The sequence below is a fragment of the Vigna radiata genome, chromosome 5, assembly GCF_000741045.1.
Source record: "Vigna radiata var. radiata cultivar VC1973A chromosome 5, Vradiata_ver6, whole genome shotgun sequence".
Taxonomy (NCBI): Eukaryota; Viridiplantae; Streptophyta; class Magnoliopsida; order Fabales; family Fabaceae; genus Vigna; species Vigna radiata.
This window is the reverse complement of record NC_028355.1, coordinates 6,956,640-7,028,728: the sequence shown is the minus strand read 5'-3', so window position 1 is coordinate 7,028,728 and position 72,089 is coordinate 6,956,640. Positions and strand designations below refer to the sequence as shown.

At 32.9% G+C, this 72,089-nt stretch overlaps 5 protein-coding genes and 1 long non-coding RNA gene across 9 annotated transcripts; 2 read left to right on the top strand and 4 right to left on the bottom strand.

Annotated features, from left to right (window-relative positions):
• Positions 1-8,518: 8,518 nt before the first annotated feature.
• LOC106761959 (tryptophan aminotransferase-related protein 2) lies at positions 8,519-14,575 on the bottom strand. Of its 2 annotated transcripts, none has more exons than XM_014645595.2 (5): positions 14,159-14,575; positions 11,103-11,406; positions 9,664-9,944; positions 8,926-9,227; positions 8,519-8,816 (listed from the first exon to the last, which is right to left on the bottom strand). In XM_014645595.2, the coding sequence occupies exons 1-5, from the start codon at positions 14,458-14,460 to the stop codon at positions 8,632-8,634; spliced, it is 1,374 nt and encodes a 457-aa protein (XP_014501081.1). In that variant the 5' UTR covers positions 14,461-14,575; the 3' UTR covers positions 8,519-8,631. The 2 variants fall into 2 exon arrangements, with proteins under 2 accessions (XP_014501081.1, XP_022636284.1); XM_022780563.1 differs by lacking the exon at positions 14,159-14,575 and adding an exon at positions 12,081-12,327.
• Positions 14,576-24,490: 9,915 nt separating this feature from the next.
• Positions 24,491-25,742, bottom strand: LOC106760254. The gene is made up of 4 exons (XM_014643717.1): positions 25,640-25,742; positions 25,288-25,510; positions 24,944-25,201; positions 24,491-24,836 (listed from the first exon to the last, which is right to left on the bottom strand). Exons 1-4 carry the CDS (start codon positions 25,740-25,742, stop codon positions 24,491-24,493), a joined length of 930 nt encoding a protein of 309 aa, XP_014499203.1.
• A 7,118-nt stretch (positions 25,743-32,860) lies between these two features.
• On the bottom strand, positions 32,861-37,137 carry LOC106761957 (galactinol--sucrose galactosyltransferase). The gene is made up of 5 exons (XM_014645591.2): positions 36,414-37,137; positions 35,730-36,322; positions 34,169-34,346; positions 33,674-34,041; positions 32,861-33,533 (listed from the first exon to the last, which is right to left on the bottom strand). The coding sequence occupies exons 1-5, from the start codon at positions 37,042-37,044 to the stop codon at positions 32,970-32,972; spliced, it is 2,334 nt and encodes a 777-aa protein (XP_014501077.1). The 5' UTR covers positions 37,045-37,137; the 3' UTR covers positions 32,861-32,969.
• A 10,138-nt stretch (positions 37,138-47,275) lies between these two features.
• Positions 47,276-47,848, top strand: LOC111241573 (uncharacterized mitochondrial protein AtMg00810-like). The gene has a single exon (XM_022780215.1). It carries the CDS (start codon positions 47,276-47,278, stop codon positions 47,846-47,848), a length of 573 nt encoding a protein of 190 aa, XP_022635936.1.
• A 5,401-nt stretch (positions 47,849-53,249) lies between these two features.
• LOC111241654 lies at positions 53,250-54,264 on the bottom strand. Its single transcript, XR_002667731.1, has 2 exons — positions 54,154-54,264; positions 53,250-53,362 (listed from the first exon to the last, which is right to left on the bottom strand). It is a non-coding gene; the product is annotated as an uncharacterized LOC111241654 (long non-coding RNA).
• Positions 54,265-58,976: 4,712 nt separating this feature from the next.
• Positions 58,977-63,873, top strand: LOC106759793. 3 transcript variants are annotated; one of them, XM_014643134.2, is made up of 10 exons: positions 58,978-59,177; positions 59,892-59,997; positions 60,108-60,264; positions 60,549-60,609; positions 60,695-60,816; positions 60,897-61,088; positions 61,162-61,434; positions 62,420-62,640; positions 63,005-63,179; positions 63,613-63,873. In XM_014643134.2, the coding sequence occupies exons 1-10, from the start codon at positions 59,095-59,097 to the stop codon at positions 63,747-63,749; spliced, it is 1,527 nt and encodes a 508-aa protein (XP_014498620.1). In that variant the 5' UTR covers positions 58,978-59,094; the 3' UTR covers positions 63,750-63,873. The 3 variants fall into 3 exon arrangements, with proteins under 3 accessions (XP_022636279.1, XP_014498620.1, XP_014498619.1); XM_014643133.2 differs by having other exon boundaries at positions 58,979-59,177; positions 63,005-63,223; XM_022780558.1 differs by lacking the exon at positions 62,420-62,640 and having other exon boundaries at positions 58,977-59,177; positions 61,162-61,418; positions 63,005-63,223.
• The last annotated feature ends 8,216 nt before the right edge of the window (positions 63,874-72,089 follow it).

Below are 72,089 nucleotides of genomic sequence, written 5' to 3'. Positions count from 1 at the left end.
GTTGTTGCATTACATGTTCTTATTCTGAATTGATTGACATATCTGCTGAACATGTTTTGATGTACTGTAATGTATGTTCCTATGTTGATTGTGTGATATATTTGTGGAACACGCATGTATGATAATGTGCAGTAAAATAGCTTTAATAACAGTACACATTTTAAAGCACATTTGTGAAAAATCACAAGCACGTTTATGAACTTATAATTGTGTGACAAAGTTCTAGTTCAGTCGAATACACCTGTAATGGATTCGACTATTCTAAAAGCTTTGTACAGATTTTGAGAATCAGTGCTCTGTGATGTTTTGAATTGAAAAGAATTTCAAAATGTTTTTACATGTGTCAGTCGACTTTGTCCAGTGTACATTCGACTGTATTATTGATCTGTTTTGGAATTCAGTTATGCTTACACCCTCCAACGACTATATTTTTAAAAGTTAGTTAAGCATTAATGACTTGGTCAACTGTATTGAATGTGTGTTGATTTTTGTTGACTGAGAGCCTCTATGTTGACTGTCTGTTATAACTGTATTAATACAGTCGACTGGATTAGTAGGCTATTCGACTGAGAAACAATCTGTCTAACAGAAAACTATAAATTGGTTGAACACGAGTTGTTCAGAGACATTTGTGAATCTGACATTTTATTTCTTGTTTCAGATTGAATTCTCTGTCTTAACAGCTCCAAGAATTCTCCAAAGAAGACGGTGGTGATCTATCTTGAGAGAGATTCAAAGGGAGAATGCTTATGCGCTAACTGTGTGATCAGAACTGCACAAAGAAAGTGCCTCTTGATTGATCATTGAAGGCTTGGCATCCTGTGAAGATTGTTGTGTTGATTGAAGGCTTGGCAACCTGTGAAGTCTGTTGTGTTAAGGCTTGGCATCCTGTGAAGACTGTTGGTTACACGTTGAGGATTGTTCGACGTGGGTTCAGATTGCAGAATAGGGGATTCTTGCTGCAAGTCTGGTTTTGGTTTCTGCAGTTATATTTTGGTTTTGGGTTAGAGAGGACATTTATATTTTTGACGTGAGGTCTTCTATAAATTCCTTGTTGTAAAAACTGCAACTTATATAGTGCATTTGCTTCCTAGATTGGAAGGACATTGGATGTAGGCATTGTTGGCTGAACCAGTATAAAAACCAGTGTTTGATTTTCTCTATCCCTGCACTCTTTATTTCCAGTCGACTTTATCAGTTTAGCAGTCAACTACGTTTTTCTGCTGCATAGAAATTTTCATTACTTGCATTTCAAGAAAGATCAAAAAGCTTTATACTTTTGTATAAAGATTGCGAAAAGATTTTTTTTTTGAAACAACACCAATTCACTCCCCCCCCCCCCCCTCTTGGTGTAAAGAAGTCTACCTGTTTTCTCAACAAAGTGCACCACAAAGGTCCACCACCAGCTCCACAAGCTTCACAACACCTCCAGCAGCTTCACCTAGCTCCAACAGCTTCACATAGCTCCACCACCTTCTCGTAGCTCCACCAACTTCACAACTCCTCCACCACCTTAACGTAACACTTGCAACACAAAGAACATAAAGGGTTAGGGGTGAGGATAATCCAACCATCTCCATGGACTCCCACTATTACTGCATGGACTCAGGCTGCTTCAAGGATTCTCGTATGGATCTCTCTACATCCTCCAACTTCGTTATGCACTACTTCAAGGACACACTCATGCACCTATTTGCATCCTCCACCTTCACCATGGGTCATGCGCGTGTCCAACATCCTCCACCTTCGTCACCGGTCATGGCATGCTACTCCCAAGCTTGGAACCAATTTGGAAGCCCGCATAAGGATGCATGAGAACCGAATACGCATATGCACTTGCGAATACACCAAGCAGGAACCAAATATGGTGGAAGTGGGAGAACCAAATACAAGTGGGGGGAACCGAATACAACCTCATTCACTTTTGTTTGTTAAGGTGGAACCGAATACATTTGTTGATAACTACCTAGTTTTGCAATCTTTTATATTTTAGAAGTCTAGGTTAGTCTATTTTAGTCTTTAATTGTCTAGAATTAGGATAGTTTTAGGTTTTTCCTTTAATTATTTAGTTTTATAAAATTGTAGTTAAAATTAGGTTTTTAAGAGCACTTTTTTTTAGTGTTTGTTAATAAATAGGAAATTAGTATTTTTGGAAAATATTTTAATAAAAATAATTATTTAATTTTTCTTAAATAGTTTTTAATTTTTGTAATTGCTTAAATACCTTGTTTTTGTTACTGATTAACCCTTAGTCTTAATTGATAATTTTAATTGCACAAAGAACCCTGATTTTTAATTGCACAAAGAACCCTGAACAATTGGGTCGTTGGATTGGGCCAAAGAACACTGAAACGTTGTGTTTTAGAGGCTTGGCAGTTGATGCCTCAATGTATGCACCTAGCCAACAACTACAACGGGCCATTCGTTTTGAAATTTGGGCTAACAGATTTTTGCACTGAATATTGGGTCGCTGCCTATGATGGGCTGAATCTCTTTTAGTGGAACAACAATATTTAGTGGTGGAAGGCTACCTCTGGGTAATGCTCGAGTATAAGGGCTCATTTTCAAAGGATAATGATACTTTGAAAACATTTTAACATCATCTACGTGTCATTCTGTGATTAGTCCAAAATTACTCCACAATCAATAATAATAATTATAAATACCAACATGGACCAATCATAGAATGACACATAGATAGTGTTAAAATGTTGTAAAAAAATGTTGTCAAAGTATCATTATCCATTTTCAAAAGCTCAACACCCTCGTGCTCGAGTTTAGTGAGAATGACGGAGAAAAGGGAGCTAGGGCTTGTGCGATTTTAGAATCAAAGGTTGGGTGACTTAAGGCACGTGATTGGAGGCTGAATCGACAAAGAAAATGAAGACGAATTTAAGGAATGAGATACGCGGTTCGTGAGTGAGAAGAAGGAGTCGTTGGATAGAGAAAGGAAGCAACACGACGAATGTTCCCTTTTTCCCATTTTTTTTTCTTTGCTCTCGTTTTTACCCTATAAAAAGGGTTTGTAAATACTTCTCTAAAGAGTCTTTTTGGTGTTTAGTGGATTGTTGGAGAGTGTGAGCGACTTTATACAGGTGTGTGTTCGAGAGGTTTGGGTTTTCTTAGGGTTTTTACACATTTATCGTAGAGTAGTATTTCAGATTCCTTAGATTGTTGAGCGAGATATCACAGTGGTGACAACATGTGATCATTTCGGCAGTGTTCTTGCGGTAGTATTTCCTTGTAATCTTAATTTTCTTCTTAATATATTTCAATTGTCTTGCAATTACTCTGTCTTGGTTACGGTTTCTAGATTTACTTTTGATTTTATGCAACTTTAATGTTTCATTAGTTCAATTATGATTTCAGTTTGCTTTATTGCATTTGATAGTTGAGTATAGGTTGTAAGTTTCGATTCTACACTGTGATTTTAGATTCTGTTGTTGAGATTTGGTTAGAGTTTTGGTGCTTTCATTTTGAAATTGAAATTTAAAGTTCATTTTAGATATTGATGCATGTGGTTACTTTGATTTATGCACTTTAAGGTTCTTTGAATGTTCGTAAACCTATTCAACGTTTATATTCTTGTAGTCCAATACATTTTTTTTTGCATACATTCTTTTTTTAGGTCTAACCACTTATTTTTGTTAAAGTAGGCATTGTTGTGCATATTTTGGTTTCATTATGAGTTATAGAGATGAATTAGAGTTTAAGAGTAGGTCTTAAATGCATTTAGAATAGGTTTTAGCTTGTTATATTTATTAAAAACATGAATTTGAAGTGAACTTGTTCTGGTTTGGTGCATTGAGTGGATGTTACTCATTTAAAGTTTTGAAAATGGACTTGAAAACCCCAAAGAGGGCATATTTGAACACAATGTCTTCCTGAATTGTAATTGAATACTTTTTACACCAAACTTTACAATTTCATTTCTGATTTCTGATTTTTATCCAATGATTATGTGTTTACTCTTTAGCTTTAGGAAATTCTGTTGAATTGATTTCAGTTTTAGATGGTAATTCTTCTATGTTTCAGTTTTAGGTTCTGTTGTGAGATATTCTCTCTATTGGACTTTTCCTTTTGCCTATTATTCTTTGTTTTAGTGTTTCTACTATAATAATATTAGAGTAGTTTCTTTGAATTCAATTTTTCTTCATATTAGATTCTCTGTTTCTTTCTAAATGATTTTTTTCATTGAGATTTCTCTTTCTTGCATTGAATTTCTTGCATTGAAGTGTAAATTTCCAGATCATGTATATATATGTTGTTCATTCATTCATCATTGATTTTCATGCATTCAGCCTTTAGTCTCTTAGATTTTCAGGTTCAGGTTTAATATTTTGTTTCTTTTGCACATTTAACTAATAACATGCATTTAGTGTTGATTAGGATATGTTTGAATAATAAAGTCATCAATCTAGGCTTTTTTAATACATCATTTTAGGTAGTCCATTCTTTAATAAAACATATGCATATTTTTACCTTTTCTTTCCTTTTTAGTTTCATTTCTTTCATTAAATGTCCCCACCTTGTTTAGATAACAAATAGTAAATAAACAACAAGACTTTAACTTTACACTTTAAACTTAATTTTTGCTGGGTCTGCGGATTGATTCCTGGTCAGCCCTTTACTTCATTAGTGAGGACCAGGATTTGTTGACCTTTTACACGACCGAAAAGCCTATCAACAGTTTTCCTATAATCGAATTCTGCATCTTCATTCTTTGTCTTGAAGCACTATTTTCTTCATCTTCATCCATCAACCTCTTTAACATCAACCATAGACCAGCCTCTTCTTGGTCTTCTTATCCAACCTGCAAGAACAAGAAAAAACTCATAAAAATCCATTAACTGAGATAACCTTTATTGCACTCAACACACAAAACTTCAATTCAGCATAAACACAACACTCGCATAGTTGTTTCTGCCTCAAAGTAAATACACACACCAACTTTTGTTGCCTCAAAGTAAATACACATAAGCTTAAGTTAACACACAGACCAACCAAATGTACCAAGCAGTGTGTTATTAATGGATCTTCATGGTCAAAAGCTTGTTTTCAAATTCAAAGGCTCGAGCATTTTATTGCCAAGAATTTTTCCAGTTTCCAGTGTGTGGTTGTGTCAAGCAAAGAATCAAATCTTTGCATAAACCAGCTAGGGTTGCGAAAGTAACAAAGTTACTTACGCGTGATTCGTGGCCAGCGGGAGTAGAAAAGTTACTCGTGACATGGGCAGTGAGAGTAACAAAGTTACTCATGACAATGTACCAGGACATAAAGCTACCTCATATATGAATGAAATAAAACTGTGTGTGGTTTATTTATCATTAACCATGAGTTGGAATCGATTATCCAACCTTTGGAATCGAATTGCTTGCATTTTTACATGTTATTTCTCCCTTGCATCTTTATGTGGTATTTTAGAAAGAATTGAGGGCAAATATGAGATTTTACTCTTTTTTACTTAGAATTCACTAAAAACATGAGGATATGAACATGTGTGGTACATTAATGCATTTTTTTGTGAATTTATGCATAATTAGAAGAAACAAAGAAGAACTTCTTGAGCCCCAAAATCACAACTCGAGTAGTGAAAGGCGGTTTCAAGAAGATTCAAATTTTGTTTCCATAACTCAAGTAGAAAAGATGGTGCCTGAACCATATGAAGAAAACTTCACTATGAAGTAACCTTAAGCACCAAGTTATGGAGCTCAACCATAGAGGAAACCCACCATGAAGAAAGCTTTGTGATTAAATAGTAAGAACAGAGCTTAAGCTTAAGTAAACCCTTAATGGACACAAAGCTCACAAGTTTTGCCACCATGATTAAAGTTGTAAGCAGCTTTCGAATTTCTATAAATTAAGGGGCAAACCCCTTATTTGATTCTAGTTTCTCTCTCTAGAGTCTATCTATCTCATTTCACTTGTAATATCTCTTAGACTAAAGGAGACATAAGGAATGGACAACAACTTCTACGATCAATTGTTAGAATCATCACGAATTGTTGAACTTTCAAAATGTTGGGATTTGATGTAGCACTCTAAACTTTTGTACTTTTATTGTTTTATTATTTTATATAAATAGTTGTTCATATGTCAGTGATTCATTTACATCTCATGTGTGATGAACTGATAATTCATATGTTACATATATAACTCGAGTTAGGCAGATCCAATTAAGTAATCTAATGTTGTTAGGTGATGGACATGCACCTATACGCTTTAGTTGATGATAAAGTCTTGTTCAAATTAATGTAAAGAATTCATTCATCAAGAATAGAGAAATCACACCGAGGTTGAATGTTTTTAGGTCCTAGGCTGCAAACATGGGTTTATGATTATATTAATTAGTGTACTTTGATAAACAATTAACAACGCATGTTAATTCAATGAAACAATAACCACACTTAAGAATAGAGTTGGAAAATCTAATTCCAACACAATTTATCATGTTAAGTTACCCATTTTTAACTTTAAAGTTCTTGATGAACATTATATTTCACAATCAAAATGTTTTATTTACAAATTCAAAATAGCATCACGAGTTTTGATAAATGTTGATTAAATCCCTATAAATACAACACTTGATACTACAATTAAACCAATGCATTTGCTAGTGTGATTGTTCTCGTACCGAAAGATCATGATTGATCAAATAGGAACATTTAAGAAAAAATCATAGGAGTGAAGATTTATACAGAGAAAGCACGTCTTGGAATAAGAACAACAACTATCACAAAACCTAATGCAAGAGCCTATTTACTACAATATGGAAGGTTGGTGCACCAACAAAGATCGTTACCTTTGTATGGAGGGTACTCTTACACAACATCCTGCTAAAACGAATCTTTACAGCATAAATATAAATCTAGAAGAAGCTGAGAGTTTGTGCTTTTTTGTATTAGGTAGCAAAGACAACTAAACATGTACTCTTGTGTCTAATCACATATGTTGTAAAGAAAAATTTGAAGTTCTTTTCCAGAAGGCTCATTTCAAAATACATTGCATGCGTTCTTGTTTTGAAGAGCGTGTTCCATAATTTTCAGAAAATTTGTTCTGAAAGTTTTAGTAAATAGAAATTATGGAGGTACAAGAAGAAAAGCCCCATTTTTTATTACATTTGGGCCTTATCCTAGACCAATAAAAATGGCGGGCTAAGAAACCAGGCTTGAACATATCAAAATCCTGTTAAAATGAAGACAAACAGATAAAAAAGACAAAAAGAAATAAATAAATAGTATTATTCATAAACGTACATAAGTTTTATGCAAATATGTAATGTTAATATTTATACATAGGGGTTTCTGATTCAAACAGAGTATCACTTTCTTGTTTCATATTCGGCAAAACAATTAACAAAATATAAATATTTCATAATATTAAAAAAAATAAAATGTACTAAGGAAAATACATTTTGAAATATTAAAAGAAGAGTAATTAGAAAATTAGTTCATAGAACACAAATTTCTATTTTTATATTTTGGAATGTATTTCTTGGAAACAAAATTAACATTTCATAATAAATTTATTTTTCTTAACATTATGAAAATGCTTTTGGAAACACGAAAATGAAAAAAAAAAGTTTCAAAAAGTGCTTTCCAAAATATTAAAAGAGAAACAAAATGTGTACCAAAAATATACTTTAGACTATAAAGAGAGTATTTTAAAAAGTATTTCATAAACACTTTTCCTTTTTACATTTTGGATCATATTTTTCAAAAACGCATTTTTATTTTCCTAAATATTTTTTGTATTACTTTCCAGAACATTAATATTTCTGTAGTTCTTAAAGTACTCTTCAGATTGTAAGAGCCACACAAAATAGTGGTTCTCAAAGTATTTTGAGTAATAATATTTATGTAGGCATGAGATGTCTGAATATGTAGGCATGATGTGTGAATATATGTGACAATTCTAATTTCTATATCATGAATGAGTTTTATGGGAAACTCAAGCGGTAACTCTAATATTTATATGTAAATATTACTCTAATTTTTCATATCTATCTTTATTTGATTAAGGATGTTTACTTACATAATACTAACAAAAGATACATCTTTAAATAAAACATCAATCACTTAAATATAATAAGGATAAAAAAATAACTTTTTTGATAATAAATCTGGGCGAATATGAATAGTATGATATTTAAACCCATTAATAAGAGAGTGTAATACCCACTTTCAATATATATTTAGATTATGATATTTTAACCATATTTTTACAACCTGTTGTCCTATTAAAAGAAAGGATAATGATATTTAGATAACATTCTTTTGACAACATTTGAACATTGATTATGTGTCAATCTGTGATTGATCAAAAATTACTCCACAATAATGCTTATGATTATTATTATTGATTCTGGAGTAATTTTTGATCAATCAAAGATTGACACATAATCAATGTTCAAATGTTGTCAAAAAAATATTGTCTAAATATCATTATCCTAAAAGAAATGAACTATGTAGGTACTATTATTATTAAACAGAGAAATAGCCATGAGATGAATGAAATATGCAGCAAAAAGAGAAGGAGCAAAATTGCATTTCTGTGTTTCACTTTCCATCATACAGAAAACTAACACTTGTAAATATCATACAAACATTACCCAGAAGCAAATTTCAGCAATCAGGATTTTATGGCAGAAAGTCTCTCCAGAAAGTGGCTAAAATTTTCATCAGTATCCAACATGCTAATTCTTACGTATTTTGGACTGACACCAAAGTGTTTTCCACTTCTAGTTAAGATGTTGTGTGCTCGAAGGAAGCTTTCGCAGTCTTCCACGTTTCCCTCACACTTTAACCACACAAAAGCTGTGAAATCATGAAATATGCATAAAACAAAAACAATGTAAGAGTTTATATGTAAATTGAAGTTGATTATTGAGAAAGTTAAGCAGAAAGAAAATGACTAAACAAGTACCTGGTTGAGGCTCCAAGACCTGTTTGAAAAAAGTGCAGAATGCTGGTGAAAATTTAGGCAAACTGAACAACTCACTATGCTCCACCACTAGTCTCAGTTGTTTCCACCTGTTTGCCATGAGTTTGTGGCTGAACTTGAAAAATGACTCCCCCTCTTGGGAGTTTCCTTGTTCCCAGCTGTCAGAAACTGCCCTTAAAACCTTAGCAGCCCTTAGTTGAGAATCCTTAGACACTCCAATTGTGTTCAGCTCTATGAATTTTGTCATTTTCTTTGCCACCTCTTTGTCTTTCACAAGAGCCCACCTACCCAAAATGCAAAAATTAATGTCGATTCTTCTACGAATTTCATTCATCTTTCTTTACTTTATCTTTTGATACATCAAACACCTTTCAGGAAACCAAAAAACTTAAACAAGTATTAAAAAGATATGAACTTAAATGAGTTACACATATGTTCATTGTGACTTTGTATTGTTTTCTAATGATAATTAAGACTTTAATTTTGATAATCTGATTACCGAAGATTTAAATCAGAGTTATAAGGTTGGTTTAAAAAGAAGAGTGGAAAAGGCTGTGGGTTAAAAAGACTGAAGCATTATGCAGGTTAAGAAAGTAAAATTCCAATTATGGTAGAACAGTAATTTAAGAAACATCCAATGAACATTGTAGAAATGTTGTGAAAGAGAAAATAATTGAGGACTGTAGAAAAAGGTAGTCTTTATGAAATGGGTGAACTTACCCTATGCGCATTCCAGCATGGCCAGTGCTTTTTGAAACAGTGAAAAGGGTAAGATCATGATCTGCAGGTGCTGATATTGGAGTGTACTGTGGCCAGTAATAAGCAAGGTCATGAACCAAAAATCCCTGGCTTCTGTTGACCTTAGATATTCTTGCATGTCCATCAGGATTATTGGGAGAAGTAACCAGCTCAATGTAGGGACCCTCTTTCTCAAAACTTGCTGCATCACCACCCCATTGGTACAGTCCTGATTTCAGGTGATTCGTCATTGATGGGTACGACTGCAAGTAGTTAGTCAGTCAGTTAGTTCAATGGTCAATTCCATGCCAAACCATCAATTACTCAAACTAAATAGCCTTTCATTGCAAAATTTTCCATGCAAACATCACCATAATGAAGCCCCTGCATGACCTGATTAGTAAGTCAGAACCATGTGATGTAACTAAAATGTCTTTATATAAGTTGTTTATTTGCAGTATCTAGTGTGTCATTAATGGGGGTCAACAATGCCATAATTAGTAATGAAGCCATATATCACACCTTTTTTTGTTCATGAATTGAATGAATGTTAAGATTTTCAAATCTAAGCTACTTTACTGACAGTTCAGCACATGCCACAGTTGGACAAAAGTCTCAACTGTCATGTGATCAGTTGCAGGTGTGGAAAATTACTAGTGTAGGAAAAAGAGAAGATACTTATAAACATGGAAGGATTAACAAGGGAAAAAAAAGTCATATGTTGTCGACTGTGATTAGAACAGTTATTAAAGAATTGAACAGAAGTTTTTTATTTTTCTGCTTAAATATATAAAATATTATATGATATGATCTTAAGATAGTACCAGTAAGGAAGAAAATTAATTGCAGAGTACAGATACCTAAGAAATGGTTGGAACACATTGAATGCTATAATCAGTAAGTTTTTCTTTCAGAAATCAATCCAGACACAATTAGCTCAATTGCTTAATGTTTATTGATTTCCAACTGTTACAAATAAATGTCTATGGTTCATCATCATCAACCAACAAATGATCTTCTTGACTTAGTACACTGTTTTAAGTTCCTTGGAGCATCCAATAATTGCTTCACTATACATAACTCAAAGTGGTCACCCACTGTTTATTTTATAACACAATTATACAAGCTGAATGTGGTCAATTAGTACAAGAACATTGCTTTACATTACAGAAGATGTATCAGAAACAGATTCAAGAATGACTTTGCTGTTCTTTAATCATCCACTTCCATATGCATGCACTTTCACCAAAGAATACTTTTAAATTCTGATAGAATATCTTAGAAATCTTCTTGTCTATTAATTCTAGACAAAACAGACTATACACATAATTTTATATTGTGGTTCAATCATAAACTAAACTAAAACATCATCGGTAGTTACACTGAAATATAAAATATAGTATATGAAAATGTTAACTCACTGAGTAGTAGGGTGAGGCACAGACAACACTGATTGGTTCGGGTGCATCAGTAGGGGAGAGAGCATATAGAGCAGCCAGAAAAAGCTGAGAAGAACCTGTGCCAACCACAATGTGTCTCCCTTCTGTGACAGCATTTCCAACCACTGTGTGCAACCTCACCACTTCACTTGCAAACTCTGCCTCCAAAAACCAGCAAATGTTGGTCACATCAGAAAAATAACTCATTGACTGCCACCCAGGGATTATGATCGTGCTCTTCTCACCCGTTTGTCGCCAAAATCTCTCATACACTCTCGGGTCTCCACTGCACAAAATCTCAATTTCATATAATTTCAATCTTTATTTTAATGCATCACAGCTCAGCAGAAACTACCCAGATCATGCACCATCATCATGTCCCACAATGAACAAACATCTCAGAATAAAAAAATTGCATGCCTTCTATAACGTCATAAACTATATAAAACATGCATTAACATCATGTCCACCCATGAACAAATATTTTAAATCATGTTGAGAATTTTTTTATGGAAACCGAGAAACTTCAATCTAAAATTTTATACACATTATTCTTCTTGTCTATCTCTATTCAATTTACGAAAATGGGCATAAAGAGAAGAGTAAAAGTACAGTGAAACCAGAACAAAAACAAAGTATGAAACTTGAAAGATATAATGAAGCTAGACAGATACATTTAACCCTTCTCATGGTAATGATTTTGTTTCTACATGAAGATGTCGACAAATTAGGTAAAGAAGGAGCAATGGACAAGTGGAGGAAAGGGCATAGAAATTAGTAAGTGATGAATGTGCACGTGTAAAGGTTATTGGAAGAGTAATCATAAAACTGCATTAGCCGAAGCAATGATTTGATGGGTTGAAAATATAAGGGTAAATGTATGCATTTAGCATTACATGAATGAATGGGAATCATGCAGAAATTAAGAGTGAAGGGGACAAAATATGTTGGAGGACCCACAATGCAGTTGACATGTTTAGATCCAGATTCCAAAGGGTTCAACTCAAAGCTTGCCTCTGCAATTCAGCGAATCACGTTTGAGGCACACAAAAAAGCTTAAAAAAATGTCTTCTCACTCACTCAGCGAACCAAAGAAAGTAAGTGCTTCCACATAGTGTTATGTTATGGCCACGGCCGAAAAAGAGTGTCTTTATGCAGTGTGCGCATAGCCCCATGTGACCCCACCAACTTCTTTCCTATTCTTCCAACTACCAACGAACACTATTCTATCATAGCATTTAAAAAAACTAAGTGGGTTTTCAAAGGCAAGATAAAGATAAATACTTTTATAAATAAGTGTGCTTTAAAGAAGAAATTCGCCTGTGCATGAGTTTGATCCATTTTTCTATGACATGTAGCAGAATTTTGAGTTTATGAAAAAACAGTGAATATAACTCAAAAACAGTACCTTAAAATGACTTGACTGGGTGGGAAGAAAGTTAGTTGGATATCAACTGTTTGTTGGTTAAAAAGTTGGAACAGTTTGCTGATTCAAAAATAGTGGTTTTAGAAGTAAAAGACAAGGGTTCTTCAAATTGAATAGTTGAGTAGGAAAGGGTGTCCTTTAAAATTGACTTTAGTTTGCAATTATGTCATCACTTTTGTTTTTCCCTAATCAAATATACTATTATAGCAATAGTGAGTGTCTCTTCGGAAAAGAATAATTTGTTAGACTTTTGAATAAAAAATGAGAAATTTAACAAGAGGTTCATGTAGATAATGATATTGGGTTAGACAATGTCAATGAGGATCCCGCCAATGGTGCTAAAGTTAGACTCTCCTACTTGGCTACCACTTCTACCACAAAAATTGGACACTGCTTTTTCTTACTAAATCACAACCCTTGTGCATGATAAAAATGATTTTTTTTTTCTTTCCTTACATTCAATATGAAACACACTTAGGAAAATGACAGGATCCAACATTTAGCAGTAAAATATGATTGAAAAAACATACACTCACAACATCAGCAACGTCTTAATCTAACTTAGAAACTAAGGAACTATAAACTCATTGTTCGGTGTTGAAGAAATTATTATATCATTAAGGCAATTAACTTGACGTTATTGCATTATCTGAGAGAAAAACGTTGACTGGTAAAATCCGTAATATATTTGGAAACGTGAGATAGATCACATTTGAAAACCGTGCTAATCTTCAGCTATCTCCGAACATAGTAAAAAACCTCCGACGTTGTTCCAAACAATTTCTAATTTACTAAGAAAATTATTACAACTTAACTAAACTATCTGAGAGTTTAGCACACCATGAATCGTACGGAACTCTTAAAAAAAAAGCTTAAACTTTGTTGAAGAAACAATTGAATATTTAAGTTCAGCACGGTCATTCAAACATTTACAAATATATTTGAATCCAAATAATTCATTCTTTTTTAATATGGTAAAAGGGGTTGTGAAGTTTCATCTTGGATTAGTCTAGTTCATTTGAACACCTATTAATTAATAACTTGTGTGGAATTTATTCCATTTAGTTACACTATTCGTTTTATATTATATAAATAATTTCTGATTTTCTGGCAAGAGGGTGAAGCAAACAAAAATTTGTTTGTGTACTGTGTCTGCTGCTATATTCCTGACATTTGTGGTATGAGCAAGTCACGTTAGAGAAGATGAGTTGTCCCTGTCTTCTCAGGCAACAATAGCGCTAGCAGAACGCAAAGAACAGTACCAAAGACGCAAGACTCAGTCATAGCTACCAGAAACAGAGCCACGATTGACACAACTAACAACAAACAAACAAAAGTGGTAGCAGAGGTAAAATGACAGTAGAATCGAACATTTTTCAACCATTTAGCGCCAAATTTCTTACCAAAAAAAAAAAAAAAAAAACCTTCCCCTCTCACCAAAAATTTCTTAGCCCTTATGTACGACAAGGTGAAAAATGTCTAAAACCATGAACCAAGTATCTTGAAACGTCAAAGGTTGCTTACTATGTCTAACAACACTAACATGTTCGCAAGTTATAATGATATATGAGAAAAAGTAGTTAATGATATATTATATAAAGTGTTTGCTTACTGGTCGAGGTTGATGACTCTATTCCCAGCTCCGGTTGTGCAAGTATTTGAATTGGATGATGATATAAGCATGTTGGAATTGGTTCTTGCAATGGATGAGGCTGTTTGTGATCCGAAACAAGAATGATTGTGGGGTTCTTCTCCTTCGTGGAGCATTAATCTGAGTATGAGACTAACGTTCAAGGCAAGGGATAACACCAAGAAGTGTCGAGAAGAGAAGAAAGTAAGCTTGGGCATGGCGTAAGAAAAGAGAGAAGAAAAGGGTATGTTGAACTGCTTTCTGGTTGCGCAGCTGCCACTCATATAAAGTGTGTTTGGAAAAGTGGACCTTTTGTTTCAATACAAAATCAAGTTTGCTATGCGAAATTTGCCTCAAACGTACATAGAATCGCTTCCGCACTCTTACCGAGATTTTGGTTACCATCAAAATCTGTTTATATAGGAGGGAAAAGGTGCTCTCTGTAATTTTATAATACATATAAATGTTAGATTTTTCGAAAGAAAATACCGGATGAAACACGAGTTTCTTAGCGGTTATTATTTTTCTGTACTCTCGTTTCATTCTGGTACCTTTTTCAAATGAGAGACTTTCTCTACCAGAACTTCAAATTTACATATTTCTTACATTCCTTACCCGTCATTCCAGAAGAGCCACGGCTCACACATAAATAACTCCTAACATATTTAATCCAAAAATTATTGTACACTCTTTTATTTTTATTTATATGGGTTAAATATGTTTTTAGTCTTTATACTTTGGGATATCTGTTTTAAGCACATTTCATTATAGCATTTTGATTGTTTACACTGTTTGACACATTTTTGCTTTAATGTTAACTGAAAAACACGTTTAAAACAGTAAATTTTAAAAATTTTGATAAAAATGACTAAAATCAGAGTTTTCTAAAGTTAAAGGACTAAATTTTGAGAAGGAAACTAAAACCACTCCAAAGTATAGGGACTAAAAACATATTTAACCCTATTTATATATTGTTAATCTTACTTATTATACAAATTTTGAATTTAAGATTAAAGATATTAGTGCAATGAAAATGAATATTAAAATAGGCTTCATCAAAAGTAAGATGACAAAATAGACTACGATATTTTAATAATTTTTTTTAATAATTTTATAACAATAAATTGTGTTATTATTATATTAATTTATATTTAAAGCGTGCGAATCACAAGTTATTCCGTAAATATTATAAAAATATCAAAAGAAATTATTAATTATATATTTTTTTAATATAATTTGTTTCATAATTAGTCAAAGAGGAAGATTGGTCTGTCCTTTTAAAATTACAATTTTATAATTTTAACAATATTTTTTGATAATTGTTTTACATGTCATCATTTTATTGATCTGTTTGAATTTATATTTAAAAAATATTTAAAACGGACCAATTATAATCTACCATATATATGTTCTGAAAAGTTATTAAAAAAGTGTTATTAAAAAGCACTTTTTTCTTTTATAAAAAGGTTATTAGGTTATCTCTCTTCCCAATTAGGTTTTCCATATTCTTTTACTCTTTTATCGAATTTTCTTCAGTTGTTTCCCATTCAAATTTTTTCCTACACCATACATAGTTCATCTTAGGCCACACCAGTGGCTGCCATCGTTTCCCACAAACAAGTGATACCCGTTTAGTTTTTCTAATTACAAATTTCCTTCTTCTTTTTTTCCTTATGATGAATATTATTTTATTTTTGTTTTTTCACTTACCCTTAGTTTGATTCTTCTACTACTATTTTCTGTCTTATTATACTGTAAAAAAAAATTAACTTCTATTATTTTCGACGTAAGCCAACATTAATCGGTGCAAAAAAAATTTATTCAGTACAAACAAAATTTAATTGGTTCAAACTAAAGTTAATCGGTGCAAAAAAAATTAATTAAAAAAAAAATCAATCAAACATACCTTATAGCAACCATAGTGAATGAAACGAAAATCCAAACAAAAACACGAAAGAAAATGAGACTTGTGTTTTGAGTTTTTGGAGTTTAAAAGGACATTTGACGTCGGGCCCATTCTACCACTAACGTCTAATGACTAAAAAAATCCATTTTTGCACTACTTTTGAGGTATTATTACAGTTTATTAACGTTTGGGGGAAGGGGATCTGACGTCTAATGTGTATTAGACGTCGGCCCCTATTATGTCCAACGTCTAATGTCTAAAGAAAGTGATCTTTTCAGTTCTGATTTTGCAGTTTTGGCATAAGATTTGATGTTTGGTCTCGGAGGACCAACGTCACACTAAGACATCGAGGGAGGGAGTAGTCAACATCTATAAGACTATTTTATTTACAAAACTGTTACCAGTCATTTTTTATGTTGATTATTCTGTTATGAGATGTTGTATGCATGACATTATACATAGTTTTTGTACCAATATTAGCAATTCACTCTCATTTTTATGAGAAAACATGCATAAGGAAGAACATTAACATCTTTATTCTTAAAAGTTATCCTACTAACAGAAAATAAGATCAACACGAAGATAGAACTTGCAACCTCCAAAATCAGAGAAAAATCACAATTGTTATCGAATCATAATCAGATAATGATACTATGTGAAAAGTTTTATTATATATAGACACTCAAACCTCATAACATTCTATTATAAGATTATAAGAAAAATTAAATGAGAAAAGTCAAATACAAGTTTTTCTTATTCGGTATTGCGGTATTGCAATAGATTATACTTAAGCTGCTTTGAAACATGGATATATGTTCATTGTTGGTTATATAAGTGAAAGTAATTAAATTTATTTTATAGTAAATGGACTGAATTCCTTTTCAGACTCTTCACAGTTGAAAATATAAAAAAGATGAAGTTTAATACAATATTAAAATAATAAATAATTGATAATGATGTTAGTAAATTTTTTTAATATTTTATTATAATTTTATTAAAAATATTCTATATGTCTTCTTCATGACTTTATTTACTTGTGTATTATTTATTTCAAAAATTAAGTGATCCAAGTAAGATATTAAGAAGGAAAACATAAATCTTAAGAGTCTATATTTTCTAAGAATTGTTCTCAAATTAATTTAAATGGGTGCTTCAAATAGTATTAATATAGACTTAAAGTTGTCTCTTTTATTTAGTTCTCCTTTGAATTTTTATTGTTTTAATTTTATATGAATCTTATTTTAAAAACTTATAAAATAAGTAGACATTTATGGATATCCGTACATTTAAAAAAACCCAAAACTATTTTTTAACTGATATCCAATAAACTTTTTATTACGGATCATATAACAAGTAAAGAATAGCCGTATTCCATTTTACCTAATGTAATTAATCCCATTGAGTTCAAAATTCAAAGGTTCGATAGAAACTTAAATTAATGCTAAATTATTTCAATAAAATTATTTTATTTTATTTTTATAATAATATAATACATTTTAACGGTATTAATAAAATAAAATAAATTAAAGTTGATTTTAAATTAGCATGGCAACTTAATTGGTGCAATCTTAATGGAAGCTTGGAAGTGGTAATAATTAAGTTCTAGATCGTGGGATATGTTGGGTTGGGAAAAAAACTCGTGTCCACGGTATCTGCGAATAAAATCCGTTTCAAGTATTTAGTATCTGCGGGTACCTTTTACCTACGGGTAACGGGTATTTTAATTCTCGTTTGTTAACGGGTCAAATTCGGGTATCATACTATCCGTACCCGCAAATATATGTTACCTGTTTAAAAAATAAAATTACACTTTTATCCCTATTTTTATACTTATTCTCTCTCTGTACTCAAGCAAACCCTAAATCTAATTTTTTTCTCATTCACTTTACCTACCTTGTCATCACAGAACTAGGGTTTCTACCCAAAGTACCCTTCAACCCTCACCACCCTATCTGCATCAAACAGAAACTCCAATAGCGTCACCAAGATCCACCAGTTCACGACACTCTCGCACCGCACCAGATCCACCACTCCATCGAACAGCGGCAGTTGCTGCTGAAGCGGCACGTGGAAAGCGATTCACTCCGTTGTTGCGTCAGTACCCTCGCAACGCGTCACCGGTGCCTTCGCTCGCCATTGCAACAAGGTTTTCACTCAACCCGCCGTCATTTCTGGATTAGGAGGCTTCTGCGATTCCCACCGTTACGAGAATGCCCTCGAAGCCTCGGAGAGTCACCACTATGAAGCACACTTCTACGGAGAGAACGCTGCGCCAAGGTCACTGGAGCTCGCCTATCACCGAAACCCAACCAGACCCAAAGAAAAGAAAAAAGAGGAATGACTCCCTGCTGTGGAACGAAGCAGAACCAGGGAAAAGAAGGAAGAATTGTGCCACCTGTTGGGAATAAAACAAAGTCAAACGATTGGTGGAAGAAGATGTTTCCTGCAGGTCCAAACCAGAAAGAAAAAGAATTTGGGGATTTTGTTGTGTCGTTGTCGGGGAGGGAGGAGGGGAAGGGGTTTTACAGGAGGGAATTTGGGGGTTTCTTTGGGATTGGGAGGGTTTCTGTGAGATTGGGAGAAGCCACCATGACATTATCTCTTTAAAAAAAGTAATAATTTTTTTTTAAAATATTTAATGATTGAAAACGGATATCCAACGAGTATCTGCGACTTGAAAAAAATCTGCAGATTTTTTTTATACATATACCCAACAGATAACGGATATGTTTTTGCATGCAGATCGGGTTCAGGTATCGCACTATCTGTGCCCGACCCAACACGTTGTCATCCTTAGTTGCAACTGTTCTATTCTATGTGTTCACCATGTTTGAAACTACATTTTACCTATTAATTTAATCGTAAATAATAATTCAATTTTGTTGCACTCTTATTTGTGACGTTTGATACCAGAAATGTTTTCATACTCGAAAATCATAAATCCTTGCAAATATTTATTAATATAAATTTGTGAAAAGTGTTTGATTAACTTGAGAAAATACTTTGTTAATCAAAGAGTAATATTATAACTCAACAAAATATATGAATTGAATTAAACTCTAAAAATGGTCGGATTTATCTAAATTATATAACGATTTAAATTAATTGAAATTAATTGTATACATGTGAGCTATTCGACATTAATTTGGAATTACTTATTATCAAATTATCAATGAACATTTTGTTTTAAATATATATCTTCTAGTTATAGTTAAATTTAATGAAAATAATTATATTTAATAATAACTCTCTTTTTTTAAATTAAATTAACATGATAACTTAATTCAATTTTTGTAAGACAATTGATTTTATTTAATGTAATTTAAGTTGGTTCAATGTCAGGTTATTTTAGTTCATTTTTTTTAACAATTCTATGATAACCTACTTCAAATATTCTAATAAGATTAACTAGATTTTGTACTGTAATTAAACTTTTACCTAAACTTGAGAATGGTAAACTATAATCTTTTATAGTAATTGTTTTTCTATGGACCGAGAAAATAGTAAAGGGTGAGTTTTGAAAAGTGAAATTTAATTATTTTATTATTTAAAATATTATATTATAAATAAATATTGTATTAATTGAGTTTTCTCTGTTTCCCTTTATATCTTTCATCTTATTTGTATATGTTAGAACATCAGTCCCACACATTCAACCAATAAAAATTCAAAATAGAATGAATTTACTTTTTTACCCTTTTTAAGTTAGTGTAGAGTTTTTGAGTTGCATGTGGCTCTATGGTCATATGATTTCAAATAGCTCAAGGTGAATATCTTTTTGTTTATGATCATGAGAATGTGTTTTGATCTATGATAGGATTTTATTTGTGTAATTAGAGCCTTTTGTTAAAAATTCAAAACAAAATAAGTTTACTTTTTTACCCTTTTCAAGTTAGTGTACTGTTTTGAGTTGCATGTGGCTCTATGATTCATACATATGACTCAAAATAGCTCAAGGTGAATATCTCTTTGTTTATGATCACGAGAATGTATTTTGATATTTGATAGGTTTTTATTTGTGTAATTAGAGAGAATTTTGAGAATTAGAGCTTTAGGAGAAACCTTTGAGTTATGATTTTTTTTTACTCTAGGTAAAGGAAGCAAGAAATAATTAGTTCTTACTATGTTTGTCTTTGATCTGAATGTTATTCATGATAAGTGTGTATGATGATTTCGTGTTATTCTATTTGATTGAAGATAATTTTGTGAGGAACCATACTAAGTGAATTTTGTATTGAGAAATTGTGATAGAACATTAATTATGTGTATGATAATTTGTTACTTGATTTGTGGAATATATAAGAATTGGCATATTAGTATGAATAATTGGCTTTCAATGGTTATTTCGAACTGATGTGGCATCAATTAGAGCGTATAAAAGGGATAAAACACCAATTAGAGCTAATTAAGAAAAATGATGTGTTTATTCCTTCTCTAGTATTTAATATTATGTCTAGCAATGATTAGGGACCATTGGGTATTTACTTGACAATGAGTTCTAATGGTCTAGGCCACTGGACGCGACCTGGGGACTGCTAAGTGCTCCTTTGATAGTGGGCTCAAAGGATCAAGGGCGTTGGCTGATACCCAAGAACCGTTGGACACTCACTTGATAGTGAGCTCCAAAGGCTTTTACGTTATGCGCACATGATCACCTTCAAGTGCCACCTTTTGTGAGTGATGATTTCATGTTTTAAATTATGCATTTTTGCATATGTTTTGATCAAATTATAATTAGTGATTTAAAATGGGAAAGATGATGTCTGAATGGTATGAATAATGAATATAGTTTTGAAAATCTTTGAACATAGTAGTGTGGTCTGATATTAATTATGTAGAATGAGATGGTAGTGATTCCTAAGGTAGGAACACAACTATGTGTGGTGAAGTATGTTGACCTCAGAATCAATAATGATATAATCTTGACTCTGCTAATTATTATACTTACATAGAAAAAGATACTTAGTTGTGAGACGCGATGGATGTTCTTATCTAGAGTTTGGTGTGAAACAAGATCAAACTCGCAGATATAGAATTTACCTTATCATACTCTATGGATCGGGAAGCGACCTGAACATCGTATAACTATAACTTTTGAGTGGTGATAAGTGTGGGATCTTAAATTCTACTCAATACACTGGTCCTTCGGTAATTGAGTCAGATTATATATTTATGTGTGAAAGAGTCATGAGGGCCTTTGTATATATGATATTCTTTAGACATTGATGATTGAGTATAATGTATGACTTGTGAAAAGGTGTATGTTTATTAAAATTTAGTGCTTAAAACTAGAATTATGTTTTAAATTTCCTTTTGCTTACCCTTGGTGTTTCTGTTGTGTTGTGGTTTGTCTCTCTACGATGACCATATATGTTATACATGAGATATTTCTTAAGAAATTTGTATGGGATAGTAACACACACATATTTTGTTTGTATATTCTTCCCAATTTTGTGTGATTTATTTATTATTTAATACCTTATTTGTAATGCCTTAGTAAGTAGTGCAATCTGACTAAAGTGGGACGTTACATTTATGGTATCAAAGCTAGAGTGAACCTTAGGTGATTTATGGGAAGTAGGGATGTTGTGTTGTTGTGTTGGTTGTGTGTTTGCTTTAACAATAATTGTTTAAGAGTTGAGATTTGTTCGTCTTTAGGATTACTTAAGGGTTGTGGGTTTGTTGTACTGCTTTTTTATGTATAATTGTTTAAGTTTAAATTGTAGATATGGTACCCAAAACTAAAAATATTGAGAAAGAAAGAATATTGACGAAGTGATGAAGGTGTATACTCATGACTACATCAAAGATGTTTCCCTTCTTAATTTTAAAAGTTTGGAGAAAAGAAGTACAAACAACATGCAATTGGTAGAAGTGTGTTGCATAGTCAGTAGATATTGAGAACGTATGCATAAAAGAGTTAGGTTGTTAGAGAAAAAGTTGTAGTTTGAGTTTTGGTTTCAACAACAACTTATAGAAAAAGTTTTCACCTCTTCGGAGGGGAGATCTAATGGATCAATTGCATGGTGTTGTAATGTTTTTAAAGATAAATGGAAGTATCAATCTTGGTGGAAGTTGAGGATACCCATAAGAAAACCTTTGAACCTAATGGTGATAATTTTTTCTTATGTAATAAACGATGTTTTAGACTAACATTTAAGCTAAAAAAAACGTGATAAATAGAGTAAACAGTTTAAACGCTAGTTTAGAAGACTGTTTAACACATCAAAAAAATTTCACGCAAATGAATTAAAAGGATTATATCTATTTATTTTTAAAAATTGTATCAAAGCTTGAGATATAGATAAATTTTAATTTTGTTAAAACTTAAGCACTAAAAACATAATCAAGCTTGTATTCTTTAAAAATTTACCAATATATTATTTGCAAAAACACAAATATTGACTTAAGGTTAAGAAATACTGTGTAAATACCCTATCTATAATGTAATAGATTGTAATATCATGTTCACGTAAACAAATTTAGGACGATAATATCTTATTTACAAACTAGATTTAATATGAATTATTTTTTAAAATTAAAATTTAAAATGTATTAAGATCTTTCTAGAGATAAAAGGTATTGTATGTATTGTTTTACATAGACCTTTAATGAAAAACTATATATATGATAAATTTATTGACTTTCTGATAGTTATATTTGTAAGAACCTAGAAAATAGAGTATTAGAGCATATATGTGTATTAAAATAATGAGACGAGCTTTTTACTTTTAAAAAAATAACCTTATAATATAAAGGTTTAATACATCATTTGGTCCCTTCTTTTGGGGCTTTTGTTCAAAATGATCCCACCTTCGGAAAAAAATCACTTAGGTCCCATATTTCATTAAAAGTTGTTCAAAATGGTCGCTTTGGCAGACGGTGTTAAATTCTTAACGGTGCAGATGCTAGCGTGGCAAACTTTTATCCATCTGTTTTAAACTTATATGACATGGCTGTGTGGACTGTAGTAAGTTCACATAAATGGCTTATAATTGGGGTTATTAAAAGGGGTGGGTTAGGGTTCGTTGAAGTTAGGGTTCTTTGGTTCTTTGATGTTCTTCAAATTGTTTAGCAGAGGTTGTGATAGAAATGGCTTCTTCTCAAGCATTTTCGTCTTGTTCCAAAACAGGGTGGGAAAGAAATTCACAATCCGTAAATGATGGGGGTTGGAGGGGAGGTGGGATAATCCCTCATTGCAAGTGTGGTGATGTTGTTGTGTCCAAAGTGGCGAGAACTCCCCAGAATGTTGGGCGAAAATTTTGGGGATGTCGTCATTACAGGGTTTTTTTATTTCCATTTTGAATTTATTTGGTATATATTTGTTCATAGATTGATGAGGAAATTTCAATTTTACTGGCTTATTTAGTGCATAACAGGGTGGATCTTCAAGAGGGATTTACTGCAACTTTTTCAAATGGTGTGCTGAAGAAAATAATGAGGAAAGAGATGATGAAAGTGTCAGACAAAGGAGGAGGATTTCTGATTTGGAAATTTTAGTCCAAAACTTGCAGAGAAGGATGAAATTGTTACTTAGAGCTATGTGTGTTGTTTTTGTAGTTAACATTGTCATTTTAAAGGTTTGTTTAGGTTGATCTTTGTATGTGCCTGCATGTTTTGGTTTGGTATGTGGCTCAATGTTTTGGTTGAGTTGTAAGACAATGTTTATGTTCATATGAACGTGAAGGTGAAGGTCAATGTTAAGGTTCATGTATTGTCAAGGTTTTTATGTAATGTGAAGGTTTATGTAATATGAAGGTGTTGATGTGAAATGTTAAATATAGTATCTGCTTTCATTTTAAAATGTCCAATGTGGTCGCCAATTGTATTTAAATTAGTTTAGTTTTGGTCCCAAATGGATATGAAGACAAGTGCTTCTCATCCCATAATAAACTAACACAAGTGCTTCTCATCACATAATAAACTAACACAATTGCTTCTCATGATATAATAATCAAAGTGCACCTATAAGAGGACATAATAATACTTGATTAAATGAAAATGACCATACATCAAAAAACTTGGTCACAAATCTGTCGCATTAAAAACTAACACAAGAAGTTCATAATGACTTCAAAATACATGCAAATGTTCATAATACACAACAATTGTGTTCAAAATACATCCAAAGTTGATAATAATGACTTTAAAATACATCTAATTGATTCTTCTTTTGAAAGGTATCTTTTTCCTCATGATTGGTGGAGTTGAATGTGCATTGGACTCCTGAGTAGGTTGTGGTGGCTGCCGGGATTGAGGATTGGCTTGCTGTGTTTGTGAGTCAGAGGGACATGTTGGTTCTGTGATGGGTGGACGTAAGGGGCACTTGGTTCTGTTGTGTCCCAGTTTACGGCAGATGGTACATTTTTTCCTGTGCCCACCAATATTCATTTGGGTTGCATCCTTTGTTAACTCCCAGACCTCCAATTTTCTTTTTTTCTTTGGCCTACCAGGCATCTTTCGTGTAACTGGTGGCAGGACATCCACAAATGATTTTTTTCCCAAAGCAATTTCCCATTGACAGGATAAATCATTGCGGCATAAGTGGCTTCATATGTCGTTCTTGTGAAGCAAGAGGGTATGAAATTTTTTGGGTCTTCATTGCAATAGTTCATGGCTGCAATGGCATGACAACATGGAATCCCACTTATCATCCATTTCCTGCAGCTACACTCTTTACTCTCAAGGTCCACCGTAAACTTGTTTGTTATTACTACAGTGTGTCTAACCTCAAACAACTTACGTCCAGACCAGCTGACAACAAAAAACGACATTCTAGTAAGGATATCAACATGTAGACAGATTTGATTAAATTTAGATTTCATTACAAAATTGTAAATGATTAAAGTTAACAAATTTACCTTGGAATCCAATATTTAGACAGATTTGATTCCTTCATAAGCTTGGTGTTTATCTTTGGACAGATAGTGAATTCCATAGCTGCGACCTTGGTTCTGTTGGTGGCCCAACGTTTCATAAGATAAAGCCTTATCTCCTCTAGCATTGTGATTATTGGCTTGCCTCTGGCAAGCACAATAACACTATTGAAGGCTTCACATATATTGTTGTCCATGGAATCACATACAGCTTCATATGTGAAACGAGACCTTGACCAGTACCTGCCATGAGCATTGAAAAACCTAAAACTCACAAACAAACCAGATGCAGAGTTGATAAAAATAGAAGTCTTAGTGAGTTAATTTACCTGGGGGGGATGGATATCAGGTATTTATATTCTTCTATGTTGACCTGTTTTATATTCAGCATTTCTCTCTCCCATGCCTGGGGGTACGTGCTTGTGGCAGCCTTCCACATCAGCGTCCTCAAAGTCTGACCAGGGAACTGTTTTCTAAAGTTTGCGTATAGGTGCCTCATGCAGAATCTTTGGTTTGCCTTAGCAAAGGTTCCTCTATAGCGTGCACCAACCCCTAACCACATGATTAAAAAAATCAAAGTTTGTTTCATCATTTATAGACAGTAAATTCATTATAATAATGATAGTAACTGCAGAAACCAAAAGTGTACCTTCTGTTGGTCAGACATCCATGTGCACCTACCACACACTTCATTTCCTCCAAGATCTTCTATCAATAACTGCAGAAACAAACTCCATGTCTCTTTGTTCTCAACCTCAACAATGGCATATGCAAGGGGAAGCATTTGGTCATTTGGGTCCCTTCCAATTGCAGTGAGCAACTCTCCTAGGGATGGCAACGGGTCGGGTTCGGGTTGGATAGTGTGATACCCGAACCCGACCCGCCAGATAAAACTGTACCCGAAACCCGACCCGCTACCCGCCGGGTATCCGCCTAAAAAAAATTCGCGGATATTTTAAAACCGGCGGATATCCACGGATACCCGCAAATATTTAAAAAAATATATTTTTATAAATTATTAAAATAAAATTTAAATAGAATTACAAAAAAATATAAAATATAATATAAATTAAATTAAATATAAATTAAAATTTAATTTTTGTTTGGGTTGAATTGGTTCGATGGTCAGTCGTCCTTCTTTGCTTTGTTCTCTTTTGATCTTCAATCCTTTTTGAGAATGTCATCCACTCCGATGGGTTGTTGACGTGTAGAAGACACTCCGACACTCAAGATATAAAAAAGTCTAAATTTTATTAGGATAGAAGAGGAAGATTGTACTTAGATATCACTTATATATTTATAGAGCCTATGACTGGCAAACCCATTGATTAACCATTAGTGCATTATATTTTTAGGCAATCAAATCCAATAATAAATAATTAATATCGTATAATAAATAATTAATATCGTATATTTTGCAAAAAGAGTAAGACAATCTGACTTATTAATTAGTGCGTTTAGGCAATCAAACCCAATAATCAATAATCAATACCGTATATTTTGTAAAATATACGGTATTAACCATTAATGCATTATATTTTTAGGCAATCAAATCCAATAATAAATAATTAATATCGTATAATAAATAATTAATATTGTATATTTTGCAAAAAGAGTAAGACAATCTGACTTATTACTTAGTGCGGTATATTTTTAGGCAATCAAACCCAATAATCAATACCGTATATTTTATAAGGAGTAAGGCAATCTAACCTATTAATATCTGTTAATTGTCAATAAATCACAATTAATTTCGATCGGTATATTTCATATAGTACAATTTTAATTAAATTTAACCTTGTAAAATATAAATTAATGTTAATTTTAATTATATTTAACTTNATAAAATAAAAATTAAATTTTTATTTTTATTTTTTGCGGGTAGCGGATATCCGCGGGTACGGATAATATAATACCCGCACCCGACCCGTTTATAAGCGGGTATTAAAATATCCGCTATCCGCGGGTTTCGGATAGTAAATATCCGCGGGTATCAACTATCCGTCGCGGATTTTATCCGCGGATATCCGCAGGCGCGGATTTTTTTGCCATCCCTAAACTCTCCCTTATATTGGCCTTTTAAAAAGCATCCATCTAAACATATAATTCGTCTACAACTCACAAAACTTTCCTTGCAACCTTTCAAGCAAACATAGAATCTTTTAAACACTGCCTCACCATTAACACTATCAACCTCCACCTTAATTGTTGACCCAGGATTAGACCTCAAAAGTTCATGTCCATAATCATATATTCTTCTATACTGTTCTTTGAAATCTCCAATACTTTGCCTTGTTGCCATCAACTTTGCCCTTCGTGGTTTGGAGATGGAAATCTTAGTATTCCATTTACGTAAAGATTTTTTACGTATGTCTTGCACCTTCATGTTTGGATTGTCTTGTAAAGACCTATCTATTTCTTCACTCAACCACTTTGTATTCAAAATCTTAATGTTAAGTTGCCTGCTGCAACTATGGGTGTCCTTTATTTTCCTTAATTGCCAAAACTGTCGGGTTGGTAAATAACCACAGTAAGCTGTCCATGGACACTTACCTTGTCCACCCATGCATCTAACTCTCACCCTTACGCTTATCGTTTTTAACAAACTTCAAAGCCCTCCCAGTATGCACAGCATAAGTTTTAATGGCCTCAATAAAGTGAGCCTTATCAGCAAATATTGTCCCAACTTCCCACTTATAATTTGTCATACTTTTTTGTTTCTCATATGTCTGAAATGGACCTGGTTGTGGTCTATCTTCACTCTCGTTCTCGCTACCACTGTTTTGTGGACTTACTAAGACATCAGAATGTCATTCATCATCTGACAACCCCCTACAATTGACCTCAGCCCTACACTCTTCATCACTGTCCTCCAAACCAAAACCAATTTCTTCTTCCTCCTCCTCCTCCACGTACTCATCACCACTAAGATGATTCATATGCCCTTCATCCTTAGTCTCTACTTCAACTTCATTGTCCCCTCCACCATCACTCTCTACTTCAACCTCACTCTCTACTTCAACTTCATTGTTCAGTCCACACTCACTTTCTACTTCATTTTCAACTTGTGTCTCCACTACAATTTCTTCCTGGACTGCACCATCTTCCTCATTTCCACCACTTTCTTCCACCTGCAGTCCACCATCCACCTCATTTCCAGCACTTTCTTCCTCACTTTTATCACTCTCATTAACCAACTCACCCTGAGTCAACAACAACTGAACACCTACTTCAGGTCCGTTATCTTCTACAACCTCTGCATGGTCCACACCATGCACAACATACAAGTCAACTTTCCCAAAATACTTTCCAACCCCCATCATATTCATTGCTCCTTTATCATCATACACTTCATGCAACACATTATTTATGCTGTAAAACAACTCTTTCACGTGAAGGTACCCCAAATCTTTTAATGCACCTATTATTTCAAAATAGCTTCATTTATCGGGATCAACGTCCCAGTAAACAATCTCTCCGTTTATATAGTTAATAGGGTATTGTGTTATCAAGGTCCCACCATGGTGGACCACTACCTCAAATCTTTTCTCAGTCATCTCAAAGGGGGACCACTAAAATCACTTCAAATACCAATAATGGGACCACGGTGAACAACAAAAGCCGACAATAACGCCCTCTGTCTTCCACAACCAAAAAGCCCACCAAAAAAAAATCATATTTAACACACAATACAACGCATTACAACAGCAAATAAACAACTTTTTATACTACCCAAATCAAAGTATAACGATGAAAATATTTATTCTTGACAAAACATCAAATTAAACCCTAACCCCCAAAAAAAAAACATAAACAACAGCAACAATAGGCTTAGATAGTGACCCCTTACCTCACCTCCGTGCGATGTTGAACTACCACATTCAATCAATCACTAATGGCGTTAGAAGGAATCACCAGAAATGAACAGCAATGGCGTTCTCTCCAATCGCGACAAAAATGGTGTTATCAGTGTTAGGGGTTTTTTAATTGCCCTAATTTTTTCATTTCATTTTAATCCTCAATTTTAAAACATTAAAATGTTTTCAGAATGCCACGTCATATAAGTTTTAAACAGTTGGATAAAAGTTTGCCACGCTAGCATCTCCATCGTTAAGAATTTAACGCCGTCTGCCAAAGGGACCATTTTGAACAACTTTTAATGAAATATGGGACCTAAGTGATTTTTTTCCGAAGGTGGGATCATTTTGAAGAAAAGTCCCAAAAGAAGGGACCAAATGATGTATTAAACCTAATATAAATAGAACTTTCTAAAGCTCAGTTCATTATCTAAAACACTTGTATCTCATTAGAACACTATTTACCTAGAGTTTCTCTACCTTCTCTCTAGAATTTCTGTCTATTGAGCTGTCTGATTGACGATCAGGAGGTGCCCAAACGATCACGGCGTAGAGGACTACACAACTGACCGATCAATTTCTTGATTCTAGCTGGTAAGATGTTTTTTATCTTTTCACCGTATGTTCTTGAGTTGTGATCATGCAATTTCTTCTGTTGCATGTGTCTTGTGGTTTTCATCTTCAATTCCTAGCTCAGTTCAAGCTCTAAGAGTTGTTTTTATCACCAATTGGTGAGTTGTAGGTTTTGTTGATTTTCCTTGAGGCGCAAGCTTCACTCGGGGTTTTGAGAGCATACGGTGTTTAACTGAGGTAAGGGGAACTATATTGTTGCTTTAATTTGTAGTTTGGTATATGTGTGGTGAATTTTGTGTTACGATGCTGATTGAACTAGAATTAGGTTTTTGGTTTATATTGAGTTGTATGCAATTTGAGTGATTGATTGTGAAATTGAGAAATGGTGGTTGTGAACTGTATTGAATGTTGTGTGAAGCTGTAATTGATCAGGTTGGAGAGAGTAATTTGTTGTAATAGTGAGTAGAAAGAAAATATAGAGAATTAGATATGTTTTGAGTCATTTTAGAGGGAGTGAGACAGTGAAAATGAAAACTAGGGGTTAAGGACTCAATTGGTCTGTTGAGGCAGTTTGGGTTAGTCAATTGTGACCTGTTTGAGTCATTCAAATGGTTAAAAACATGTTCAAAGTGGTAGATTTGGATTTGGGTCCTTAAGTCGATGAATTTGGTGTTTTATAGTGGAAATTGGTTCACAAACACTTTAGATTGATGGTAGGGAGGTTTAGAATCACTTAGACAAGTCTAATTAGGTATATAACACAATATATGAGTGTTAGAAGTTGAAAACAATAGTTAGAATTGGTAAATGGGGTACGAGTTGCATAATTCTGCAGAATTTCGTTCTATAGATTATGCAGACTCGCTAAGCGAATGATTTCGCACAATGAGTCCTCATAGTGAGGTGCTCTCTGTCAGGGCATTCGCACAGCGAGTTGATGCACTGTGCGAATGATTGGGGAGGGTTGCTCCCTGTCTGGTGATTCGCACAGCGAATCAGGACGTTGAGTGTCTGGTAATGACCTGGGATCACTACCAATTTAATTCGAATAGTGAATTGGTGCGCACAGTGAGTGTTTGGGGGGTTTGATCTCTGTTTGGTCTCTCACATAGCGACTTGGAGGCGTTATGCGAGGAGTTGAGGTCTGGTACCTCTGCGAGTTAATTCACACAACGAGTGTGTTGTTGTGCGAGAAGCTCTTGGTTATGTTCTGCGAATGAGGTGCGCTAAGCGAAAAGTCTAGGTTAGTTTACTGTTTTATTCTTTGTTTTGAACTAAATTAAGGGAAGTATGGATTGGCATGTGAAGTGTTATTGAGTGTGTATTCTATACATGTTTATGATTAAGTATGTGGCCAAGTATGAGTATGTAATTATATGGTGATGAGTACGTGTTTCAAAGTAGATATTCTTGGTGAGATTCCAGGTTGTTTAGAATGTATGCAGGAGCTCAGTCTTAGGGGTTATCCTGAAACTCCAATGGTCTTTTATTCTCAAGTAGAGAGGATTAAACCGTGTCATGAAGAGTAGTCTTAGGGGCTTCCGGTATGTCCCAAGATCTAGAACAGACTAATCTCGTGTGTGTGGTAGGGTGAAACCCGTTGGCAATGACTTTGCAAAGCAATAGAGACCACCATGAGTGCACAACCCGTCATAGCTCGGCAATCATTCTAAGTCCGGACGAGTCAAGTTTAGAACGTAATATGCTAGGATGTGTGACTTAGTTTACTTTGCTTGATTTGAGATGTGATTAAATTACATGATTTCTTGTATATCTAGCTCACCTTTCTTTTTGAGTTTGTAATTTTTTATGTGTGGTGTTTTTTTTTTTTTGCAATGATCATCCATTAGATGCGATCAGAGATAGATGAAGTGTCCCTAAAATAGGCTCTGGAGGGTGATGATGTTGCTATCTAGTTTAGTTAGGTTGTTTATTTCATGTGTATAGTTTTAAAATATCTTATGTATTTAAAGTTTTAAATTCTACGGTTATGTTTTAGATGACTATAAAATTTATACTTTATATCTAAAATAATTAAAGTAATATATTATATATAATGTTAAAGTCTTTTATATTTGTATGTTACCAGGACAAAAACATAATATATAATGTGTTAATGATCGATCAACTCCAAAGTGAAATATTACTATGAAGAAATACATCGAGGAAAGGAAGCTTGTTATTAATAATATAAGCCAATATAATAGCATTTCATTTATAGAGTATATATTTGATTATAAGGTCAAGATTAAAGTTTTATCAAATTTAATGACAAAAACAAAAGATTTTGAACTATATAAAAATAAAAAATTATTTTATCTTAAAAACATGTTTTTATCAACAACTAAATACAATAATAACGTAAGTATTATAAAATCTATAAATTAGAGTAAAAATTGAAAAAAAAAACTGAGAAAATTGTAATGGTGATTTGTCAGCATCGTATATAGGTGTCTCTGCAAGAAGTGGACTGGTCTAATGAACGCCTATATCTCGGCATCAACGTGGACTGCTCCAACTCTAACCAAATACCAATCAATCAACAACATTTTACGTTAATCTAATTCCAACATTCATTTCTCTATCATTTTAGAACTTTCCCCTTTTCAACCTTTTTTTATTCAAAATGCTACTTTATCAACAAAATTCCAATTAACGGTTTGGTTAAAATTTGATAATTTCAATGATTTTACATTATTTATTAATTGAAAGTAAACACAACTTAAATATATTTCTTTTTCAAAAATTTTAAAAATAAAATAAAATTAATGTCTACTCAATAAAAAATGATAGTCTACTCACGTCGTGATTTATATCAATAAAAAAGTCTACAAAAGTTAATGTTTAAAATAAAAAACGAAGATTAATAGTTTATTATTAAGTCACAGGTGAGAATATTCTTTAGTATCGAAAGAAAGTTAAGTACAGTAAAAGAAGACAACTTCTTGCAAATAGTAGAAAATGAAATTTGAATCTCCACACAAAAGTTATTGACATTTAATACTTATCCACAACTTAGCTCATTTAAAAAAAAAATGATTAAAAAAGAAAAAAAAAAGTTGATTAAAAAAAGAAAGGCTTAACACTGCTTTTGGTCTAGTTTGGAAGGATTTGTTCAATATGGTCCTACCTTTTTTTTCATCCGCCTTTTGAAAAAACTGTTCAATTGAATCCTTTTTGTTCATAGTGTCCTTTTTATTCATAGTGGTCCCATATTCAAGTTTAAATTGTTTATTATAGTCCTTATTGTATACGATGATAACATGATTTTTAACATAACATTATGTCAAGACTGTTAAAATAACATTTGGATAGGTAAATACATGAAAAAACTTATTAACGTCGTAACCAGCACGGATAGAAAATTGACGTCGTAACCTAAAAGGAGTCAATTGAACAGTTTTTTCAAAAAGTAGAATTAATTGTTACTAAAAAAAGATAGAACCATATTGAAGAAAACCTCCCAACGAAGGACTAAAAGGGCTATTAAGCCATTAAGCAAAAAGAAATAGATAAACATATTATTGCTTATAAACAGAGTAAAACATCGTAGCATCCGAAAATCCCTGTGGCAACAGGAATCAAAACAAAAACTGAAGCATTGAGAATTTTGAAGAAGTAGGCCATGGAACTTGGACTCTCACCATTCTATCCTCATACTGAAATTTGACAGCTACTCCATCTATTTTGCAACTGATTGGCTTCTCCGATGAGAACACCCTCATCTCTCCACAACCTCTCACTCCAATTTTCACCACATCTCTCTCATCATCAAACTCCATACATTCAATGGCACCACCACAGTTAAGCATGTTCACTAATCCAATTGGAGCAAATTTAATCAACCCCTTTGATAAAACTCTCACTGGAGACACTGTCAACAGCTCAAAACTAAATGGCTCCAATGAAACTTCCAATTTCTCTGACCATTTCATCAGCTTCACTTTCTTCTCCTTCAACAAATACACAGCAAACACATCCACCCCTTTTATGCTCATTCCAACTTTTCCATTGCTCCATTCAATATCTTCAGGACTCGCCAAACATGTCACAGTGTGTGAGAATTCAGAGGCACTCTTGTTTCGCCGCGTCACCGGACACCACCCTCCTCCTTGGCAGTTAAACACACCCAACACACCTGTATACTGTCACAGAACCAAATCATTATGGTGTGATCAAAACAGCTTATTTAAACAAATATGTCTGATATGGTTGGAAAATAACATGGTCTCCACTATCTTTTACATCAAATGTTTGATAAAACTCAAAAGGGTGGGTGGCTTACTTTGTTGAGATTCCAAATTTTGAGCATTGTTTTCCCATCGTGTAAAGGGTCTTCAAACAGAGAATCTCGTGTGGGGAGTGCGTAATGTTGGCAACGCAAGATGGTGCCATCGGGCAAAGAGAGGCTCTTGAGCAGCTTGAAGTTGTGCTTTCCAACACAATCACTGACGTAAATAGGTCCACCAGAGATTGCTCTGGAAGCAGCATGGAATTCAGCACATGGGTGAGTAGATTGAAACATGTCCCAATCTGGGTGAATAAAATTTCCCATCCATAAACTGTTGTAGGCACAATGCACCATGTGGCACCCTTGGAGCCAATACGTTCCGTTTGGATCCCCAGAGGGATCAGTGCACCAGAAATCATCCCCTATACGAATGGCAGAAAAATTTAGGTTTATTCAAGTTCCAGAATTTTTGGATATAAAAACGAAAGCAACTCCTAATACGTGATGAAGTTGAAATTTGGAGTGATTATAAAGTGGTATTATTATTACCTACGCGACCAAGGGCTATGGTTTCAGTGCCAAGGAGAAAGAAATCATTACAGTGCTCCATGCTTGCAATGACTCCATTGCCTTTGAAATGCTTCTTCACCGATGCAGTGAGTGCTTTGTAATAATCTCTGGCTAACTCAACACGCCCACCAAATTCCTCTGATAGCATTTCCAGCAGCTACAGAACATAAAACACCAAACATTAGACTTCAAAATCATCTAAACAACTATATATCTATGTTTTGTTTAGTGTTTTGCTTTCTTAAAAGTACATTTTTGGGCTTAATACTTATATATTCTCAAACCCAACAAAAAGATTATATATTATATACTATCATTTAATTATACAGATTATACACAGAAAGTCTTTTGAGTTTTACAATAATTATTTCAAAATCAATCAATAATATAATATTTCTAAATGTTTGATGATTTAAGATTTTAAACCAAGCTAGCTAGTATGATATATCATGGTGGTAGTATAAAATATTAATATACACTAATGAAATTATCCAAAATGAATAGCTTATTGTTTCAAGAAAATTACACTCCTTAATAAGAATGGTTAAACAAAATAATTTTTTGGTTGATAATTATGAACTGTGATACTAATTTTGTGAAGGTCCTCGTATACTCACCAGATGTAGTAGGAAAGAAATAGTGCCAATGGAAAGAGAAACCTTATCAATGTCATGACAAACCATTTCTAGTTGAGACAATTTTGCTTTCATGTTTCAACCCTGCAATTAACAATAGTATTCTGTGTATATGTACATGCTTGCTCCTATATTAAACTAAACCAAAATACAAACAAATAAAATAAAAAAATATTGAACTTAGTGGTGCTGCTAAATGTAAACAAAAAGAAAAAACACCATCAAGTTAACTAATTCAACCCTATTTAGAATTGTAATTTCAAAAATATTTCTATGTTTAAACCAATACATCATCTCAAATAAATGTTTTTTAAAATGATTTAATATGTATACGTTTAATTATGAGGTGAAGAAAAAATAAATAAACTTCTGAAATTGTAATTACTTTTGCTTGCATATAAATCTAGACGCAATATTTCTTCTTTCTTATGCCGTTCAAGGTTTTCCAAACAGACGTATACTTTATTAAAACAATTTTACTAAAATAATTTCATATTTATAAATTTGCTCCAATAAAAACAATTAAAATATTGTATCTTATAGATTTGCTCACGACATCTGACATCTGACTTTACTGGTATGTAACCTTCTACTATTAATTAACTACTCCAAACTTAGTGCAAGACATAATAAAATAAAATTAAAAAAAAATAATTCCGATTTTTAGTACGTCCAAAATCAGAATTAAAATTACGTAAAAAACTAGAATGCAAAGATCGTAAACATGAGTATGCTAATATGTAGGAATTAAACTGAAACTAATTTAATCATCAACGATTCTTAAATTTAAATTCTTCTACGGACATATATAATAAAAATGAGAAATGTTTATACAAATTTTTTTTTATATGCTACAATAAAAAAAAAAAAAACTCATTGTAACATGGGGCAGTTTAGAGACTTACATGTATAACGTCAACTTTGACGCCGTCAATTCCCGCCGATTCCAAACGCGAGTGGAGCCCCTCGTACAAACGGTGAGCGAGGTGAGGTGGCACGAGTCCCACACCGTTATTCACGATCTTATCCACCGCTAAATCTTCCATTGTCATTTTTAACCCCTGGGACAGCTTCGGAGTAACAAGCTTAGCTTCGGGCATGTCCGGAACCTCAGGTCTGACCCCACCCCAGTATCCACAGAGCGCGTGCCAAACATACACCTGCTCCACGCTACTAAACCGCTTCTTCAAATCCCTAACGAACGCGCCCAAACCTTTCTCAGACCCTTCAACACTACGATAATCCCTGAACTTGTAATTTTCCTCGAACTTCACGAGCCTGCACGGCATTTGCTCCCCAGCGGAGGTTCGGTTCACACCCACTTGGTCCGTCACAGGATCCTCATCATGACAAATTGATTGCCACCCATCATCTATTAGGACCATCCCCGGAGGGCACCCTCCCTCCACAAGGCCCTTCACCCCTTCCCACACCCCTAATGGGTGCACTTTCAGATAAAACGCGTCCCACGTACACCATCCAAACTTATCTATTATCGCTGCAAAAATAATTAAATAATTAAATTATTTATCTATACTATTTACTTATTTTTCATTTTTTGAAATTATGATCACAGTGAAATATAATACCTGGCGCGGTTTTCTCCTCCAGAAGCTTGAAAGTCCCCAAATGCATTCTAACAACTTTGGCTGCTTCACTTACCAAGCGAAAGGGATCATCGCCGACGTGGAGGTACAAGCAGCTCCCGAAGCTGGAGGCGGTGACACGTGTAGATCCACTCTCCACGCAAAGGTCCACGTAGTCATCTAAGCCAGGTTGGAGGGAGGCTCGGAAGGAGCCTTGGAGAATGGGAAGCAGCAAGACGTAGGGGCGACCCAGCGAGTCATTCTTGTCGAGAAGGATCATTTGGGTTTCGTGTTCTACCTCGTGGCCGTTGCTTCCAACCCAGTGCGTGGTCCACCACACCTTGAACCGGAATAGACTCATGAACCTTATGCCCCTCAGCTTCCCCAGAGGCACCACGTGGCGGCTCCTCGCCTCCTCCGCGTGGAACCCGACGAAGCAACCCACCACCGTGTCGGTGGCTTTAGAATACACGGAGGGCGAAGGGGTGGCCGTTATGTTGGGCGGGACTTCCGTCAGAAAAGGGTGGCCGTTAGCGAGGAAGTTGGAGCCGTTTAAGGTTATGGAGAAGGGTGAATTGTCGGGGAGCAGACCCAACGAACCTAGTTGCACTGTTTTGCTTAAGCTCGGAGCCATGTGAAGTAGTTGTGGAAGTTGAAGGTTTTTAGAGAGAAATGAGAAAATTGGTGGTTAGAGTGTTGTGGCTTGGTGGGTTTATATAGCGAAGCACCTCCACCGTTATATCTTATGCTTTTTCAACGCTGCATGTGTTTATAGTGCGTAATGCTTTCACTAATATTTACAAAAATATTTCAAAGATATATTTTTGAATTTCTCGTTTGAAGCAGGGTGAAATGTAGAATTTGTTTAGTTATCAAGAGGTTCCATGAATGTACAAAAGCTTGCTGGACACAAGGCACCGTTTGCCGTGTATACATGTTCTTAGTCTACGTTTCTCCATTTTTTTTGTCTCATTTGGTATATACATAAAATAAAAGATGTAGTGAATAAATAATGAAAGAAGAAAAATAATAGGAAATAAAAGATTATGTATTTTCTTAAAAGAACAACTAACTGAACAAAAAACAAAGAATAAGAATTACGTATAAGTATATTATACATATTAAATAATAGAAGGAAATTAAAGCAAAAATAATAATAGGATAGACATTTCTGGAAGGAGAAGGTGAACCGCTAAATAAGAAAAAGTTAAAAGGGAGTTGTGGAAATATATAGTTTATTTTGTTAACTGAATCTTGCTTTTACGAACCAGAACTCTCGTTGCTATTCTAGATGTTTCCACCAGCTTGTATGTCTTTCCTTTTGATGGATTAGGAGATCGTGGAATTGTTCGTTTTTAAGCATTCTATAATAGTTCAAACAACATTTATAATTTAACTTTTTTAAAATGTATTGGATTTATAACCCCATGCTCAATACAAAATTAGAGTACCAAGAAATCACGAATTTGAATGATATTAAAGTAACCAAACCAACATTTAAAATAGATTATTTATTATTATTTATGTCGGTTTCATATTTTATCTAGATAACACAACTATAATAAAATAGACTCGTTTAAGGTAATTATATACATGTGTACAACATTTATAATTAGTTTGATAAATGGGTATTATAACTTTTCTCTCCTTGAAGAACAAACATTGTTTAGGCTTAAATGAAAGAGGAAAATTAATTGAGATCTATTGCTACGTTTGTTGAATTGCATTTCAAAATTAAATGTCATGTATCTATTATAGATTTTAACTTTATCGTCTTCAAACGTTATTTTAACCAAGTTAACTGGAAGAATTTTGCATTATTTTTTTAAATTAAGAACTAAATTGACACAAATAAAATTACAAAACCAATTCGAGATTTTGTAAAAAAAAAAATGAGAACTAATGTAATAATTTAACCTATTATAAATATTCAATATTAAATATATGTATTTCTTTTTCTTTAATATATATATATATATATATATATATATATATATATATAAGATTATATAATAAATTGTGGATATTTTAATAATTTAAATATGATAAAATAAATATTAGGATGAGTTTATATATACACGGTCTCATTTTGATGTTTAATTGAAAAAAATTAAATCAATATCTATACCTAATAAATGTGAGACATTCATAATTATAAAAATCAAATGCCTCGGAATTAGGATATGGAGGAATATTAAAAATAAAGACAGAAAAGAAAAAGCAAATTATAAGATATCAATTAGGAGCTTGAAATGGCACTGAAAAGAAGTATAATACAAGAAAAAAATATACTTTCCATAACTTTATGTTTTACAAAATTTCAAAATGAACTAATAATAATTTTTCTTATTATGAATTGATTGTAAATCATAAAAAGAAATTTTGGAAAACGAAGTAAAAAACAATTGTTTTCTAGATGACAAAGCATATTGTCCTATTTTTATTTTGAAACTGATATTATAAAAGAAAAACATAATTTCATTTCTGATTTTATAACTTATGAATTTCTACAGGGACATGACTTCTCAAAATGATTAGTAAGGGCTTGTCTTTTGCACCCACCTTCAATAGAAAATTAATAGAAAAAAGAAATACCTTAGTCGTTCGAGGATTTATTAACATAAATAGGGCAATTTTAAATGTGATTTCATACTAATTATTGAATGGAAGTTTAAAGATAAAGAGCCTCATAAGATAATTTCTCATCTTGCCCCAAACAAAACGGGGATGGATTCCCTTTAATAATTTAAATAAAAATAAAAAATTTAACAATTCATAATTATGGATACTCTACATAAATAATCTCAAAACTTGATAAAAGAGACATTTTCATAATTAGTTACTCCAAAACCTTAACATTCCAATTTTTAGCCTTCTGAAATCTATAATTAACACATTATAAAATTAAAATAAAACTTTATTAGTCTCTTATTTAAAATTTCAACAAAAACAATTATTTTATAAATGAACTTTATTAAAAAAGAAAAACTTCCTAAGATTAAAAGATTGTTCCAAATATTTGATATTAACTATCTTTCTTTAATGTTACATCTTTCTCAAGACATGTATTATCATTTGTTCTTATATAAAATACTATCATCACAACCACATAAATAAAAGAGTAAGTTAACTTAAGTAATAACAATAGTTTTCATCATATTATAAGTTTAAATATAATTTTCAATAAGAAACATAAAACACAAACAACATATCATACAAATACACAAGAAAATATATTCTCTCACACAACAATACTACCACTAGTGATCTTAGCATGAGTTGTAACTATCGTACATATCTTATTAATACAAATATAATTTTTCATTACTCTTCTTGAGAGTAGTTTCCCTACACAAGTGTCACTTCTCATCATTCTTCACAAATTTATCCTTCACAACCTATCATTAAGTCACCACATCCACAAACATATCAACCGCCATCCCCTATCCATAAAACTCAAAAATCATGAAAAAAAAATATTCTTTTAAACTTCAAAAGATAATAATCAAATAGAAAATAACCTCATTTTAATCCAACTCATCATATGCACATACAAACAAAAGGCAAGAAAGAAAACAAGAAAAAAAAATGTAAACTCCCTTATCTCTTACTCTTTACTTCTTCCTTCAACCCCTTCAAAACTTAACTTTTAAAACTTTTTCCCTTCTTCTTTCACTTGTTGTCATTTCTATTAAAACTTACTAATACAAAAATCACTTTTTTTATGACGAATAAAAATAAAATATTATGACGGTATATTTAAGTCCATTTTATTTCACATCTTGCAGCTGCCACGATCCATCATTCAACTTCTGCACTACATACAACAAATATATTATCCCCTTACTTCTCCACGAAATACCTTGAAGTGGAATATCTATAAAACAGTGCTAACACAACATGTTATGACTTTGGTAATTACGTCTTAAAACTAGGGATGGCAAAAAAATTTGAGCCCGCGGATAAAATTCGCAACGGATAGTTAGTATCCACATATATTTACTACCTGCTACCCGCGGGTAACGAATATTTTAATACCCGCTTGGGTCGGGTTCGGGTACTACACATTCCGATCCGTGGATACCCGTTACCCGCCAAAAAAGTTGAAAATACATTTTTATCCTTCCTTATGTTATTTTTAAGAAGCTAGGTTTTAATTTTTATTAATTTGAATTTATGTTTTAACTTTTATTTACTTATCCATTGAACTTATTTGGATATATGTTTTAAATATTATTTGTATTTTTTTTTTTGCAATTTAATTTGGATTTCATTTAAAAACTTAAAAAATATCCAACAGATATCTGTGGGTTGAAAAAAATCCGCGGGTTGAAAACGGATATCCGCAGGTAGAAAATAATCCACGGATTTTTTTTAGGCGGATATCCGGCGAGTAGCAGGTCGGGTTTCGGATACAGTTTTATCCGGCGGGTCGAGTTCGGATATCACACTATCCGACCCGACCCCAACCCGTTGCCATCCCTACTTGAAACAACAAAGCCGCATATTAATAACTATGTAATATATAATAATGAATACAAACAAAGGTTAATCACACTCAAATGCTACAGATATTAACGTCCAACATATCTTATTTCTATTTATTCTAACATGAAGAAATACAAACTTGTTGAAAGTATTCTGTTTTAATAATTTATCAAGTTCAGTTAATCCACCCTCATCAGAAAATTAATTTGAGTATCACTTACACCAACAAGAACTTCTTGCAAGCCAGAGGAATTGCTTGCAACCTGTTTCACAACTAACATGATGACAAAGCAAAATGGAAACAAAAACTAAAACTATTTTACCAACCAAAATAGAGCATTGCAGCTCAAATTCTTTTATAGTCAATAGAAATGAAAAATGATTATCAATAAAAAAATAAAAAAATAAAAAATGAGTAAATAATAATTAGAAAAGATTTTCGTGCATGCAGTGTAACGTGGCCTCTATTGCCTTCCCCTTTCTTGATGATGGCTACCATGCCCATCTTTAGCCTGTCATCCCATTTCTCATTCTGAACAAAGAAAGATTCCTAAATTTGATATATTTCTTACAGGAAGGAAAAGAAGGAGGCTACGGGAATACTAGAAAGAGTCTGAAACAGAAAGAGAAATAAAAGAAAGGAGGGACGAGAGTTTTTTAACGATAGGAGAGAAATGGGAGAGGGGAACAATGGCACATGGACATAGCAAGAATAAGAAAGGACAGAGAAAGGAGGAGCTGAAGAAAGAGAAGATAGTCTGGAATTGAGAGCGAGAGACTAATGTAGAAAAGGAATATGGAAGAAAGGAGAAAGAATGGAAGAAGTCTCAAGTTATAAAGGTAAGTCTCCTACTAGTCTTGCTCGTGTATGCATCAAATGTTTCTAAGTTCTTTGCATCCTATTGTTATTTAATTTGTTGCTTTACTCAAATTAAATTGGTATGCTAGAAAGATTCATCAAGCATAATAAAAAATGGTTGACAGAGACAAAATAAAATCAGATAAAAGAGGCATGTATCCAAACACAAATTTGTTATTCTCAGTATAGGTACCAACACTTCCTCTATCTGCACTCATAAGATACCAAATGAAGCATATTTAAAGAGAAAAACGTGATAAATTTCAGCACCAACTTCAACCTCTCAGCTTCAAAACCACAAAGTTACTCTAGAACAACCCACCACCATTTGTCCTTTCAATGCTTCTCTAACCTAGACCATTTTCATCCCAAACAATAACCATTTCCCCAATCCTTCAATTTCTTTTTCATATGTAAAAACCTGTTAAGATTTCTAATTGATTCACTGTATAGAAAATTACAAAATATAGGTTGATTTATTGCATTAGCTAATTTCCAGGATTAGTTATAGGGATTAGCTTAATTATAGGGATTGGGTAGTTTTTGTTTCCAGAGATATATTTTCTCTACTGCTCTACATATATGGGCACACTGTAATCATGAGAAATTATCCTTGAATGTCATTTTTCAATATGGTATCACTAGCTAAACTCCTTAAGCGTGATCCACCATTTTCTTAACCTTCGTTTTTTTTTAAACACCCTCTGAACCCATAAGATGTCTGATAAAAACTCTACACCCAAATCAAGGTCTACAGTGACTCCTGTCATTATTCAATCTGAAAGTGCTTTCAATGCCGGGATCGTTCTTAGCGAAACAAATTACGACATATGGTCACAGATAATGGAAATGCATATCGTAGAGAGGGAGAAACAACCTGCAGAGGAGGATCCGGGTTATGAAAAATGGTATGCAGAAAATCAAAAGGTGAAGAGGTGGTTGTTGTTGTCCATGAGCCCAGAAATTATGAAGCGTTACTTACGCTTAGCCACAACCCATGAAATTTGGAGTGCATTATCTAAGGCATTTTATGATGGAAGTGATGAGTTGCAAGTATTTCTTTGAATCAAAAGGCCTTTACTGCAAAACAAAATGGTAGGCCTCTCTCGGAATATTATGGAGAATTGATGGAAATTTTTCAGGAATTGGATCATCGTGATAAGGTGGTCATGAAAGATCCTGAAGATGTCACTGCGTACAAGAAATCAATTGGACGACTAAGGGTACATATATTCCTTGCGGGATTAGATGGTGAGTTTGGACAAATTCGTGGAGAGATTTTACGCAAAGAACTTGTCCCAGAGTTGGAGAATTCTTATGCATTGATTCGTCGGGAGGCAATACGTCAAGCGACTTTAAAAGGTGAATCAAAAAGTTCTGACAGCACAGCCATGATAGCTCGAAACAAAAACTGGCAAGGTCAAACAAAAGGAAATCATCCTAAAGCGAACTCAAATATAAATAAGTCTAAGTTCAAATGCACTCACTACAATCAGTAAGGACACACTAAGAGTCGTTGTTTTGAACTTAATGGATATCCAGAATGGTGGGATCACAATCGGGATCAACGAAGAAAGAATCCAACTGCAGCAGTTGTTGAGGCAAAAAACATAGATGAAGCCTCCAAAGATTCCACTGCTTTGATGGAAATCAGAGGTAATGGTGGTGAGTTTTCTGTACCTATTACTAATAGCACATGGATAATTGATTCAGGTGCTACTGATCATATGACTTTTGATTCTAGACAAATTTCCACCATGAAACCATCCTCAAAAGAATTGATTTCCACTGTCAATGTTGACACAACCTCTGTTATTGGAAAAGGATCCTTAACTCTTACTAATAATTTCGCTTTGGATTCTGTTTTAGTTGTTCCATCTCTTGAATATAACCTTTTGTCTGTATCAAAAATTACTACATCCCTAAATTGTATTGTTATTTTTTGGCCTAATTTTTGTGTGTTTAAGGACATTAAGACCAGACAGACGATTGGCTATGGTGTTAAACAAGGAAGATTATACTATTTGTACTTAGTGTCAAAAGATTCTGGGAAGTTAGAAAGCGCTTTGACCGTGAAGAGTTCTACCAAACAGAAAGAAGAAAATGAAATTTGGCTATGGCATCGTCGCCTTGGACATGCTTCATTTAGTTACTTGAAAAAATTGTTTCCTTTATTATTTGCAAAGATTGACATCTCTGTTTTTCATTGTGATGTATGTGAATAAGCAAAAAGTCATCGTGTTCCTTTTCCACTCAGTTTGAATAAAAGTATTGTTCTTTTTTGCTTATACACTCGGATGTTTGGGGTCCTTCTAAGATTTCTACTCTTAGAGGATCACGTTGGTTTGTTACTTTCATAGATGACTGCACTAGAATGACTTGGTTATGGTTAATGAAGTCCAAAGGAGAAGTGAACTTGATATTTCAAAAGTTTCACAAAATGATTGAAACCCAATACAATGCAAAAGTTCAGGTTCTTCGTAGTGACAATGGTGGTGAATACCAAAGCCTTCACCTCAAGAGGTACTTGGAAGTAAATGGGGTTATTCATCACACTACGTGTCCTAATACACCGCAACAAAATGGTGTTGCCGAGCGGAAAAATCGACACTTACTAGAGGTGGTACGTTCTTTATTATTAGAGGCCCATATGCCTTTATCTTATTGGGGAGAGGCTCTTACAATGGCAACATATGTCATAAATCGTATCCCTTCTAGCTCTAATGAATTTCAAATGCCACTGCAGACTCTCCTGAACAAAGTGGTTACCCTTGGTAGTACGGATTTGCCTCCTCGTGTTTTTGGTTATGTAGCATTCGTGCATATTCAAAAGAACCCAAACAAATTGGCACCATGGGCTTTACGATGTGTGTTTCTTGGATATGCTATACACCAAAAAGGGTATCGGTGTTACCATCCTCCAACTAAACGAATGTTTATAAGCATGGATGTTGTTTTCCATGAACAAATAATGTATTTCTCTTCAGAATCTGCACTTCAAGGGGAGAACCATAAAGAACTGCAGACTCTAGACTATAATTGCCAAGAATATGTATATCTTGAGAAAGACCATTTGGAGGTAAATTGCAGCAATGATAATTCTTGTGCAGATAACTTACAATCAAGTTGTACAGATGAGATGGAAAATGAAATAAATGGGACTTCACATTATGAGGTGGTGACCGAACTTGGTATGACTCCTCCTGTTGACACACCAAACCAATCATCTGCTGTTATGGATGCTCTTAATCTGGTGCCAACAAAAAGGCAACTACCAGAACGACACACTAGAGGTATTCCTAAACTCACTTATGAGCCCACTCTTTCTAGTAAGGTTAGATACCCCATGAATAATTTTGTTTCCTACCACCGTTTGTCTGAATCAAATAAGTCATTTGAAAATCAATTATCTACTGTTGTTATTCCTAACAATGTACAGGAAGCCTTGGCTGATCCACGATGGAAAAATGCGATGAATGAGGAAATGAAAGCCTTGCAACAAAATGAAACATGGGAACCTGTTGATTTTCCACCAGGAAAAGACCAAGTTGGATGTCGATGGATTTATGCTATAAAGTTCAAAGCAGATGGCACAATTGAAAGGTTAAAAGCAAGGTTAGTGGCAAAGGGCTATGTTGACAAATTGGCAAGTGTACCAAATCGTACAAGTAATAAAAATGGTAAGACCAAGTATCGTTTTCCTAAGAGACTCGTATGGCTTCCTCGTTCGCGTGAATTAAAATAATAAGACTTGAGAAATTAAAATTAATAAATTGGGTTTGAGAGCAAAAATATTAACATGCAAAATAAATGTTGATTCAATTGACAAGTGAAAACAATGGATGAATGGATGTTGTTGGGTACTAACAATTTCATCTATTCCACTCTCTCTTACATACTACCCTTGATTATTAGATTGATTCAATTGTTATGCGACTTTCTTANCCTCCCCTTAACCCGATCCCTCAGCGAAAAGGGCCTAATATCAATTACCGGCTTGCTATCCCTAGCCTCCCCTAGTAATTAATACCGCATTATAAACAGAAGTTAGCGCAATCGGTCGTCCTACCCCTATCCCTAGGTGGTATTGTAGAATCAAGAGATTACGCACCAGTTCATGTCATTACCGCACGTCCCCATGTCAATAACGACAAACAACAATATATCGAATGAGTTAAACGATAAAAGCCAAAAGCACAGATGATAACCCAACAATAATCAATCAAAACATATGGAGACCATATAAATAATCAATAGTTTCAATAAGAGAGAGTATCAAAAGATTACATTAAATTCTCCAACAACAATAGGGTTTAGTTGACCATAGACATGGTGAAACTAGATGAAAAATGGAAGAAGAATGAAAGAGCAAACCCTAGAAAAGATGAAAAGGAGCCTAAGCATCCAAGAGATCCTCCCTAGAGAGCAAAATTAGGTCTGGTCGTTCTCCCCTGTCAAAAGAATGACTCTGAATTCGTAGTAGGGGTATTTATAGGTGAGGAGCGCGTCAAAATCAGGCCCAAGTCCAGCGTGCTACCGCCGGGCGGTTTGAGTGTGCCGCCCGGCGGTTTGCCACAACCTGCCGCCACCGCCCGGCGGCAATCGCCACCGCCCGGCGGTTTCTCTCAGCGTGAAATGTTGCCTACTCCTCGTCCTGGACCGCCAGGCGGTTTAAGTGTGCCGCCGGGCGGTACGTCGACTCTTCAAAACTCAACTTTTCTGCTCTTTTCTTGAGTCAACGACCTGTATCTTCAACTTCATTCTTACTTTTCTCAAATTAGCTACAAAACAATGTAAAATAAGCATAAAATCGCTAAAAACAACCTTTGACTCTCTCCAGACTCATTTATTGAGTTTTGCTTGATTCTAAGCTCGTCCCGAGTAGTAAAGGGTGTAATTTGGTCCAAATTGACATATGAAAATCACTGTTTTTCAACCTTCATCAGGCTACACTTAAACTTATGGGGTAGAATATACAGAGACATTTGCTCTTGTGGCTAAACTCAACACAGTTCGAGTATTGTTATCTCTAGCTGTAAACTTAGATTGGCCGTTACAACAGTTTGATGCAAAGAACGCCTTCCTCCATGGAGAATTATCTGAAGAAGTTTATATGGAACTGCCACCAGGATGTATGGTTCCAAAGAAGCATAGTCAAAAGGTGTGTAAATTAAAGAAATAATTATATGGCTTGAAGCAATTTCCAAGGGCATGGTTTGGAAGATTTTCAGAGGCAATGAGTGTTTTTGGCTATCATCAGAGCAATTCTGATCATACTTTGTTTATAAAGAAACAACACGGTGAGATCACTGCTTTTATCATATATGTTGATGATATGACTGTTACTGGAAATGAGCCTGAAGAACAGAAAGCTCTACAAAGCTATTTATTTGGAAAATTTGAAATGAAAGATATTGGTCCTCTGAAATATTTTCTTGGGATAGAAGTTTCCATATCAAAAGTAGGACTATTTCTCTCCTAAAGAAAATATATCCTAGATCTTTTGCGAGAAACATACATGGAAGAGTGTCATCCTACTACTACTCCTATTGAAGAAGGATTAAAATTGTGTCTTGAGCCAAATCAAATATCGGTTGACAAAGGAAGATACCAAAGGCTTGTAGGAAGATTAATGTACTTGGCCCATACCAGACCAGATCTTACTTATGCATTAAGTGTTTTTAGTCAGTACATGCATAACCCAGGAGAAAAACATATGAATGATGTCATGCACATCTTAAGGTATTTGAAATCTGCACCTGGAAGGGGTATTTTGTTCACTAAACACACCGATTATCAAGAAATAAATGTATATACAGATGCAGATTGGGCTAGAGCCATAAATGACAGGAGGTCTACATCAGGTTATTTCACTTTTGTAGGAGGAAACCTTGTAACTTGGAGGAGCAAAACACAAAACGTGGTTGCCTGCTCAAGTGCAGAAGCTGGATTTAGAGGTATAGCACTTGGTTTATGTGAAGCATTGTGGTTAAAGCTACTGTTGGAAGATTTAGGATACCCTCCTAGGCAACCAATCCAGCTGTATTGTGACAACAAAGTTGCATGTGATATTGCCCATAATCCAGTATAACATGATTGCACAAAGCATGTTGAAGTAGACAGATTTTTCATCAAGGAAAAGTTAGATAGGAAGATTTTAGAGTTGCCTAAGATCAAAACAGAAAATCAATTGGCTGATATTCTCACTAAAGCAGTTCTAAAACCAGTGTTCTCCAAATTTCTAAGCAAGTTGGGCTTGACTGACATTTATGCACCAACTTGAGGGGGATGTTAAGATTTCTAATTGATTCACTGTATAGAAAATTACCAAATATAGGTTGATTTATTGCATTAGCTAATTTCCAGGATTAGTTATAGGGATTAGCTTAATTATAGGGATTTGGCAGTTTTTGTTTTCAGAGATATATTTTCTCTACTGCTCTACATATATGGGCACACTATAATCATGAGAAATTATCCTTGAATGTCAATTTTCAATAAAACCTTAATCCAACCACCCTGAATCAATTGTAGTAACGTGAATCAAACCAGAAAACGAATTCAAGCCTCCTAGCCTCTGTTCATCCCTATCATCAATTATCTTTGTCAGAGCGGCGCAAAGAAATCGTTAACGCGTTCAACAAACAAAGAGGAGGCGAATTGGTTTCTTATAACAAATCGTTCTTTTAATAAATTTTCTCGTAAAATAAAATTCCTTAAAACAAATTAAAGAGTAAGGATGAGAGAAAATTGCAAAGATAATTTTTATACCGGTTCAGATCACAGAGATCCTACGTCCAGTTGTTAATCTCAACCGAGAATTAAAGTTCCACAAGCACGAACCAACAAACTATTACAATCACAAAGAAAATAAAACAGTTTAAGGTTAGAACACCTCTCTTGCTACCCTAAGAGATGAAAAACATTTTCCCTATAACCCACAAGGGATGAACACCTCCTCTGAATATTTCACAAAGGAGCTTTCAACTCGACAACAACAACAACACTCAATCACACTCCCTGTGAAAGTTCTCGCTTTATGCTAACAGCAATAGCACTCAATCACACTCCCTATGAAATTTCTCGCTCTATGCGAACAGCAACAACACTTAATCATATTTCCGGTAAAAGTTCTTACTCTATGCCAACAGCCAAGTTCTCAAAGTCGACGCATAATAGTTCAACAAACCCTAGAACATTTATCATCGCACACTGCAGATAAGAATTTGGAAAATACACTTCGTGTGTTTTCTGTATTTTAGAATGAGAGTCCCAATCTAATTTATAGAGATCCCACTCAAGGATACCTCCAAAAATTCGTTGTCAACTAATTAGCATGGGATAATCAATTATCCACTTATGATAATTGATTATGCATTTAATGAATGTACAACAGTAAAAAACTTGCTTAAAAATTTTCATAATTGCTCGTGATAATCAATTATGGCAAATCATAATTGATTACTGATAATTGATTATTATAAGTTGATAATCGATTATCTTGAATATAAAATAAGATTTTCTAAATAAAATAAATTTTAACGCAACCTAAGGCAAACAATACATAGAATCAAAGATAAAACACAACATATACATAAATCTACTAAATTACAAAAGCTTTAACACAAGACAAGTCTTCATGAAGATCTTCTTACAACAAGAGCACTTGAGACTTGACTTTGAGACATCATCAAAACTTCTTCTCTTCGGCTTTATACTAACAATCTCCCACTTTTTGATGATGATAAAAAAACTCCTTTGGTTTAAAGCCTTTTGTAACCTGTACTAATTTGTAACTCATACATAACTTAAAGAAAAGATATTAGTGGACAAGAGATAAATATAATTAAGTCTTTAAACATATTTCTCCCATTTTTTGATCATTATTAAAAAGCGTTATGTATGATTTAAAAAAAATCCCCCGCCCCTAAATTTAAGAACTCCCCTTGATATAAACCAAAAAATAAATAAATAAATAAAGACAAGATAAACAATAAGGCAAATTTTCATTAAGGGATTTAAAACAAAACATAACATAACATGAAGACTTTTTAAAAACTAAAAAAAAAATGCAACAAACAAGACCCTCAAGCAATTTCTAGGATCCTCAAGTCCCTCTTAAGCTCATAAAATATCTCTTTGGGCAATGCTTTGGTGAAAATATCAGCTAATTGATGTTTGGTATCAATATGCTTTATCTCACAATCCCCCTTTTGGATATGGTCTCTAAGAAAGTGATGCTTAATCTCTATATGTTTGGTTCCACAATGCATAATGGGATTCTTAGTAAGATTGATGGCACTGCTGTTATCACACTCAAGAGGTATATGGTCAAGGTATATATCAAAATCCTCTAATTGTTGTTTCATCCATAATATTTGGGCACAACAGTTACCTGCAACAATATACTCAGCCTGTGGAAAGGGCTACACAAGCTTGTTTCTTAGAATGCCAGGAAACTAAGGAACTATCCAAGAGGTGACATGTACCACTAGTACTTTTTCTATCTATCTTACAACCGCCATAGTCTACATCTGAAAACCCTACAATACTAGACTCAACCCTAGAAGGATACCACAACCCAAAAGACACAGTTCCCTTAATGTATTTAAGGATATGCTTAACTACGGTAAGGTGAGACTCTCTAAGACTAGCTAGGTACCTTGCACAAACACATACACTTTGCATGATATATGGCCTATTAGCAAAAAGATATAACAATGAACTTATCATGCCTCTATACAGAGTTTGGTTTACGAGCATACCTGATTCATCTTTTTCAATATAACATGATGTTGTCATAGGAGTTGATACCTCCTTAGTTTTATCCATTTCAAATTTCTTCAAGACTTTCCTACAATATTTGGTTTGAGAAAGAAAAGTACCTTCTTTTGTTTACATGATTTGTAAACTAAATAAGAATGTCAATTTTTTACATTTCAAACTTACCCTGTACAGTCTTAACAAAATTTTCACAAAGAGATTAATTTCATGAGTAATTATTTTATTATAAAAAGTTATTTTAGTTTAAAAATTGAGTAGATTTTCTAAAAAAAAAGTCAAATTAGAAAAAATTAATTAAATTTATAAAAAAAAAACACTACTTAATGAAAAACTTGAAAAAAAAAATATGTATACCAAAATAAAGAATCTCTATATAATAAAATGGAAATATCATTTCTTACAATTTATATCCCTGACAACGTCACCAGATAAGGATCTCAACTTTTTCTCTTATTATACTTGTTTTTATCGCTCTTCTCAGTATTGTTCAATACAAACATGAAAATCTCTTCCTGCACTCTCAAGTTTTTTTTTTTAAACCCAATACACTCCTAAAAACATTATAGTTTCAGATAGCATAATTTAAAATATTTCTGATCACATAATCTAGAATTTAAAAATATTTATTTTATATATTACCGTACAATTTGAAATGTAACTGCGTAGTCATTATACCTCTACTTTTTTTCTTTTTCACGTGTAAAATTGTATATATAACCTTTGAACTTTATTAAATTAATTTCTTTTTTATTTTTTTTTCTGTGATGATCTCAGTCACTACATTTCTATTTTCGAAACCTGGTTAAAATTTCAAATACATTTTCTTTTCAACTATTCCTTAAAAAAATACATTTAAGAAAAAATATATTAAATTTAAAATTAAAAAATTAAAATAATAAATAATAAATTTTGAAAATTCAAAATAAAACAAAAAAATACAATTAACAAAATTTCAAATAAAAAATAACAAAAATTAAATAATAACCAAATACAATTACAATATTTAAAAAATCAACTAAAAATAAATTAAACAATTAAAAACAAATAACAAAAATTCATACAATTTCAAACAAACAAAAATTATTTTAATAATAATTATTAACTATTACATAGTTGTTAAAGCAAACAAAAAATAAAATTAGCAATTAAAATTAACTAACAAAAAGCATACAATTTAAAATAACTAAAAAATAAAAATTATACGACAATTTAAAACAAAAGTTAACGTTTTGCCGATATTAATAGTTAATTTTTTTCTAATTTTTCATTTATGATTTATTATAAATTTTTTTTTGTTATTTATTTTGGTTTTTATATAGTTTTGTAATATTTAATAGGTTTAATAACACTCTATTGTTTGTTCAAAATGGTTCCAACTGTGCAAAATCCTAATAAGATGACATTTAACTACTGTCACGTCACAATCTTCATTAACTTTCAATCCCAAATATGGTGGTTCTTAGGCACGATTGGGTTGGGTTTTCTGGATTAGATTTGATCCAGGTTTCTAATGCAGTTGATGATGGTGGAAGTGCGCTTTGCGACAGTTGACCCGAGATTGATGGTGGAAGGTGTAACTTCCAGTGTGTTTTGTCCTCACTCACACACTTTCCGAGAAAACTTCCCGGAAGGTTACCCATCCCATAATTACTAAGCACACTTAACCATGGAGTTCTTATGAGTTAGGCTACCGAAAAGCAAATGCATTTGTTAATATAAGTAGTCAAATCAATTCCTTTAAGTTATCCTTCAACTGTATAGTCTCATACCTATACAATCTCCAGATCCCTCTCATTCCTGTGTATGTTCGATTTGTCCATGTGCCCCTTCCACTCGAAGCCTGCCAGGAGTCACTCCTTGTCCGTGCCCCCTGCACCATGCTTCTTGCACCGGCGATCACTCCCCACCCTCGTCAGTGCCCGGGTGTTACAGAAGGAGAGGATGATGGCACAAAGGCATGGTGTTAGGCCTTCAATGGATTCACCTATATAAGCCACAACTAAAGTAGCATAAATGAGAGCTTGAATACCGCTTATGAATAATCCAAGAAACATGACAAGTATAGAAACTACTAAAGGTATTAATCAAAATAAGAATCACTTCAAAATTTCTTTTTTCATTTCGAACTACATAGTTTTTAGGTTTTAGGGTGAATCTGTATAATTTTTGTTCTTCTCTTACCTAAAATATGTATGGTGACAGCATGCGTGATGAAAATGTGGCGCTTGGAGGGCATCATGGTCATTGTGATACTAAGGTTAGATGATTAGAGAGAAATTAGAGTTTCAGATTATGTATATATTAAATTTTTTGAGACTACCTTAGACAAAAAGACTAAGACCATTTCGAAAACTATTAGTATTATTAAGCCTATTTAATAATTGTTATTAAAAAAAACTTTTTTTATATATTATATGAATTTTTATTATTTGTTTATAATTGTTTAATTTAATTTTAGTTTATTTTTTAAAAATTTTAATTATATTTTGTTCTTATTAAATTTTTGTTGTTTTTTATTTAAAATTTGTTAATTTTGTTTTCTGTTCTGTTTGTTTTATTTTAAATTTTCAAAATTTATTCTTTATTATTTTAATTTTTTATTTATTTTAAATTTAATATTCGAATTAAGTTCCTTCGGGTTTCTTCGAATTTAATATTTGAAGAACAGGCATTCCGCAGTGTCACGAAAGGGAAGACAGTCAGAATCATTGCGGAGAATATAAACAGAGTAACACTAAATTCAAATTCAAAAAAATGATTGAATTAAAGCTTCAAAATTCTCAGCTCTCAGCCAAAGATATTCACCGAGGTAAAGCTTTTCCTGCAAAAAATGAGAAAAAGAATCCAAAAAAGTTATTAGGCGAAATATTAGGGTTTTAAATAAATTTTGTATGAAGAAGTCATTTCAATATAAACATGGAGGTGGACAAAGAAAATACGAAGGTGAGGAAAAAATACCCTACAAATATTTACCTGAACCTTCTAATAATTAAAAATTAAAAATAATAATAAAAGAACAACAAAAAAAAATGAATTCCATTAAAGGTAAATCAAAACGTAAAAGTTGAATATTTTTTAGCAAAGGCGAAGCCTCAGTCAGCCAGAAATTCTCATCAAATATCAGACGGTAATTCCAATTAAAACAAATCATCGTCGACTTCGCCACAGGCATGACAACATCAAGAAACTAACGACATGAAGATCAAACAAACAATAAAAATGTAATCGCACAAAACGGCTCCGCAGATCATAAAGTATGAAATCCACAGATTCCTATCAGAATGCGAAACAAACGAAATTCACTTTTGATTTTGGTCCAATCATAGCATCACTGGTCACCGCTGAATTAAAGCTACCAGCGACGTGGCATCGGACCTAACCCTAAAAAACCAGATTAAAAAGTAAAAAACAATTTAATAAATAGAAAACCCTCAGAGACCCGTTCCAAATCACACACACAGCGCCACAAAGAACAAATTCTTCGTTTGGCGCTGCGTTTAGATTGTCATACGGCACTTCCTATCAATTATGGGAGATCTTCCTCACAGGGTATTTCATCTTCTTCACTGTCTAAGAATCGAACATTCGTAAAATTAAGCACAAAATTCTAACCTGATTATAATGAAGAGAATTACAAGCTATTGAATTGCTGTGAAGCAGTAACGGAGATTGAAGACACTGCCATGAGTTCCACTGAGTTCTGAAACCAACCGTAGAAAGTTAATGACAGGGAGGAAGAGCTTTGGATGTGAGTTTTATAGATAGGGTTAGAGCCGCAAATCTAAAAGGCTTTGGGCTTTGAGGTTATGCAATGGCCCAAGACTGTTTTAATTAGGGCGTTGATCCCTACACCTCCCCTCTTTGGACCTCAACCTCCCCATTCCATTTTTATCCTTTCTTTTTTTATTTATTTTTTTAATAATTATTTATATTCCTATTATACCCTTTAATAAAATCTAATTTATAAATTAATTGTAATTCTAATATCCTAAAAAAAACCTATTTTTTTTTTTACGTTTTACTCTCTTCATTTTCTGTTTCAATTGTTTCATTTGGCTTTTCGTCTGTGTTCTCTTTTCACAATTTTTGTTGAGTGGAAAAATTTTCCTATAAGAATCCTTGGCAGAATAAAATACAAAATAAAATGATATTAAATTTATATACTTTATAAATTAATTAAAAATACAAAATAAAATAAAAAAATTAAAACAAAATAATTAAGTTACAAACTTATAAAATAAATGAAAAACGTAAAAATAAAAAATCAAGCTTGGATGTCGACATCCGTTCGGTCCTGACACGGATGTCCACATCCGTCGACGGATGTCCGACATCCGTTAAAGTCTGTCTTCTTCCTCTATCTTGTTCCTCCTACGCACACACACAGACGACGTCTAACACAAAGACCATAAGCTTCTTAGAACAAACCAAAACAACAATGCGCAGAGGAAAACACAATAAAATCTTAAACCCTAAATCACGCCCTTGCAAACCAAGAAATTAAACAACGAAAACTAACCTGTCGACGGCAGAAACCAAGAAACCAAACGAGTCGCCGCACACGCCGCACTGCCGCCGCTGTAAGGCCGCACACACCCACAGAACCACGACTACCGTGCCTCACATCCACACCGCACTACAGAGCCATGACCATCGTCCGTGACGCACCGCGTACCACCGCACACAACCGCGGGAAGTTCGAAAAGTTCAAAGCTTTTTGTGAAAATGAAAGGTGGTGGGGGGAGGGGTGGGGTCTGAAGAAGAAGGGGTTTCGAAAGTTTCGAAATGTGAAAATCTGATGAAGTAAAGAATAAAGTAAATAGGGTAACTTTTTTTAATAGGGTTACTTTTTTNAATAGGGTTAAAAGAGTAAAAGTACAAAAAACAAAAAGGTTAGTTTTGGAATTAAGAAAAATAAAAAAATAATTGGGGAGGTGGATCTCCAACCGGTGGAGGTGCAGGCATCAACTCCCTTTTAATTATATATTTCAAAAAATATTTTAGACAACAAAATGTTTAGGAAAAGTTAATTATGAAAAAAATAATGAGATATTTATTAAATATCTCTATTTATCTCCTATGCATAATAAATTACTTAACTGATAGTTGTAAATTAATCAATCTAATCTAAAGTAATATATGAGTCGGTTTAATATAAATAGTATTATCTTTTTCATTTTTAGCATCATAAAAGAAAATTCAATCTTAGTATAAAAATTTTAATCTTGTTAATTTTTTTTGAATGTAATGATTGAGTAAATGAACATGGATTTAGTTTTAAATTATTGTTATGTATGTTTATTAGAGAAAAAAAATTAATATTAATATGTAACTAATCGTGAAGGAAATATTTTATTCTTTACTTTTTTTCTTTTACACAATTTGAAAAAAAAAATTAGACTCTTGACAATGAAAAATTAAACTTATTTGATCGTGTTTAGATATAACAAACACTCTCATATAATTGATATTGTGCACCACATTAATAAAATAAAAAAATAATAATAAATAAATAAATAAAATAAAAATAATAATAATAATATAAAAAATAAGATTATAATTGTAAGACTTAAAAAATAGAATATTAAAATTAATAGGTGATCAAGTATTATAAAATTACAATAATTGGATAATATAAATAGAATTTTGTAAACTTGTATCATTACTTAAAACATCAATTATCTTTCTAAAACTCTTTCTTCTAGTTCTCTCTTGCATTTGTCTACTTTTTCTCACTCCTCAATCATCTGTTTAACAATCAGGAGGTTCCTACAATATCACGACGGAGTAATCTTCACTTTTATCTGATCAATTCTTTGTTTAGAGCAAGTAAGATTCTACTACTTTTTTCCTTTAATTCTTGATTTATGATCATGCATAGAAATTTGTTTCGCATGTACCAAATGTGTTTCTTTCTTGGTTCTTGGTTAAATTGAGGTTTTAAGGTTTTATTATGATTACAATTTAGTGAATTGTAGGCTTTTCTAGAGTTCCCTACTATGGAAGGAATGATTGAGTGTTCTTAGAGTCGTAGTAGTTCTCCCTAAAGTAAGGGAAGTTAATTTGTCTTTCATATATGTAATAGGAAGTTTTAAATGTGTTATTGGTGTGTTTATATGGTTATATGATAGCTTGGATGTTCTAAATTGAGTAGATAGTGATTATTAACGTCATAATGAAATCTTGAGAATTTATAATTGTATGAATTATTGTGTAAGTTCATGTATGCTGAAATGGAAATGTTTTTTATGAAAAACCGTATGGATGATGATATTCCTGAAAGAGGAGGTTAAAGTACTAATTTGGGGTTTCATGCTCAATTAGAGAGTGATGAGTCATGTCGTGAGAGGAGCAGGAGGTCTCAACCTGGGGGTCTTTCTTCATGGTGGCAAATTGCCACTAACTGAACCACTCACGCTTCCTGCAACGTCAGAGGCCTTTCATTCTCTGAGATTCTTGGAACAGACCTTGTCACCTTAACACGAAATGAAACCTGCAGACAACTTGGATGCTCAGACATCATATGCATTAATTGGAGATTGTATGTTATTGTCAGTAAATGAGCAGAAACATTTTTCTCAGAAAAATGAGAAGGGAAATGTGGAATGTCACTTGAATAACTTTNGTGCACACATCTTAAATAAAGTAATAGTTTTGTTTTAAACCTTTAAGTGTGAGATGCAGTGTGAACAAGTAACCCTACTCAATGCGAGATTGAACCATCCAACTATTAATGTGCAATTCTTATAGGCTGTGAATGAAACTAGTCATCAGTCAAAAGAACAAACTAAGGCTTTCTGATATAATGATTAGTGGTATCTCATATACCTAGTATAAGGTCTAGAAGGTACAAATGTGTAATATGAAAACTGCAACAACTTTTTATAACCTCTCATCTCACCTTCTCAGAACCAAACTGAATAGCATCAGATGGGCGAATGCGAGCAGGATAATTAGGGGGTACCCGGTACTGCTTTCCCTCATTGNTGAAAACATAATCAGAATNATGTTAAATAGATTTGTNAAGAATTTAAAACTTCAAGTAAAACAAAGTACTTTTTATTTCTTTTACTTACTCAATGATCCAGGTGCCATGTTCACTCCGCAAATCAATCAAGAAGAAGGCACCATCCTTATAGTTAATTCGAGCATGCCTTGGAGAAACCTTAAAAAGAAAAAAAGTGTTGACTATGTTACATGATGTTGAAGAGCATCGTGTGTGGAACCGTGTTTGATTCAGGTCATGATAAATTGTGCTACCTGAGATGAAGGTATTGTAACTGAAGTGCCAGGATGATCTTGCGTGGGTGCACTCCTGCAATTACAAAAACAACTTACAGGGTGTATTGAATGCCCCCACACATTAACGCACTTTTTTCGGGTCATCCCTAAATTACTCCAGCCTAAGCACGCTTAACCATGGAGTTCTTATGGGTTAGACTACCCAAAAGCAAATTAATTCCTTTAAGCTATCTTTCAACCATATAGTTCATACTCATATCAACAAATGCATTTGCTTTTCGATAGCCTAACCCATAAAAATTTCATGGTTAAGCGTGTTTAGTCTAGAGTAATTTAGAGATGGGTGACCTTCTGAGAAGTTTTCCCAAAAAATGTGCGAGTGAGGATAAAACACATTGAAAAATCTCGTATTGATGTGTGAAGACAAGTGACGTTACAGATATCAACTATCCCTAATCACAATGAAATATAATACCGCTTTAGAAAACTCTATTTTATTTAGACATCAAATATAAAATATATAATATTAATTGATAAAAAAAGGTAGTATATCATAAAGTATATATAATAGCATTCCAGTCATCACAATGCACCTAACATAGGAATATGTTAAAGTGTTATTCCACACTAATGAAACAATTCGAATGGGAAAATTTTTCAAAATGCATTTAATGATATTACCATTTAGAATAAGACAACATTTGAGCATTTTAATATTCACACTACCATTTCTTAAACTTTTTTTACAATTGAATTTTTAGATTACTTTCCCAAATCATAATTTTATAAGATACTCTCATAAAAATTTAATTAAAATACCCCGATAATACTAAAACATTATACGCCATCCTCCAATTATAACTTTTTGTAATAAAAATATTTTTATTATATTTTTTAAAAATTATATATATAGTAGCTTATAAATGAGTAACATGATAAGTTTCTCCATCAAAAATAGTCAAAAAGAAAAAAAAAACATTATAAAGTTAAAAGTTCAAAATGTTCTAAACATTTTATTAAAGTGAAATTTTGAAGAATGATATATAAAGCAGTAAAAAGGTTAATAGTTTACATATGTCATAAATTTTTATGATTTCAAATAAAAATAAAAACTTAATTAATATATATGATTAATTTCAGCCAAGTCATTGGTTATACACCTTAATTAAAAATTTATTGGTTATACACTCTAATTAAAAAGTTGATGTAGAATTTGAGAAGGGGAATATTGGGTTGGGCCGAGAAGCATGAAGAAGATAGTGTGGAGATTCCAACGCCGACGAGAGATTCAGCCATTGAAGTGCAGAAGCTATGGACGCAGATTCTGAAAATCGTGAAAATAGTGATTCTACCTTTGTTTGGGATCACAAATCACAGCTTTACTTCCACGCTAGGTTTTCTTTTCACCCCTAATTTCGAACAACAATTCTCACCAAAAAAATTAATCATTACTCTGTTTGCTCTTAATCCTTAACAAAGCCATGCTCGCATTTTAATTATTCATTGCATGAGAATTTCTGCAAGCTATGGTTATTCATTCTTTCCTGCAGTTTAATTTGTAGTAATTCGTATCTTTGGAACTTTAAAATTTCATCTTGTATTTGTGCTTGTTTATATCTGCTGAGCTTCTGAACATATTGCGTGACTCCGAAGCTATCATGTTGTTCAAATTAGCGTTTAATAGCGTAATTATCGACGTGGATGGAATGAAAACAGAATGGTCAGCTTCTATCACTTGTTTGATATGAATATGAATGAAATAATTATTACCTTTCTCCGTTCTTATGCTTGGTATGTTAGAATTGTCGGAAAGAAAATATGATGGAGAATAATTTCTGGTTTTTTAGATGAAATTAAATGGGATTGGGAATGAGCTTTTTCTTTCCAACATCCTGATCAAACACAGGAATGACTTATTTGATTCCACACCCTCCAACATAACAGATATTTCCTTTATCTTTGATTTGGTTTGCGTCTGGTTGTCTGTACTGATGTAAATCATGAATATAATGAGCTACTTTTGTTTTTTCGTCTTGTTAGTATAAATTTCCTTCGTTAACTTTCCCCCCATATTCATTTGTTGAGGAAATGTATTTGACTTTGTGCAGTAGTGGATTTTACCATGACCCTAATGCCGGGTGGTATTATAGCAGCAGAGATGGTGCTTATTACAAATTTGAGGATGGGAATTATGTACTTTTAGATTCCAATAAGGTAGGTTTGGAGTTGGACTTCTAAATAATCTATTTAACATTTTTTTTAATAGATAAATTCTTAAATCAATGTTTTATGTTGTAAATTTAGTTTGATTGCTTGATGCTTAGGACGATAATGCAGACACATATCTGGGCAAGGAAACTACCACAGAAAGTCCTCAACAAATCTCTGAGGGGAACGACATCGAGGATTATTTTTCCTTTCTTGAAAATAGATCTGAAACAAACCAACAGACAAGAATCCTGGCTAATGAAGCACTTGATGGTATGCATATGAACTTTCAACTGTTTCTGCATTTGCATTAATTCCCGACAATGTTATAAAAAACAATCTTGTCAACAATATTATAGTATAACGATGATAGGTCACAGTATGCAGGGACAGGGGGTTGCTACCAAGTGCTGCCTTGCCAAATGCCCGATATTTGCACTTTGATTGTATTAATATAGTAGACAATTGGTCTACTCTTCGAACACTTTGATGTTTCAGATGCAGCAGTAGTTAATATGAGTAACATAATTTATCTTAAGTGTCTGTCCTTGAAACAGATGGCACAAATTCTGTGAGTAGTCCAACTTCTGAAAGGCCACCTCCACCACCATCCGAATGGTATCCAACTTGCACATCCCTATTCCATTGATGATTTTTACCTTCAAACTTTTCATATGTAAATTACTCATTTGCCAACTAACAGGTTAGAGGACACACTTATTGATCTGTACTTGTCTGGCTACAAGAATATAGCAGTAAGTGAAGTTGATGGCGTGACAGTGCCGCTGGAAACAGATGATGGATATAACACTTTAGCAGCTGATGGTTTGTGCATAACTTCTATCATTTTTTGTTATGTGGTAGCTAACACAGTTTGTAAATGAATTTGCTTCCTGAATGTATAGCTTACAGCAAAACTTATGAAGTGGAAGGTGAGTGGAACCCAAACCAAGTAGGTGAAAATGGCTTAGCTGATACTAAAAGTATTGTAGATGAAGGTGTAGCTTACAACAACTCTTATGAACTGGAAGAGGGTGAGTGGATCCCGGACATGGAGGATGAATGTGACATAGCTGATAGAAGTACCATAGATGAAGGTATTAAATAGACTTGACTCATCTCTTAAATAGACTTGATCTATGTCTTAAATAGGCTTGCTCTTCCTTACAGGTGTGTTATCGGATGAAGAGAAATGGCGAGCTCAATATGGTCAAGTTACTGAATCAGGGAAAGATTTGGTTTTAGAGGTTCCAATTGTGGACTTGTGGGATTGGGAAATGGTTACGAGATTCAAAAGAGATGAAAAAGATAAAGTTGCAAGGTTGGTTGGAAGATTGGTCAGACCATCTGCAAAACAACATCCATCTATCCCTTCTGGTGGAGGGAAATTAAGATCTGCTCCCATCTGTGAAGCACATCTTGATCTGGTACGAGTTAGAACAGGTTTGCATTTTACTCTAGCACTTGTTAGTACTTATCATACACCCTGTCATGAGTAGGGATGACAATGGGTGCCTGCAGCAACGTATACTAGCTACTTACTACCCCCTCTGTCTAAAATACCTGACCTATTGTTTGTCAGGTACCTTGTAGGTTATTTTATACACGTGGATACCCATGGATTCTTTTTTTATTTTATACACATGGATATCCATGGATTGTTTTAAATAATTTTTATTTTTTGAAATCTTCTATTAAGATTGTTTAAATAATTTCTTTAAAATATAAACTCATAAAAAAATGATCTATAAATAATCCAAATAAAGTTGCATCATAAAATATTAGTTCAAATAAAATCAATCTTTCTAAAAGGCAAATGCATATAAGTTGCATTGCGAAATATAAGTTTAAATTAAATTAATCTCTTTAAAAACAATTTTAATTCTATAAGTCTAAATTAAAAGATAAATATGCATAATAAAATTATTAACCATTTTTCTCAATTCTTAGCGTTTTCCTTGTCATTAACTTTACTCTGATCACTTATTCCTAAAAGAAAAAATATTCAAATAAAAATCACTTAAAACAAATGTAAGTATATCGTAGGTTGGATCATGCAATACCTATACCTGTCCCATTAATAGGTGGGTACCTAAAATACTTATGCCCGTTGTTGGCTAGTATCCATTAAATTTACTTGTTTGATATAGCAGATTTTACTTGTGGATATCTACAAGTACGAATTTTGTTGTCATTTCTAAGGAGATGTAAGTATTAAAAAAGTGATAATGGAGGCATTTACTAACATGTAATTCAAAAAATTACAAACTTTCTTGCTTGTATGCCTTTCCTATACAACCTGTCATTAATTTCATTCTCATGGATGAGTGTGTAGTTTTAAAATGAAGAAGTATGGGAATTTTGAGTAGAATGATAGAGCTAGAATACTCTGGGATAAATACATATGCTTATCATGTTCTTTCAACAGGACAAGTGTACAGATTGCGAAATCCTAGTGCAAAATACATGGCTTCATTATCAACTTATGATTCCTCAAATCCAACAAAACATTGGGATTTTCCCCAGCTATCACCTAATAGAAAAATCACTCAGCTCTCCAAATCCAGTGAAAGCTCTGCTTCAGTTTCAGATGATATCCCTGTAGAGAAGGATTTGTCTGCATTACCAAGTCAGCCCTCTGTATCTAAGGTGTGTAGTCTGATGTTGAAATCAAACAAATAGCTGCATTTTTCTTAATTTTATAGTAGATAAATGGATGCCCAACTTCTTGAGAAAGGACATAGGATGAAAGTAATGTAACACATGCTATGACTTATAATTTTCCTTTCTCATAACATATTTGAGTGGAAAGTGACCACTTCAGTAAGAGTTGTGGGTTATGGAAGTTGACTGGATCGAATAGGAAAGAGAGAATATAACAACATAGAGATAAAGGCTCTAAACTTGTCTTTCCTTTCTTACATGATCACCCTTTCTATAGAATAATTGACCACATCTAAGGATATATCCAGAATCGGTTAACCTTCAACTCGTTTTTTGTTTGCTCTGACAGCAAATTAAACATCAATACAGAGATAGGGCCGCTGAAAGAAGAATATTGCATGGTGGCTTCGGCATGGGTCCAGGACAGAAGAATCTGCCTGATGTTTATAATTCGCCATCTTCACCTGATGCTGGTTGTCCTCAAGAAGCTGCATCAGAGGCCTTGGAGATGTCATTTGGAGCAGGTAGTTATGCCAGAAAACTTCTGAAAAGCATGGGTTGGAAGGAGGTATCTTCATACTTATCATCAAATTACTTTATTTTTCCTATGCCACACACTTATAGCTCAAAAGGCGCCACACCATGAGGAAGACAGGTGTATTTGAATTTGGTAATGTAGTAGGTCTTGAAATGAGCCACACAACCCCCTACCTATGTAAAATAAAAGTTTAATTTTCATCGACCAACAAAAGAATAAGATTTCCATCGTCAGTTATCAAAAATCATAAAATGAGTTTTACGACAATCTATGATTACACCCATCATAAAATAGTCGTACCTTGTTTAGGAGCCATTCTCATCACGCCATTATGCCATGAAGAACAACGCCGAGTCGTATCACATATTTGTCGAATGGTTTGGGATTATGATTGTAACTACTTTATATGATTTATGCAGGGGGAGGGGCTTGGAAGCTCTACGAAGGGCTTGGTGGAACCTATTCAACCAGTCGGAAATGTTGGCACTGCAGGTTTGGGATGGTCTCGTTGAAACGGATCACATGCTTAGTATCTGTTATAGGGTCTAAAGTGTAAACTTATTTATCATCGAAATATTATGTATAGGGTTATTCTATTGTTATGACCAGAGAAAGATGAGGCCCGACGTAGAGAAGTAGACAAGGAAGAATTCAAAATAAATGTTATCGTGTTAAGCAAATTTTGAGATGCGTGGAAAGGAGATATTTGTAGCATCATTTGTGATATGGTCCAGAGTCATGAAGACGACTTTGGTTTCCTCCTTATTCTTCATCAATTCACTTTTTTAGAAATTTAAGAAAGTCACATTAAACCATAATAACTTTATTTTTTAAATCACACAACTAGTAATATTATTTTTACTTGCCCACTTTCCTAATATTTGGACAAATTTATTCTAGATATGTAAAAAAGTTGTATTAATTTTACCTCAAGTGTATAAAATTTAAATATACACTAAATATTAAAAGAGAAAATAGTCTATATTTAAAGTTTTCTTATATTATCATTCAATAAAAAATATTAATCTATATCAAGACAGAATGTACTTATTTTATAATTACTTTTGAGTTTTTCTTCTAAGATTTTTTTATTTTAAGAAAATAAAAATAAATGTTATTATTTAATAATATATAAATTAATAATAGTACAATTTTTTCATGTAAACAAATAGTTATAAATTAAAAGTTAAACATGTTTTTATTTCTCAATTATAACAAAAAAAGTATGATTTATTTTAGTTATTTGTTTTTTAACAAGGTCAAATTTTATCTTGCATGATCATTTTTTTTAATAAAAATTTAATATAAAAAAGAAACTCAAATTACAGGATCATCTCCTTCACATAAGGGTCTATCTTCTTCATCGGACACCTTGAATAAAAGAATCTTCGTCATTGCATCATCCCAACTTCACCTCCAAAGCCCTCTCCAAAAGTAACCACTCAATACAGGTTTCTGGATAAGTGTACCAATTGAAATATTTTGAAAAAAAAAATTAAAACATTTCAAATTCTATAAATGGGACATTATTTGATTTGGAAATTTGAATATCATAAGTGTTTTTTGGTGTATTATTAAAAAGAAATTTTATTTTCTTTTAATCTTAGCCTTTAATATATATTTTTTTTTTTCAATCGGAATTGACAATGCATTCTTTCCATTTCTTATTTGATTTATGTATTTTTTTTCTAAATTAGAAAAAGATAAATACTAATTTCCAGAGTTTAATTAAAAAAATACAAAATACAATCTAGATTTATGTAGAAGCATTATAAAAAATGAAGTTACGTTCGTTAAAAAACTGAAAAAAAAAGAATTTGTTCTCTTTCTATGTTACATCTATAATTTATTTTTTGCCGTGAAACAAAACATTGTTTGCCAAGTAAGATAAAAGTTGGCATCTATAAAAAGGAGATTAAAACCAATGTATTTAAAAATAAAATGAAAATAAAATTATATTTAACTCATAAATTAATAACAAATATTTAATGATTTCAAATTTAATATAAATCTTTGTCAAACATTTTGTTTTCTCTGTATATTTGCTCAAAATGATCAAATTATATCCGGTTTTGTCTTCACTTTTCCAATCATTTTAGATACAATTTTAAAATATTGGATTTTCCTAGTGATTTATCATTCATGACAGAAAAACCGATTTACTTGAACAAATTTTAAATTTTTATCTAAAAAAAGAATTTTTCTTTTTCCCCTCTTAAAAAAAAAGTTCAATAAGGGAACTATGTTAATAATTCGAACACCCTTTTCTAATGCATAAAGACAAAAAATGAAAAAAAAAAAACAACATTCCCCTTCTATATCTTACATTTTTTTTGCCCCGGGTATATCTCTTTCACATTTAAGAAAAGTATAGAATCTTGATTTATTAATGGTTGGAATACTACAAATTCCTTGTACAATATTTCTTTTATTATATCACACTGTAAAATATAAAAAAAAGGCTATTACTTCATGTACTCGTCAAATGTGTGAAATATTAAAACTAGCGTTTTAATTTAACCCTAATTTTTTATCTTCCTTCTTTTTCACCTGCACTGTTCTGGAGTTGCACGTTTGGTCTCCCTTTCACCTCAGTTGCGATTTTATCTCAAATTAGCTAAATTGCAGGAAGCAATTGCCTAATTATCATTATACACAGAACTTTTCTTATGGGGCCAAAAATAATCTTAAGCCCAGATGATTAAAGGCTTTAGTGGATGCATTTAGATCCGTATTTTATATAGGTTTTGTTCTATTTTTTTCTTTAATTCGTAGGATAATAATACATGCTCCGTCAATGACAAACAAAATCAAACTTGTTAGAAACCTTCAAGAAAGGATATCATACACTTAAAATTATCAATTTTAAAGTCACACAACCACATTCCATCAGGTTGGCATGAAAATTAACAAAGCTTCATATGCAATAGAATGGGTCTAAAGGCCATTCAGATTCCTGTGTCTAAATAGGAAGAGGGAAACTGGAATGTGGTTCAACAATATTATATTTAACAAAGCAAATTAGGACAAATAGGCATGGCAAGTAACGTGAACAAAAAGAAGTGACTTCTAGATTAAAGGCAGGCGGAAGACAAAATAGACAGAAAAATTTGAACACATTTACAGCCATGCATCTGCGAAGCCTCAGTCAGCCAGAAATTCTCATCAAATATCAGACGGTAATTCCAAATAAAATAAATCATCACCGGCTTCGCCACATGAATGACAACATAAAACAAAAGCAAACGACACAAAAAAGTTCAAATAACAAGAATGTAATCGCACAAAACGGCTCCGCAGATCGTAAAGTATGAGATCTACAGATTCCTATCAGGATGCGAAACAAACGAAACTCACTTTTGATTTTGGTCCAATCATAGCATCACTGGTCATCGCTGAATTGAAGCTACCAGCGACGTGGCATCGGACCTAACCCTAAAAAACAATTTAAAATATACAAAACCCTCAGAGACCCGTTCCAAATCACAGACACAGCGCCGCAAAGAACAAGTTCTTCGTTTGGCGCTGCGTTTTGATTCTCATACGGCACTTCCTATCAATTATGGGAGATCTTCCTCACAGGGCATTTCATCTTCTTCACTGTCTAAGAATTGAAATCACACATTTGTAAGATTAAGCACAAAATCCTACTGAAGAAAATCACAAGCTATTGCATATGATGAAGAAAATCCTAATATACAAAAAAATCACAGTAACAGAGATTGAATGTCACATATAAGAATATCACAAGCCAACCTAAACAGCAAAGTACATGGCTGACGACTTTTGGATGTGAAATTTATAGACACGCTTACTGTAATGTTAGGGTTAGAGCCGCCCATATCAATCGTATTGGGCTTTCTGTTATCCAAATAGCCCAATAGTATTTTAACCACATATATTCGAAAATATATTTTAGACAAGAGAAAATTAATTATAAAACGGTATTTTAAATGAAATATTTATAGAAATATACAATAAAATATTTCAATTTTATCTAAATATTTTATATTTAATTATATTTTCAAATTATAATATTTTAATCCGTTTTATTTGAAGTAAAAAATATTAGAAAAGAATATAAAAAAATATAATTAAAACTGTGTTATTTTTTGTGATAGTAAAAATAATAAAATTGTTATCATTATTATTATTATTTTTATAATTAAAATTATGAAATTAAATATAAATAATTTTTACAATGTTATTGTAAATAACTTTTTTTATTTATTTTATAAGTAGTTTTATAATTGAAAAATGATTAAGTTCAGAAAAAACTATCAAATTAACAAAAATAGTTAAATTTAAATAATAAAATTGATAAAATAATTATTTTAATTTAAAGAAATTTTATTTAAAAACTAAGTTTAAAAAATAAATTTGGACACGAACAAGATAAATCCCTTCTCATATATAAACACATGCGCGGTTATCTCAAAGATTTTTTAAATATTTATATTGTTTAAATTTTAAAATGGTTTAATTACCTTTTTAGTCCCCAAGTTGGGGAATGAATTTCTGTTTTGTACCTGCTTTTAAAAATGATGTTATTTGATCCTATATTACAAATTTTATAAAATTTCAGTCCCTTCCGTTAAATAGGTGATAACAGACGTTAACTTTAGTACATTTTTATTCTCTCTCCTCTACTTTTTCTGACACTTTTTTTCTCTCACCATTAATTAGCTCCACGTTTTCTCTCTCTTCCACCTGCACCCATCCTCAACAATTTCTTTTTGTTTTATGTAGCATTAATTATCCCTTAAACTTTGTTTCCATTCTATTATTTTAGTGAAATATAATCATTGACGTTCATTTTTTAATAATGACGAATCAGTCTAACATTATAAATAATGCAAAACCAAAAAATTATATAGTTTCTAAAATACAAAAACTAAAAATTAATTTAAATATGAAAAACTAAGGAAAAGTAACTCATTAAATTGACAAAAAGTTATTTCAGTAATTGTATTACGATTTTGGTTAGATGCACCATAATTATTATACGTGTTTCTAATTTAATTTTTTAAATGTTTTATATGGTTTTATAAAACTCATACACTTTTTAATATTTTATTAAATTATTAGCAAAGTGATATGTTTTGAAATGAAAAAAATATATATTTTTTGCTAGGTGAGATCCTACTAGAAACAATTCTAAGGCTTGATGTTATAAAAAATAATTTTATTACTGTAATATTCAGATAAACGAAAAAAAAAAGTAGTTGTCTCTTTGAATAAAAAATGAAAAGCAAGTAAAAAGAAAAGTGAAAGAATGCACTGAGTGAAGATCAAGGGTTGTGAGTCATATCTCATTTAAGATCATCATCATCATCTTCTTGCAACCCATTATTGTTCCCGAGAGGCATACTTATAAGTCATACTTATAAGTCAGTTGAATAAAGTGAGGAATGTACTTACAGAAATGAAGAATGCCGGCTTGGTTCCCAATAGGCATACTTATAATATCCTTGTTCATGGGTATTGCAGGTTGAAGTGGTTGAAGGAGGCTTCTGAGGTTATTGACTCGATGACTAAAGATGGTATGTTGCTGGACGTTTTACTTATAATACTATGATTAATGGTTATTGTAAAGCAGGGAAGTTGAGAGAGGCGTTTAAGATGATGGATGAGATGGCACGGAAGGGTTTGAAGCCAGATGTTTTTACTCTTAACGGTATGTTACATACTTTGTGTATGGAGAAGAAGGTTGAAGAGGCGTATGAGTTAACTGTCCAGGTTGGGAAGCAGGGTTATATTCTTGATGAGGTGACCTATGAAACTCTGATCATGGGGTACTTTAAGGCTGAGCAAGAAGGCAAAGCGTTGAAGCTTTGGGAGGAGATGAAGGGAAGAGGGATTCTTCCTAGTGTTTTCACTTACAACACTCTAATAAGAGGGTTATGCTTGTCTTCGAAAACTGATCAGGCAGTGGATAAATTGAGTTCCATAACAAAATGGTAGGGAAGTCCTTCAGACCAGATATCTTTACACGTAATATTCTCCTTCAAGGACTCTGTAGTGAGGGCATACTGGAGAAAGCTGTTAAACTCCTTAACTCATGGGTCTCTAAAGAGGCTTCCGTTGATGTAGTTACATACAACACATTGATATCAGCCCTATGCAAAGTGTATGAGTCTTATAAAACCATATAAAACATTTAAAAAATTAAATTAGAAACACGTATAATAATTATGGTGCATCTAACCTAAATCGTAATAACATTTTGTCATTTTAATGAGTTACTTTTCCTCAGCTTTTAAGATTTAAATTAATTTTTAGTTTCTGTATTTTAGAAACTATATAATTTTTTGGTTTTGCATTATTTATAATGTTAGACTGGTTCATCATTATTAAAAAAATGCATGTCAATAATTATATGTTTCACTAAAATAATAGAATGAAAACAAAGTTTAAGGGTAATTAATGCTGCAGAAAACAAAAAGAAACCGTTGAAGATGGCTGCAGATAAAGGTGGAAGAGAGAGAAAACGTGGAACTAATTAATGGTGAGAGAAAAAAAGTGTCAGAAAAAGTAGAGGAGACAGAACAAAAGTGTAGTAAAGTTAACGTCGTTATATTCTATTTAACGGAAGGGACCGAAATTTTACAAAATTTGTAATATGGGAATCAAATAACATCATTTTTAGAAGCGAGTACAAAACAGAAATTCATTCCCCAGTTTGGGGACTAAAAAGGTAATTAAACCTTTTAAAATTAATAATTAAAAGGATAAAATTAAAAAGTGGATGTAGTTATAAATATAGTTATAGATAAAAATAAATTTTAGTGGCTGAAATAAATATTGTAAGCAATATTGTGTAAATAAATTTTTCTGAGTAATTATTTAAGTTAAAAAATAGTTACTAAAATAATGAAAACGTAAATAATTATTTTATAATAAGTAATTATTTAAATTTTAAAAATAATAATTAAAAAATAAAATAAGATATGAAAGAAGTGTATCATCTTTATCATCTTTATATATATATATATATATATATATATATATATATATATATATATATATATATATATATATATATATATATATATATATATATATATGGGGTGAATGTGAGACGTTAGAATCTTATAAATAAAATAATTTAGAGATTTTGGTTTTTATGTTTGAAAATAAGTTTTTTTGAATTGTTAGAGCATAATTGTTATGTTATTTTTTTTTATATTTTTGTCTAAGAACAAAAAGATTTTTTATCTTTTATTAATTAGGTGTAAGAAATTAAAATAGAATTGTAGAAAAAAAATATACAAATTAAATAATATGAAAAATTAACATAAAGGTATTATATAAATCTTTAGAAGATTTAGTTGTTGTTATTTTAAAATTAGTTAAATTGAAATAGGAGATATAATCTTGATAAGTTTAAAGATTAAAAGAGAAAATTACTATATGGTGTGGACAATAGACTAGAAGTGGCGCGTTCAACAAGGATGGAACCGATCGGTAGACATTTGGCAACATTAATGGGCAATAAAGGTGAGTAATGGTCACATCTTGCGTATCACATTTATGGTTAATCAACAAGTGATATCAGGCAAAATTATGCTGAATATAAGGATATTAGCAAATGATGAGGCACAAATTATACTACATTAAATGGTATTCAATGACATTCAATAGGTTGAACAATTACAAAGTCTATAAATACAGAGCTAATGACCAGGTAAAGTCTGATTTTTCTAAGATTACATTAAGACCTTTGAGAGCATCTCACTAACTTGAGTGTCAGAGTGTTTTCTTGCAGGTCACCCCTTATTGACCGATGGACAAGGAGGGAACTGAGTCATTCGTTGAAGCACTTTGGTGGCAAGAAGGTGTGTGGAGCATTTACCTCAGACCCCTACTCAACATAAACATTTGGCGCTCACCGTAGGGTCGAGGATTGCAGAAGAAAACCTACAGAAACCACAATGACAGAGAGCTCCAACTATAGGTACTTTAGGAGATGCAGAGACAGATGTAGGAGCTAAGAGAGGATGTATCGGCTTTGAGAGCAGAGAGAGGAAGAGGGTCAGGAGGGCGACCAATCCAGCAATCAGTGAATAATGAGGCTGAAAGCCCTGGTCTGAAGGGTCGAGGAGAAAGCAGTCATATTGTCCAGGACGGAGGTAGAGGGCCAGAGATTAACAGTGTCAGGGGGAGGGATACTCAGAATGTCGGCCACAACGAGTAAAACATTGTATCTGAGAAACCTTTGGGTCTGGTGGAGTGTCCAGACCAGGTGGAGGGACTCCACCCTTTTACTACAGTAGTTATGAGGGCGATAATGTCGGAGAACAAGATGCTACCGACGATGGAAAAGTACAAATGGAACATCCGACCCAGTGAAGCATTTATGCTCTTTTGTAGATGCAATGGTTGTTTATTCGTCGGAGGTGTCGAGTTTTTTCATTGTCATTGAAGGGAGAAGCATTAGATTGGTTTCACTCGTTGGAGCCTGGAACGATCGATGAGTTTGAAACCTTTAGAGGGATGTTCAGCCAACAGTTCGTGTCCAGTAGAACGGAGGATATGACATACCTGGAATTGGAAAAAATGAGTTAGGGAAGAGAAGGAACATTGAAGGACTTCATGGATCGCTTCAATAGAATGATCCGTCAAGTTAGAGATGTGGGGCAGAAATACATCTTGAGAAGCTTGACCACGACACTAAAGCCAGGCCCTTTTGCTAACAACCTTTATGTCGAACCACCGCGAACGTTGGGGGAGTTACAAGATAGAGCCACAAGGTTCATTCAGGTGGAAGAGATGAGAGCTTTCCAGAAGAGCCTCCCCTGATGCAGCCTCATAAGGTTCAGGACAGCGAAAAAAATCATTACTACAGGTATCACAGACATGGTGGTCACAGTACGAAAGATTTCTTCATGTTGAA

Bases quoted from the DNA above. Each gene is read 5' to 3' on its own strand.
- LOC106761957 (XM_014645591.2), bottom strand. From the start codon at position 37,044: ATGGCTCCGAGCTTAAGCAAAACAGTGCAACTAGGTTCGTTGGGTCTG. The intron at 34,347-35,729 runs GTAAGTCTCTAA...TATGTTCTGTAG, and splicing joins TCAAAGTTGACGTTATACAT to CTGCTGGAAATGCTATCAGA. The intron at 34,042-34,168 runs GTAATAATAATA...CCATTCGTATAG, and splicing joins CATAGCCCTTGGTCGCGTAG to GGGATGATTTCTGGTGCACT.
- LOC106761959 (XM_014645595.2), bottom strand. From the start codon at position 14,460: ATGAGTGGCAGCTGCGCAACCAGAAAGCAGTTCAACATACCCTTTTCT. The intron at 11,407-14,158 runs GTAAGCAAACAC...GATTTTGTGCAG, and splicing joins AGAGTCATCAACCTCGACCA to TGGAGACCCGAGAGTGTATG. The intron at 9,945-11,102 runs GTGAGTTAACAT...AACTACTTGCAG, and splicing joins GTGCCTCACCCTACTACTCA to TCGTACCCATCAATGACGAA.
- LOC106760254 (XM_014643717.1), bottom strand. From the start codon at position 25,742: ATGCTTCCCCTTGCATATGCCATTGTTGAGGTTGAGAACAAAGAGACA. The intron at 25,511-25,639 runs GTAGGTGCACAT...TCATGTGGTTAG, and splicing joins TGGAGGAAATGAAGTGTGTG to GGGTTGGTGCACGCTATAGA. The intron at 24,837-24,943 runs GTAAATTTGTTA...TTTTGTTGTCAG, and splicing joins TCTAAATATTGGATTCCAAG to CTGGTCTGGACGTAAGTTGT.
- LOC111241573 (XM_022780215.1), top strand. From the start codon at position 47,276: ATGGAAGAGTGTCATCCTACTACTACTCCTATTGAAGAAGGATTAAAA.
- LOC106759793 (XM_014643134.2), top strand. From the start codon at position 59,095: ATGGACGCAGATTCTGAAAATCGTGAAAATAGTGATTCTACCTTTGTT. The intron at 61,089-61,161 runs GTATTAAATAGA...TCTTCCTTACAG, and splicing joins TAGAAGTACCATAGATGAAG to GTGTGTTATCGGATGAAGAG. The intron at 62,641-63,004 runs GTGTGTAGTCTG...TTGCTCTGACAG, and splicing joins GTCAGCCCTCTGTATCTAAG to CAAATTAAACATCAATACAG.